The sequence below is a fragment of the Nelumbo nucifera genome, chromosome 5 (assembly GCF_055504915.1).
Source record: "Nelumbo nucifera cultivar China Antique chromosome 5, China Antique-T2T, whole genome shotgun sequence".
In the NCBI taxonomy this organism is placed as follows: Eukaryota; Viridiplantae; Streptophyta; class Magnoliopsida; order Proteales; family Nelumbonaceae; genus Nelumbo; species Nelumbo nucifera.
In genome coordinates this window covers 67,495,900-67,567,988 of record NC_142653.1, presented here as the reverse complement: position 1 = coordinate 67,567,988, position 72,089 = coordinate 67,495,900, and the positions used below count along the sequence as shown (strand labels likewise).

Genomic DNA, 72,089 nt, shown 5'->3' with positions numbered 1-72,089 from the left:
GAGTTAGGGTCATGCACAGAAGATCATTCTAATCCACCACTAATTGTATGATAGCTTACATCATCATTAGATCCATACTCAATAAAACTCGGTTGTTGATTCCGTCCTTCCTCTCCTTCCTCTCCTCACTCTCCTTCCACTCCTCCCTCAACAGATGCAGGTTTTTGTCTTCCTACTTCCTCAGCCCCAGCCAATTTACTGTTGAATCCTCTTTTCCTCTCTAACACACTTGCTACACCAACATCAATCCTTTTTTTCCTAACTATCTACTTTATTCTTTGTCTTACTACACTGAAGCTTTTCATCATTATTGTCTATTAACCACTCAATGTCAACACCTACAATCTCCTCTTCCTCACTACCTGACTCCCCATCACTCTCCTTAGCCTCTCTAGAAGGATCTCCCCCTCAGTCACTTGAGTGGGGTTTTCCTTTCTAATGAGGGGTAATTTGGTCCTCCCAAACAAGTGACGACATGTGGCCCCTATCGACATCTCATCACTAAGTCAGCAAACCAACCCGGTAGGTTAGCTCGGATCACCTTGCTCAACCCGAACTCCACCATGGAAAGGGTGAGCTAGCAGAGCCTGTAAGATTACTAGTGACCTATCCAAGAAGCCGACTAAGCTAAGGCGAGCTAAGGCGACCCCGTGAGGGTGAGCTCGCTAACTGTTCCCTTCATGTCACTACCGAAGGCGCCAATATCGCGACTGTTAGAACAGCTCATTGTACCGTACACCAGATTCTACACGAACAAACTATAAACGTCGTGCATTAATAGGTCCAATTTGGATGGCCAAACCATGCAGGGTGGCTAGGCAAATTTTCAAAAATTTCTTTCTCCCATCTAGGAATCATATTCCCTAATTTAGAAAAACTGCATTTTTCAAGGTTCGTTCTTGAAACAAATTGGACCAGATCTAAAACCAAAAGAGGGAGAGGGATATACCTGATACAGAATCAATGTAAACAACTCCCAACATAGGTGTTCATGATCAAAGAGGTCACCAAAGCCCGCCTCCACTGAAGGAAGATGACATAGCTTATGGTGAGACAGGATCAGCAAGGATGTTCTTTAGAAAGAACCCTAATTCTTCAGCAAGAATCACGTAGTGTGTGAGCACGACTTCGGATTGCTTCTTCTAGCAAGAATCAATATCAAGATCTAATCTTGATCAGTTCCAAGAGTGGAGATCGAACTAGGTAGGAGTGGCAAGAGCTAAGGGAGAAAACTAGAGAATGTTGAATTGCTTTTAAACTGAGGAATTTGCCCCCTTATTTATAACCTTCTTTGGATCAGCTTCCTAATCCAATTAGGAAAGAGTTTCTTGATCCAAATCTGGTATTTGGATCTGGACTCTTAAGTGAATAAGACATATTTTATCCTCTTGCTATTCCTAATCAGATTATAAACCTAATTCGCCCCATTTAATTAAATCACTTAAACCCAATTTGAAATGGGCTTTAGGCTCAATAAGTCATATGGCTCACTTTCCCTTTTAAATGCTGGCTAGTTTGGCTCTCTTTGTATGACGTGGGACCCTAGCATTGATCTCCACAAAAGCCATATGGGTTCAGCCTAGCCTCTATTACAAGGCTTGGCCGAATTCACTGCTAAAGGCAGTGAAACCCTGAGCCCATCAGTATGGGCTCTTAGCAGGCCCAACATTTACACTAAATGGTCCCTAGGTCCAGCCACCATATGAAGGCCCAAGGACTATGGACTTATGTGAGATTAGCCCATCAGGTATAAACCCTAAATGGTCTTACACTTAACCTCTCATTCCATAATGATCAAATACTGCCCAATAGGAGAGGACCTCTCCCTCGGCTGCAAGGTACAGTGCTGCACTCTCTACTCACATGGATCTTGGGAATTAAAACCTTTTGCAAAAATTTTGTGAAACCATAATATATATGTATATCTTTATATAAATATATTTTCAAAAAACAAATCTCAACAAGTTTGAAATCAATTGCTGACAGTTTAGGTTTCCATCAAAAAGAGTGCATTCCCTGATCATTCACTTTGTCCGACAAAGGGGCTGATTCTATCACTATGATCACCCACTCAGGTGAATTCTCAGACTGCCCCAACATACCCAAGTTTTGACCCCCGCTAAGGATTCACTGATTGGCATATCAAAGATAGCTCAATCCAACACCAAGTGTAGTACCACAATTGAGTCTAGGGGAGAAGTGTAGCTTTCCAATTTTGCCCATTTGTCTCCAAGGTCCAGGGCATAACTAGAAAAATGGTCCAGTTCAGAGTTTTAATCAAACCCACAATACATGTGCTTCATGTCTCACCCTGGAAGCTGATACAAGCCACCCCAACCTTCTTGGCAGCACACTAGTGTCAGCCTTAGCAAGATAAACCTCCCTAGGTTTATCCAACGGCTATGAAGATTTTAAACTAACACGAGTGTCATAAGTGTCTAGTTTAAAGGTATTACACAGAAATACACCATAATAACATGATTCAATTATGTACTTTGTTCATTTACAATAAATATCAATAAGTACATCAATTTGATTGGAGCTAAGGGCATAACTGTCTAACAGCTCCTATTTGCACTTAGGTCCAATCGGGTACAAGCCGGAGTCCCATACTTTCCACGTGTTTCTCAAACACTTTCTGTGTGAGTGGCTTAGTCAATGGGTCTGCCACATTCTCTGTTGATGCTACCTTCAGAATCTGGACGTCCCCTCTACCAACAATCTCTCGCAGTACGTGGTACTAATTCCTCTCGATGTGCTTTGACTTCAAGTGGGCTCATGGCTCCTTAGCCTGAGCAATGGCTCCAGTGTTTTTACACAACAGTGGAATGGGTGATGTGTTAGATGGAACTACTCCTAATTCTTGAATGAACTTCTTCATCTAAACGACTTCCTTGGCAGCTTCACTTGCAACGATGTACTCGGCCTTAGTTGTAGAATCTGTAGTGGACCCCTGTTCGTTGCATTTCCAGATAACTACATAAGACCCCATCATAAAGATGTAACCAGATGTAGACTTTCTATCATTTGGGTCTGACTAGAAGTCGGCATCAGTATACCCTAAGATTTGAAGTGAACTACCATCAAATATTAGACAAAACTCTTTTATCCTTCGAAGGTATTTTAGTATGTTTTTCATAGTTGTCTAGTGCTCCTGTCTTGGGTTAGATTGATATCTACTTACCATACTCACTGCCTTAGCAATGTCAGGCCAAGTACACAGCATAGCATACATGATGCTCCCTATGGCTGAGGCATATAGAATCTCTCTCATGCCCGCAATCTCTTCGGGAGTCTTGGGAGACATACCCTTGGAGAGAGTGACTCCGTGCCTGAAAGCAACATTTCCTATCTTGAAGTTCTCCATACTGTATCTTTTGACAATCTTGTCAATGTAAGTAGACTGGGATAATCCTATTATCCTCTTCGATCTATCTCTATAGAGTCAAAGTCCCAAGATGTAGGAGCCTTCTCTAAGATCTTTCATGGAGAACTGCTGCGAAAGCCATACTTTCACCATAGTTAACATTCCCACATCATTCCCAACAAGTAGAATGCCATTTACATACAGAACCAAGAACGTAACCTTATCTCCTACTATCTTCCTATAAACACGGGGCTCATCCGGATTCTACTCAAAGTCAAACTATTTGACGGTAGAGTCAAACCGAATGTTCCAGCTTCTAGAATCTTACTTAAGTCCATATATGGATCGATTAGGTTTACAAACCATTTGTTCCTGACCTACAGCATTGAATCCTTACGGTTGCTGCATGTAGATATCTTCAATAAAATCTCCATTCAAGAACATGGTTTTGACATCCATTTGCCAAATCTCTTAATCATAGTGTGCTGCTACATCTAGTAGGATCCTAATAGACTTAAGCATGGCCACTAGCGAAAAGGTTTTCTCATAGTCGATTCCCACTTTCTAAGTGTACCCTTTTGCTACAAGACGAGCTCTATAGGTCTCAATGTTACCATCAGGGCCCTTCTTCCTCTTGTAGATCCATTTGCAACCCAATTGCTTTCACCCTAGGGAGTGGGTTTACAAGAGTCCAGACCTTGTTGTTCTCCATCGAGTCCATCTCGGCTTCCATGGCATCTACCCACTTTAAGGAATCTATATCCAACATAGCTTCTGTATAAGTCATGGGATCCTCACTGATCATGGCTTCCATCAAGTAACTTTCTTGATCATAGTCGTAACGAACTAGAGGCCTGAATACCCAGGTAGACCTTCTAGGTTGGTTATTATTTGGAGCTCATGGGACATCTCCCACTACCCCTGGGCTCTCCTCATTAAGAACAACTTCCTAATGATGATTATCCAGGATGTAATCTTCCTCTAGGAGGTAGGCATTTCGACTGCAAAACACCTTTTGCTCTTTTAGATCATAGAATAAGTAACATACAAAGCTTTTGGGCTAACCTATAAATAGGCAACGACTAGTCTTGGGTTCCAATTTGTCAGCACTTATTCTTTTAACATGTGCCGGACATCCCCAAATCTTCAAGTTTCTTACACTTGGTTTCTTGCCTATCCATAGCTCATATGGAGTCTTAGGAACAGATTTGGTTGGAACCCAGTTCAACACATAAATCACAGTCTCTAATGCAAAACCCCAAAAGGATATATGTAACTCTGAGTGGACGAGAAGCAAACGGACCATAAGTAGTCCCTGAATTTTTCGGAGAGATATTTGCCTCGTCGATCTGATTGAAGGACCTTAATTTGTCTCCCCAACTGTTTCTCGACCTTTTTTCTGAACTCCTTGAACTTTTAAAAGGATTCAGACTTGTGTCTCATTAGGTACACATAACCATACCGTGAAAAATCATTGGTAAATGTTATAAAATAAATGTGTTGGTTACGTGTCTTAACATTCATGAGACCACATACATCAGTATGTATTAGGTCAAGAGTGCTTGTAGATCATTCAGGCGTACCCGTAAATGGCCATTACGTCATCTTACCCTGAAGGAAAGGCTCACAGGTTGGAAGATCTTCTAGAGTTAGAAAATCCAAAGGACCATCCTTTACCAACCATGTGATACGATCTATATTAATGTGGCCAAGTCGGTAATGCCATAGGCACGTGGGATTAACTATATCACAAGTTCTTTTCTTGGGGATTATTTCCGACATAGTTTCAGTTATGTTTGTTTCCAGAGAAGGATGAAGGACATAGAGACCATTCTCAAGTTCTTCGTAAGCAAGGAATTTGTTATTCAGTTTAATAGTAATCATATTACTAAACAGAATAGAATAACCATCCTTGCACAACTTTGAAACTGAAATCAAATTTCTTCTTAATGTTGGTACACAAAGACAATCTTAAGTACAATAATGCCTTCTCTGAAAATTAACTCTACAGTTCCTATAGCCATAGCTGCAATTGTTGCAAAAGTCTCCAAGTAGAGTGTCACTTCTCTGTCACTCAACCTTTTGCTTCTCTTGAACGTCTACAATGCGTTACATGCATGAGTAAAAGCCCCACAGTCAATACACCAGAAAGCAGAAGTGACCAATAAATTGGTCTCTATGACAAAAGATTCAAAATTACTTTGCTTCTTAGTCTCCAGATACTGAGGACAATTCCTATTCCAATGGCCGGTCTGCTTGCAAAAGTGATAGGCATCTGATGTCTTATCCTTCTTTTGTTTTTTAGGCTTGCTAACCTTTTTCTATGGCTTCCTCTTCACCTTCCTCTTTTTCTTGCCTGAATTGCCACCTTCAACAAGCATGGCTATCGGCTTATCCTTCTTAATTAGTTCTTCAGCCCTTTGCAACATATTGTAGAGTTCCTGAAGACTAACATTTAGCTTATTCATGTTATAGGTCATGATGAACTGATTAGAGGGAGGCAAGGAATTTAGGACGACACAAATTTAACCCAGAACCGAAAGCCCCCAATTCATTGATATATCCCATCTGAGGGGATGAGAGATCCATCGTATGGACGCCCAGATCTTGCAGAAAAAGGGGGCAATCGTATTCCCTATTTAGAAAAACATATTTTTCTATTTAGAAAAAACATATTTTTCAAGGATCAATCTTGAACCATGAACCAAGCCAGATCTGAACCAAAAGGAGTAGGAGGGAGGATATACCTGATACGGAGAAACAGTATCTCCCAATGGAGGTGTTCACACCCAAGGAAGGATTCAAAATTTGCTCCCACTGAAGATGGTGCAGTGCAGGATGGAGCAGAATCAACAATGTTCTTCCAAAAGAACTTGACCCTTCGCAAGAATCAACTGGATGGCTTGTGAGTACAACTCCAATCAATCTTTTCCCAAAAGATTGGTATCAAGATCAGATCTTGATTTCTCCCAAGAACTGGAGGTCGAACTGAAGGTAATGGCGAAGGCAGTAAGGAGGCGGCAAGAGAGTATTCGCAGGGTGTCCAGTTTAAGGGTATTACATAGAAACATACCAAGGGAACATGAATCAAATATGCACTTTTATTCATTTACAATAAACTCATAAAGTACATCATTCTGATTGAAGCTAAGGGCATACAAAACTGTCTAACAGCTCCCACTTGCACTTAGGTCCAATCAGGTACTAGCCGGAGTCCCATACTTTCCACGTGTTTCTCAAACACTTTCTGTGATAGTGGCTTCGTCAATGGGTCTGCTACATTTTCCGTTGATGCTACCTTTTGAATCAGGACGTCCCCTCTACCAACAATCTCCCACAGTACGTGGTACTTTCTCTCGATGTGCTTCGACTTCGAGTGGGCTCGTGGCTCCATTGTTGTCACACAACAATGGGATGGGTGATGTGCTGGACGGAACAAGTCCCAACTCGTTAACGAACTTCTTCATCCACACAGCTTCTTTGGCAGCCTCACTTGCGGCAATGTATTCGGCCTCGGTCGTGGAGTCTGCAGTGGACCCCTGTTTGCTGCTTTTCCAGCAAACAGCACATGATCCTATCGTGAAAACATATCCAGATGTAGACTTTCTATCATCTGGGTCTGACTGGAAATCGGCATCTGTAAACCCTTGGATCTGTAGTGAGCTACCGTTGAACACCAGACAAAACTCTTTTGTCCTTCAAAGGTACTTAAGTATGTTTTTCACAGCAGTCCAATGCTCCTGCCCTAGGTTGGCCTGAAATCTACTTACTACACTCACTGCCTGAGCAATGTCAGGATGAGTGCACAGCATGGCATACATGATGCTCCCTACGGCAGAGGCATAGGGAACATCTTTCATGCCATCAATCTCCTCAGAAGTCTTGAGAGACATCTTCTTGGAGAGAGTGACTCCGTGCCTGAAAGGAACATTTCCTTTCTTGGAGTTTTCCATGCTGTATCTTTTGACTATTTTGTCGAGATGTAAGCAGATTGGGATAATCCTATTATCCGCTTTGATCTATCTCTATAGAGTCGAAGACCTAGTATATAGGAGGCTTCTCCAAGGTCTTTCATGGAGAATTGCTGTGAAAGCCATACTTTCACCGTAGTTAACATTCCTACATCATTCCCAATGAGTAGAATGTCATCTACATACAGAACCAAGAAGGTAACCTTATCTCCACTGTACTTCCTGTAGACACAGGGTTCATGCGGATTCTGCTCGAAGTCAAACGATTTGACAGCAGAGTCAAAACGGATGTTCCAACTTCTAGAAGCTTGCTTAAGTCCATAAATGGATCTATTAAGTTTACATACAATGTTTTCCTGACCTGCAGCAATGAAGCCTTGCGGCTGCTGCATATAGATATCTTCAGTAAGATCTCCATTCAGGAATGCAGTTTTGACATTCCTTTGCCAAATCTCATAATCATGGTACGCTGCTACAGCTAGCAGGATCCTAATGGATTTAAGCATGGCCATAGGCGAAAAGGTTTCCTCATAATCGATGCCCTCTTTCTGAGTGTACCCTTTTGCCACCAGGCGAGCTTTGAAGGTCTCAACCCTACCATCGGGGCCCTTCTTCTTCTTGTAAATCCATTTGCAATCGATTGCTTTTACCCCGGAGGGCGGATCTACTAGAGTCCAGACTCCATTGGTCTCCATTGAGTCCATCTCTGCTCTCATGGCCTCCACCCACTTTTGGGAATCTATGTCCAACATAGCTTCCGCGTAAGTCACAGGATCCTCCTCACTAGTCAAGGTTTCCACCAGGTAACTATCCTTGTCATAACCATAACGGACTGGTGGCCTGGATACCCAAGTGGATCTTCTAGGTTGGTCATCACCTAGAACTTGTGGGACATCTCTCACTGCTCCTAAGCTCTCCTCATCAAGAACAACTTCCTAACGATGGGTGTCCAGGATATAGTCGGTTTCCAAGAATTGCGCATTTCGACTGCAGAACACTTTCTGCTCACTTGGGTCATAGAATAGGTAACCTACAGAGCCTTTTGGGTAGCCTACAAATAGGCAACGGCTGGTCTTGGATTCCAACTTGTCTGCACTCGTTCTTTTAACGTGTGCTGGACAACCCCAAATCTTCAAGTGTCTGACACTTGGTTTCTTTCCAGTCCAAAGTTCATATGGAGTATACGGAACCGAGGTTGGAACCCGATTCAGCACGTAAATCGTAGTCTCTAATGTGTAACCCCAAAAGGATGTGGGTAACTCCGAGTGTATGAGAAGCGACCGGACCATATCCAATAAGGTCCTATTCCTCCTCTCTGAAACACCGTTAAGTTGCGGTGTAGCAGGAGGAGCTAACTGTGATACTATCCCATTGTCCTTTAAGTAGTCCCTGAATTCGTCAAAGAGATATTCGCCACCTCGATCTGATCAAAGGGCTTTAATTTCTCTCCCTAACTGTTTCTCGACCTCTTGTCTAAACTCTTTGAACTTTTCAAAGGATTTAGACTTGTGTCTCATTAGGTACACGTAACCATATCCTGAAAAATCATCTGTGAAGGTGATGAAATACACGTGTTGATTCCGATTTGCCTGTTTCAACAAGCATGGCAATGGGCTCATCCTTTTTAATCAATTCTTCAGCCCTCTGCAACATATTGCTGAGTTCCTGCAAGCTGACGTTCAGCTTGTTCATGTTGTAGTTATGATGAATGGATTAAAGGATGGAGGCAGAGAGTTGAGAATAGCATCGATCTGTGTTACTAGATCCAGCCCGGATCTAAGAGACTCCAGTTCATTGATATAGCCCATCATCCAAAGACAATGGTCGTGAACTTGTTGGCCCTTGGACATTTGCGCGGTCATGAACTGTTTCAAGACCTTCTGCCGAGTAGAACGATTCTGCTCTTCGTACATTGTCTTCAGATTGTCCAGTACGTCCTTATCTAGTTCGATCTGATCGAACTGCCTCTGAATTGGATTGTCTAAAGAGGCAATGATATAGTAGCGGGCAAGGGAGTTTTTCTCCTCCCATTCTTGGTATTCTCTTCTCCGGGCCTCGGAAGCCCTATCTCCCAGACGATCCGGGGTAGGATTCTTGGCTACCTTATCCAACTTTTTAGAGGTTAAGACCAACATAAGGTTCCTGTACCAGTCGGCATAGTTTGGGCCCTTCAACTTGTTGTCATCAAGCAATTTTGCAAATGATCCATTTGCCATTTTCTGATAAAAGAGCAAACATCAGTCTACAACCTAATTTGATTCATGTTCATTTCATTGATATGGATTTTAATCTACGTTCCATTTCCATTTATTCATCTCTGAGATTTCCCTCCTTTCTCAGTGACGGAGACTACGGGTTGTCTCTGGAAATGTGGGAAATCACATAGGGTGCATGGAGCCAACTGTTTCAGCTGCATAACCCCACCACCTTTCTGTGAAGGATCATATCCACTCATCATATGAGTTTTCCCTTTAGCCTCTGTCGGACAAGGTTCAGAGCCGTTTTCAGTTTAACCTTTCTGTCCAGTGAGTGCTTACCAATCATATTCGTGAACGCCAAGGTACCATGAGAGAGTTCCCATTTTCTAGTGAAGTCCCTCCCACATCGGTCTATGACGCCCCTATCATCTTATGAAACACTCAGACAAGCCCAACAGCAAATGGATAGCCCATTTTCTGGTGCGTTTCCTCATTACTGAAGGACCCATCCTCATGCTAATGATGGAAGGCCTTTAGAGAGTTCATCATATGAATCTCCCTATCACATGCACTCATATTAGCTGGAGGGAACAGTTAATTACGCCCTAGTTCTTATTTTAGGTCAAACCAAAGTGGCTCCCACTGACTTTCATAAAGCCAGATTTCGGTGGGCCTAAATCGGCTAGGGTTCCGCACGTAACCTCTTGATGAGGTGTGGGGCCCACCACTGAGGGAGGTCATCCAATGACCAAAAGGGACACCATGGCAATGATGTGCATTCAGCCATGGTGTGCGCAAGAGCCACTGTCGATTCAGCATGGGCCAAGCACTTATGGCCCATGTACGTAGCACATCACACATCCATACATCTCATGCAGGGATAAATTGATCCAATCAATTAATCATCTGTAAGGCCCATTTGAAGCCCATTTTAAATCCATAATATTAAGCATTAATATTATCTAGGTATATGGGCCGAATGGTTTAGCCCATATAGCTTTAAGTGTTAAGTGGGCTTTTAGCAGTTTTAACTATTTAAAACTGGGCCTTTACAGGTTGGGCCGAATTAACCATTTAATTAAATATCAATCCTCAGGCCCATTAGTGGGAAAATTAGGGCTGACTTTCAGCCTTGATTAAACCCTAGATTTGGTCCAAACAGTTTGAACCAATCTTGGTTCGAATGGGTCTAAGGTTTGATCTTTAATTAAATCTTTAATTCAAGAAAATAATCTGAAATTAAATACTGATAAAAGAAAATCAAGAATCAATCAATCAGGGCTGTTCGTACAATCCATCATGCAAAACAGAGGTTAGATCACAGAATGCAGTTTCACAAACTGCAAATCGCAGATAGCGATTCTCCCATCTGCGAAATCTCCTTCTCTGCGAAATCTCCTTTTCTGCGCCGCCATCTTCGATCCAGAATAAAATAAATAGAAATCCTATTTCTATTAATAATTACATCAGATCGAATACCTAATACATTGAGTCTAGAAAAAAAAAATATATTTACAGACCAAATGTAATGAATAAATCAAGATTTCGATCTCCCCTTGTACGAACAGCCCATAAATCAAGAAAATCATAAAGAATAGTTCTAAATAATAATCAGATTTATGTAAAATTAATTTCAGATTATTCGCCCATTAATTTTGGGAACAAATTTCCCAAAACCCATATCTGCGCAAATCGGGTAGAACACCTTCTGCCCATTTGCGCAGGTTCAGATCTGAAACAAATTGGTTCAAGATTTGAACCTGGCTCTGATACCACTGAGGGGATGAGTGATCCATCGTATGGACGCCCAGATCTTGCAGAAAAAGGGGGCAAATTTCAAAAATTTTTCTCTCCCTTCAACTGGGAATCGTATTCCCTATTTAGAAAAACATATTTTTCAATGATCAATCTTGAACCATGAACCAAACCAGATCTGAACCAAAAGGAGTAGGAGGGAGGATATACCTGATACGGAGAAACAGTATCTCCCAATGGAGGTGTTCATGCCCAAGGAAGGATCCAAAATCTGCTCCCACTGAAGATGGCGCAGTGCAGGATGGAGCAGAATCAACAATGTTCTTCCAAAAGAACTTGACCCTTCGCAAGAATCAACTGGATGGCTTGTGAGTACAGCTCCAATCAATCTTTTCCCAAAAGATTGGTATCAAGATCAGATCTTGATTTCTCCCAAGAACTGGAGGTCGAACTGAAGGTAATGGCGAAGGCAGTAAGGAGGCGGCAAGAGAGTATTCGCAGGGTGCAGAATTCTCTCTTCTTGTGATTTCAGCACTCAAGAGGATCATAATTTGTGTCTGCTAAAAGCTGCCGCTCCCTTCTTTTCTTTGTTAACCTAAAATGATCAGCTCCTAATCCAATTAGGAGCAACTTATCCAAATCATATTTGGATCAGCCTTCTCTTTAGGTGATAAGGATAAACCCTTATCTTATCTGAAGATTAGATCAGCTTTCTCCTAATCTCATTAGGAGGTTTCTAGATCTGAATAACATTCAGATCTGGACTCTCTGAGTGGATACGGTCAAGACCCTATCCTATTTGCTAATCCATCTCTGAATTCGCCCCATAAATGACTAATTAAATAGCCTAGTTTGAAATTGGCTTTAAGCCCATTAAGCTTATGTGCTCACTTAACCTTCCTAACTGCTGCCCAGTTGGGCTTCCTTGTATGGCGTGGGACCCAAACATTGATCTACACATCAGCCACATTGGTTCAGCCCAGCCTTTGTTACAAGGCCTGGCCGAATACACTGTTATGGACAGTGCACCCCTGAAACCCATCTTATGGGCTCTATGGGCCCAACACTTACCCTAAGTGGTCCCTGGGCCAAGCCACCTTGTAACACCCAGGGATTGTGGGTAGATGCAAGATTAGCCCATCAGGTATTATCCTCAATGGTCTTACACTTAACCTCTCAGTCCATAATGATCATACACTGCCCGACAAGAGAGGACCTCTCCCTCGGCTGCAAGGAACAATGTTGCACTCTCTACTTATATGGATCCCGGGAATTAAAACCTTCTTGCAAACCTTTTAGAAACCATAATATATATACTTTTATATCTCATATAAAATATACTTTGCAAAACAAATCTCAACGATTGAAATAGGCTACCGGCAGTCTTGGTTTCCATCAGTAAGAGTGCATCCCCGATCATTACTTTTGTCCGACAAAGGGGCTGATCCTGTCACTATGATCACCCACTCAGATGAATTCTCAGACTGTCCCAACATACACAGGTTTTGACCCCCGCTAAGGATCTCACTGATTGGTATATCAAAGACAGCCCAATCCGACACCTAGTGCAGTATCATAATCGAGTCTAGGGGTCGGGTGTAACTTTCCAGTTTTGCCCATCAATCTCCAAGGTCCAAGGCAATACTGGAAATCTGGTCCAGTTCAAAGATTCAATTAATCCTACACTGTATGTGCCTAGGGTCTCACCCTGGCAGCTGAGACAGGCCACCCCAACTGACTTGGTGGCACCACAGTGTCAGCCTTGTCAGGATAGGTCTCCCCAGACCGACCCACTGGCTGTGAACATTCTAAACTAACACGAGTCTCATTAAATGTCCAATTTAAGTGTATTACACAGAAACATACCAAGGGAACATGAATCAAATATGCACTTTTAGTCATTTACAATAAACTCATAAAGTACATCATTCTGATTGAAGCTAAGGGCATACAAAACTGTCTAACACCATCATCTTTAGACAATGGTCATGAAGTTGTTGGTTCTCAGTCATTTTTGCAATCATAAACAACTTTAGGACCTTCTATCAAGTAGAACGATTCTACTCTTCATACATTGTCCTCAAACTATCTTGGACATCCTTGGATACTTCAATCTGATTGAATTGTCTATGTATCGGATTGTCTAAGGAGGCTATGATAAAGCACTGGGCAAGAGAGTTCTTCTCTTCCCATTCTTGATACTCCTTCGTACGGGCCTCAGAAGCCCAATCACCGGATGATCCGGAGCAGGGTTTTTATCAACCTTGTCCAGGTTTTTGAACGTCAAAACCAGCATAAGGTTACGGAACTAGTCAACATAGTTTGTGCCCTTAAATTTGTTGTTGTCCAACAATTTAGCGAACTATCCTTGTGCCATTTCTGATAAAGGCAATGCAAATTATTAGTCCACAACCTAAATTGATTCATGCTAATTACATAGAAAAGGCTTTTAGTCTATGTTCCATTTCTATTTCTTCATGTTTGAGATTTCAATCCTATCTCAGTGACGGAGATGCGGTTATGTCTCTAGAAATGTGGGAAATCACATACGGTGCATGGAGCCAATTGTTTTAGCTACAAAGCCCCACCACTTTTTGTGAATGATCATATCCACTCATCTTATGAGCTTTCCCTTTGGCCTCTGTCAGTCAAGGTTCATTGCCATTTTAGGTTAAAATTTTCTTTCCAGTAAGGGTAGACCCATCATATTCATGAACATCAAGGTACCATGAGAGAGTCTTCCATTTTAAGATAGGCCCCTCTCACATCGGTCTATGACGCCCCTATCATCTTATGAAGCAATCAAATAGACCCACCAACAAATGGATAGCCCAATTTTATGGTGCATCTCCTCATTACTGATAAGCCCATTTTCATGCTAATGATGGAAGGCCTTTAGAAAGTTCATCATATGAATCTCCCTATCACATGCACTTATATATATGGAGGGAACAAGTTGTAAACGTCCCTAGATCTGATTTGGGTCAAACCAAAGTGGCTCCCACTGACTTTCTTAAAGTCAGATTTAAATGGGCCCAAAACAGGCTTGGATTCTGCACGGTTCCTCTTGATGAGGAAGCTGATGTGGGGCCCATATCTAGGTATATGGGCTGAACTACAAAAAGCAGTTCGGCCCATATAGCAATTATGCTGAAAATGGGCTGAAGCAGTTTTAATTAACCAAAACTGGTTTTGCAAGGGTGGGCCAAATTGCATCTTGTGATGGACCGTCAAGCCCTCGGCCCATAACCGAATTTGGGTCAGAAAATTAACCCCATCGAACCATAGGTCAAATTCGGCCTAGGGTTTGGTGTCCAAAACAATATGCAATTTCAAGAACATGATCTGAAAACTAATTACAGCCGAAAAAGACAATCAAGATCAGCAAGAAAATAAATCAGAGGGTTGTAGTGTGATGTTCTTGGACAATCTGCAAACCTGCAAAACAAAGGTTAATCACAGGTAGCACATTCAATATTTGCAAACAGCAGATTGTAGATCTTGTATCTGCGAAATGTCTTCTTCTCCTCCATGCGAACCAGCACTTCTTCCAATGTAAAAAAAAAATAGAAAACCCTAATTTTCTATTAATTACATAAGATCAAATTCTATACATTTTGTCTAGAAAATAAAATGAAAATTATTTACAGACCAAAATAATAGAATAGAAAAATGCAGGAAATAATCACAAAAATAATCATAGAACCATTCCATAATTAAATCAGAATCTAAAAATTAATTTTTAGATCATACGCCCCATTACTGAGAACCAAATTCTCAGAAAAACAACAATCTGCGCAAATTGGGTAGAACCGATTCTGCCCATTTGCGCAGGTTCAAATTAGGTCTGATTTGGTTCAAGATTTAAATCTGGCTCTAATACCACTGAAGGGATGGGAGATCCATCATACGGATGGCTGAACCATGCAGGGTGGCTGGGCGAAATTTCAAAAATTTCTTTCTTCCATCCGGGAATTGGTGTGTCCGGAAGCGTGTCGTTAACCACTTCGGAACATAAGTTTAAATATTTATAATTTTATTCCAATTCTCAAACAACAACTAACGCAGTAAAGTGATGAGAATGGGTCATATCCATAGGGAAGTGAGGAAAAATTAATATTTTCTTAGATCCGAACAAGAGAACACAAAGGGGAGTTGCAGAAATATAAAATTAATTAATAAAAAAATGGAATTCATTAAAACCAAATTCGAGTAGTACTGAGAATAACAAGTGCATAAAAATAAATAAATAACATAAACAACTAAATAAAAGAAACAAAATAAAAATGTTTGAGAATTAGATCAGAGGTAGCAGTTTATGGATCTTTCCTTCCACCCTCGAACTTCTCGAGCTAGGCCTTCCGTCTTACCTGGCAGAATTTCAAATCTACAGAAAAGAAATAAAACACAAATTTGCAGGAAGGAAAAATTAAACTAGAAACTAAACACAAACTGACAGTAGTGGTGTTGATGAACTGCAAGTAGGAACCCCTCCTCTTGCTTGGGCATCCTCCTCTTCCTCTACCCTTGAACTTCTCAAGACCACCCTTCCTTCTTACCTGGGTGAACTAACCAACCCCTTCTACAGGGCCTCTGGGACCCTTTTTTATAGAGAATGGTGGACACAACTGGAAATAGGAAGAAAGATGGGGGCGATAGTTGGGACTTAGCAAAGTTAGGGATGCCCTAGGGTTTCTAATGGATGGCTAAGATGGTTTTGGGGTGATCCTATGGCTGAGAATAAAATGAGAGGGACCCAATATTATGTAGGGTTGAGATTTGGGCACCCAGAAATGGAGGGTGTAGATTAGAACATCTAGGGTTGAAGTGTTAAGGTTAAAAGGGTAGGTGGCGCCCTAGATTGAATGGTTGGGATATAAGATGGAGGGAATGGCTGAAATTTAATGGTAGGGGAGCTGAATCGTGAGGATTAGCAGAATAAGTGGTGCCCTAGGGTTTAAAAGCTACAAAGGAGAGCCTTAAAATGGATGGTGGAGATTAGGAGTGGATGGTGGATGTTACAAAGTTGGGGCAGCTAAGGTTAGCTAAGGAGGAAAAGAATGGGTTAAAAGGCTCCTCAGGGTTTGCTAAGGAGAGGGGAGCATGGTAATACAGTAGGATGGGCGCTAACTGGGTTTAGCAGATAGGAGGCGCCCTCCTGTTCTCAGTTCTTTACAAAAACACCCCCTCTCTCAGCTGGTCTTAACACCAGCTTCCCAAAAACTGCACTTCAACCATGAAAACTTCTCAGTTTTCTACATAATTTGCACAGAGACCCTTAGAGATCACATAATTGATTTTAACTGGGAAAAGGGTACACTTTGACTATTCTAAGGCCAAAAATTACACTGAGTATATAGATCTTTCCCATTACAAGGTCATCCCTAACAAAATTAATCAAGCATCCTGATTCCAGCATTCTCAAACTCTGTATAGATCAACATTGGGCTTTAGGGGTAAAACTGTCTTATTTTTAATATTACCGAAACATGGCTTAAAGATCTTATTTACCCTTCCATTTGCAAACTGTCTTGATAAGATGAGATTGATTTTAAAATCAAACAGGTATTCTTTGTATTATTTCTGACAGCGGATTTCTACCCCTGAACTTATTTTTATTGTTACCTTTCATCGTTTTACACGAATCTCGGCACTTGACTTAGGTGAAGAGACCCAATTACTAAGTGTTTGGTAAGTGTCTTTGGCATTCCCTTTTTTGTTTGACGTAAATCTCGACACTTGACTTGGCATTCTCTTTTGTTTTTTTTCTTTGCAACACTATTAAAGGGTACTCCACTGTCTCTTAACAATTTGAAGAATTTTGTCTAATTTCTCAATCTTTCTCTTCCTATCTTGACAGGGGAAAACTTGGGAGTATTTTCTAATTTCTAAATGATTTCGACAATATACAAACAAGACCAATTTTTTACTCCTATCACTTGCTACCAATTTCTACAGAATTCAATATTCTTTTATCAATTTCCTTAACTTTTTCTATTTGGGAATCTCTTTTAATGGAAAATTTTAAAAATTTCAGTGAAATTTTAATTCTCCATCTTTAAAGGTTTAGCTTCACAATTTTTTTTCAAAATTTCTCTCTCTTTCCTCACCCCCAACTTAAATGCCATTGTCCCTAATGGCATGACTAGAATGATGCAAAGAAGATTTGTGCCAAAGGGAACAACGAGTAGGGTTTTCCTAAGGGGTTCAAGGTATGCCACCTAGTCTTGAATCAAGAAAATGAAAGAAAAAACTCTAACCCTAAAATTAACAGAAAAAAATTACGTTGGGTTGCCTCCCAACCAGCACTAAGTTTAACGTCTTTAGCCAGACGCAACTATTCATCTCTCTCATCCAAACTCTCATACTCACTTTCGCTTTCATACCAACCAGGACCGGATTGGGCTAACCAAGGGGTAGGTAGGTCATTCACGAGATTGTCCACTATGTCCACACTGCCTTCATCTTCCCCTAGGTTTGAATGCTTAGAGGCATTAAAAACATTCAATTGGACCTTCTGCTCCCCAAATGAGATGTCCATTTCCCTCGATTTACAATTGATATTTGCGTTAGCCATTGCTAAAAACGGTTGTCCTAAGATTATCGGGTTGTGGTTCAGTTCTTTGGTTGGGGTCATGTCTTGGACAACAAAATCTACAAGGAAATAACAATTTTCTATCCTGACAATGACATCCTCGATGACACCTCGAGGAGTCTTGACCGACCGATCAGCGAGTTGCAAAATTACTAGGGTAGGTTTCAACTCGCCGACCCTAAACCTTTCATAAATAATGGACGGAAGCAAGTTCACACTAGCCCCTAGATCCAATAGGGCCCTATTAATGATGATTCCAGAAATTATATAGCTAATAAGAGGAGCATCCGGGTCTTTCATTATCTGGGGAAGTTGGTTCAGGAGGACAGCACTCACATCTACTGAGAGCATCATTTTTTGTGGGGCCGATTGTGGCTCCATCAATTGAGTACAGCTCTTTCAAAAACTTGGCATAGGCCGGGACATGTTGGATCGCATTGAGGAGAGGGATGTTAATACTGACTTCCCGACTCTCCTCATTGAGAGTTTCTTTGTTCTTTAGCACCGGCCCGACTATGAGTGTAGTTGAAAAGGGAACTACAGGTTGGTTCACTATAGGCTCTTCTTCTAAAGTTTCCTTTCCTTCTTCTTCTCCCCCCAACTTAGGGTCTTCATGCTCCTTTTCTTCTTCACTAACTCCTGGGTCCTCTAAAATTCGCCCTCTCCTTAAGGTTATAATAGCCTTATTATTTTCAAACTGGAGGTTCTTAAGAGGTGGTTAAATCTGCTGTGGAGGAAAACCCGGTGGCTGATTTCTAGGATTCGCAACTGGTTGACTCGATAGTTGCCCTACTCCTCTTCTCGCCTTGGCTTCGGCTAGCTGTCCTATTTGGCTTTCTAATCTATCAAGCGACTGCTGCTGATTTAGGATCAATTGCTGAAGTTGCATGAATTGGTCATCAACTGTACGTGCTTGAGGAGGTTGTGGGTAAGTCTAATAAGGTTGGGCTGGTTGGTTCTTATGATGCATCTGCTGGAATTGGTTTTGCCCTTATGGCCTCTAAAATTGTTGGGCCATAGAGTTAGATGAATGATGATATTGTTGGGACAGTGTGTAGGTTTGACATGATTGAGCTAGTTGAGTCCCATGGTAATCATTGTACTCCCAATGACTTTAGGCTCCAGACCATTGAGAGTTCATATTTGGCATGGGGTTTTCTTGGACTTGGGCCCTATGGTTGAATTTGAGCTGATTTTCCCACCCAATGTTATATGGACTAGAGAATGGGTTAGCATTGGGTTGGAAAAATCTATGTGCCGCATGTACTTGGTCGACATGATGTGTTGGGCTTGCATAGATGGAACATGATGCATAGGATGACAAGGTTGGGTATGGGCCACTTTGTTGATGACGTGCAAGGACTTCGTCAAGTCTTTGGGCCATACCATTAATCTTGTCCAGTTGTCGAGACACATGGTTCCAATCAATTTGTGGCTCAGGTTGGAAGTAGTTTCTCATTCCACAAACTCCGGCCATTGAATTCATTTTATTTTAACCCCCTTTTTCTTCTTTTTTATTGAAATTTGAAATTTAAATTTTGAATTTTAATTTCAAATTTAGATCTTGAAATTTAAACTCAAATTTGATTTTTAATTTTTTTTTAATTCAAATTCAGATTTTGAAATTTAAATTCCTAAAAATTAAATTCAAATTTGAATTTTTAAATTTTTTTATTCTCTCTTTTTTATTTTTTATTACTTTTTTAAAGGCAAACAAATCAACCATACGACCAAGGGACTGACCTAGGGTTTCCTAAACTAGTGGTTCAACCAATGTGAATCCTTTTAGGTTCACTTGGAATTACACCACTTCCTTTGGTTAGCCAGGTAAGAGGTGGGGATGTGAGAGGCTCCCCTTGCTCTCGCAAGGACCTAATTAAGTAACCACAAAACCCGCTTAGGCTTAGCCGTTTAACCTCTTTCTTTAGACACAAACCGCCAGTTATGGAAAATAAGTTCAAGCTCTCCTAAAATTCAACACACCTTTGAACCAAATGTGAGGCTTCCTAAAGGATCTCGCTATCCAAATTTTAAATTAGAGTTAGGGTGAACCGCACACCTTTGAACCAAGTGTGAGGCTCCCTAAAGGATCTTGCTATCCAAATTTTAAATTAGGGTGAACCGCATGTGAAGGGTGGTGATTTTTGGGCCAAGGAAGGGTGATGAAATCCCCACCTTATCTTATTTAAGTTGGATGCCCTTAAATAGATTAACGGAAAGAGAAAATAAACACAACAAAATGCAACTAACTACAATGCATGAACAATTATTTCTAAAATGCAATTCAGCAATATACCATAAAAGAATAAAGCAAAAGGAACAATTAAAATAATAAAAAGAACACCTAACACATTCACAACTAATAATAATAATTTCAGCAAATAAATAAACCTAAATGATGCATTCTCTAGAATATAAAACCCTAAATATTGGAATGAAAATGCAAGAAAAATACTCACCAAATTTTTTTTCGATTTTTTTTCTATATTTTTTTTAATTCAAAGTTTAAATTTTTGGGAGTTTAAATTCAAATGCAGATTTTGAAATTTAATTTCCTAAATTTTATATTTGAATTTTTTTTAACTTTTTCTTTATTTTCTTTTTATTTTCAATTTTTTGTAAATTCGAAAATTTAAAATTTAAATTTCAAAAGTTGAAATTCAAATTCAAATTCAAATTTAAATTTAAAATCAGATTTTAAATTTAAACTCAAATTCAAATTCAAATTCGAATTAAAATTTAAATTTAAATTCAGATTTGAAATTTAAACTCAAATTCGAAAATTTCAACAATTTTCTATTTAGCAATTAATTATTCAATAAAAGCAACTAAAAGAAAAGAAATTAAATAAAGCAACAAATAATAATTGCAAACAGAAAATAAAACAACAATTAATTGTGCTAAACAAAATTAACAACTACTAAAAATAAATTCTGACAAACTAATTGTTAATCTAAAAATTAAACTGAAAATAAAATGATGCAAGCTGAAAATTACGCAAGAAATAGATAAAATAAAAGAAAAAAAATACAAATCTAAAAAAATAAACCGAAAATAAAATAAACAAAAGAAAAAATATGCTAAATTTCTTTTTATTTATATTTTTTTGCTTTTTTAATAAAATAAAAAACACAAATTTAAAAATTAATACGAAAATAAAATTAATGAAAGAAAAATAAGCTGCGAAAATAAATAAAATAAAATAAACGAAAATTATTTATTTATTTTTTTGTTTTTTTGTTTTATTTATCTGAAATAAACGAAGAAAAAAATGAATCTAAAATTTAAACCGAAAATTAAATAAAATAAAATAAACAAAAGAAAATTATGCTGCAAGAAATAAAAGAAAATTAGAATTTTTTTTTTTGTTTTTATTTTTTAAAATCTGAAATAAAAGAAAAACACAAACCCAATAAAACAAAAAAAAATGGAACAAGAAATTAAAATAAAGAAAGAAATAGATCTAGAAACAAAATTGAAGCAAAATAATACAAAAAAAAAATCGGATCTAGAAAAAAAATTAATTAAAAATTAAAAAATAACTATTCTATCAAAAAAAGAGTTTGAAAATAAAAATAAGAAAATTAAAAATAAAATGGAATGACTACCCCTTCTAGAATTCTTGGAGAGCTGAAGGAAAAACTATTTAAGGAGGTCTCCTGTAGGAAAAAGATGTTCAGCACCATGTGGTTCAAGCCCTTTGGGGAGAAAACTCTTTGAGTCAAAATCTTGGAGGGAGAAGAGAGAGATAGGTGCAAGAGAGGAGAAGAAAGGAGACTCAAGCAACTTCAAGAGGAGAAGAAGCTGAATTCGAATTTGGGAGAAGAATCCATTGGAGGAGATCAATCTAGGTTGTCTTCTTTGAATTCTGCGCTACTGGTAATTGAAATCAGCTAAGGGTTTCATGTTCAATTCTCCATTAATTTTTCTTTTTTGCTATAATTGAAGCATGATTTCTGTAAATTTAGATCTATAGTTAGTTTTCTAGGTTCATTCAAATGGATTAGATGCGATCTTGATGTTTCTTGATTAGAAATTTGATTGTAGAACAGCTAGCCGAACTGTTGTTTTGTAATTTCAAATCTGTAATTTTAGATCTTGATTTTGTAATGTCTGAATTGCTTGAGAAAGATTTTAGGCAATCTTAATTTTGTTTGGCCGAATTGTTCTTGATTCTTGGAAGTTCTAGAGTGCTTGAGAAAGACTCTAGGATTTCAGATTTGATAATCAAGAACCGAATTGATTGCAAGGTTAGAGATATTTGCACAATTCGATTGTTGTTCATTCAGCTGAAATGATGCCCTAGAATTGTTAGATCTTAATGCATGCATGGGGATTAGATTCTTGATAGAGATATAAGAATCTTCACTCATGGATAGAGTGAACATGCGCTTGAGAGAGGCTGTTCATTGCCTTGGGGTTTCACCAAACCAATGTTGAATCCTAATCTACTCGAATGACCTAGAGAACTAATTGCTGAATCCTTTTTGTGCTTAATTAGCTTGTCTTCTCAACTTGCATGCAAGGTGTTTGATCCAATTCCTTAGAGATAGTTTTGTAGTTAGGATTTCAGATTTGCAATAGATTTACAATTCGGCTAATCAAATAAGAGTAGACTGATATACTACTAGTAGTTGCTACATAAGTCCTCATGGGAAACAATACTCTATTCATCACTTTATTACTTGAGCGGCTAGTGCACTTGCTAGTGTAGCAAATACGCATCAAGTTTTTGGCACCGCTGCCGGGGACTTATTGCAGCAATATTAGGAACTATTAGCCACTCTTAATCTGATTTCTAACTCTGTACATTGTAGTTTAGATTTGTGTGCATTAACCTCTATTGCTGATTTAGGTAGTTTTCTTTCTTATAGCCGATTGTCTCTAACATAGGTTGTTGTTCTAGTTCAGTAGTGTAGATGATCTTTAGTTCTATACATTATAGTTCAGATCTGCACACACTAACCTACATTACTGATTTAGGTAATCTCTTTCTTCTTGTCGAATGCTTCTAATTCTGTGCTAGGTAATCTGATTTTTTTTTCTATATATTAGGTTCAGATCTGTAGATAGAGTAACTTCCCTTGCTGATAGAAGTAATTTTCTTGCTTATTGTTAATTGCCTTTATCTTAGTTTGTTGTTTTAGTTTCAGTAGTGTAGCTAGTTTCAGTAGTTTCAAATTTCTTTCTCCTTGCCGAATGCATCTAGCTAAGGTTGTTATTCTTGTTTCTGTAGAATGTAGCTTATTGATTCTATAGGTTATTTTGCTGATTTAGTAGATTTCAGATCTGTGTTTTGTAGGAAGAATCCCATAGCTTGCTGCTATAGATCTCATTTCTGATTTGATAGATTTCTGACTTGGGTAGATTTCTGATTTGTAGTAGGATTCAGATCTGTATATAGTAACTTTCATTACTGATATCAGTAGTTTTATTTCCTATTGCTAAATTGCGTAGTCTTAGGTTGTTGTTCTAGTCTTGGTAGTGTAGCTGCTTTTCAGTTCTGAATAGTTTATAAAAATTTTATAGTTCAGATCTGTGTACATTGACCTTCAGTACTGAAATCAGAATTCTATAGGTTGTTTTTCTTTTTAGCTAACTTCTATGTTTTGGAGATTGTTGACTGTTCTTCTTGCCGATTGGCTTTGTCTTAGGTTGTTGTTATAAATTTGGTTGTGTGCAGTTCTTTTTGATTGGATATGTTATGATTTGGTAATTTCGGTAATGTAGTTGATTATTAGTTATGTATATTCCATGAAAATATTACAGTTCAGATCTGTGCACATTTACCATCATGGCTGAAATCAGAAATCCTCTTTCTTCTTGCCGACTATATATATATTAGGCTGCTAGTCTTGTCCAATCTTGTATATCAGCTCGGTAAGGTGCAGTTTTCTTGATTTGAGAAGGTACTTCTCTAATTTCAATCATGTATATCAGATTTCGGATCTGTTTATATTCAGCTTGCTGATTGTTCTTGTGCTTGAAGCTCTTCTTTTTAGATAGCATTCAGTCTTTGTCTTGTAAATTACTGCTACAGTAGTGGTTAACAGTACTTCTTTATTAGGATTGTTGATTGTTTGATTATTTACATTTCTGATTGGTGTACATTAGTCTTTTTATTGCTTTGACTTGTACAATTTATGACAAGCAGACCTGAACCGGAGGAAGTCCCTTACGATCCATAGATTGAAAGAACCCTCCGCATCCACCTAAGAGCTGCTAGACAAGTTATAGCTGAAATTGAAGAGATGGCTGAACCAAGGACTATGATGGACTATGCCAAACCAACCCTAACTGGGGCTGCTTCAAGCATTGTAAGACTAGCCATTGCTGCTAATAATTTTGAGATCAAACCAGTCATAATTCAGATGATCCAAAACACAGTTCAGTTCTGTGGTATGGCTCATGAAGATCCAAACTCTCACATAGCCAACTTCTTGGAGATTTGTGACACTTTCAACCACAATGGGGTGAGTGTTGATGCTGTTAGGCTGAGGTTATTCCCATTTTCATTGAAAGACAAGGCCAAGGCTTGGCTGAATTCATTACCGGCCGGATCTATAGCCACTTGGGATGAGATGGCTAGTCGATTCCTCTCCAAGTACTTCCCCCCATCCAAGACAGCAAAGATGAGAAATGACATCACCACTTTCTTCCAACAAGATGGAGAATCTCTATATGAGTCATGGGAGCGTTATAAGGAGCTGTTAAGGAAGGTCCCTCATCATGGACTTCCTATATGGCTGCAAGTGCAAACCTTCTACGATGGTCTAACCGAAGCCAACAAGACCATTCGAGATGCGGTAGCCGGGGGCTCCATCAACAATAAGACCCCTGAAGTGGCCCATGCACTTATAGAGGAGATGACAGCCAATAATTACCAATGGCATTCAAGGAGGGCACAAGTGAGGAAGCAGCATGGTCTTCACAATGTGGACACATATACAGCTCTATCTGTGCAAATAGGTGCACTTAGCAAGAAAATTGATGAGATGCAGATGGCAGCCATGCACGTGCAGTTCGTGACATGTGATTGGTGTGGGGGAGGCCACATCAGCACTGCATGCCAAGTTGGCAATCAGTTTAGGCAGTCCACAGAACAGGTTGACTTTGTTGGCAACTTTGCAAGGCAGCAAGGAAATCAGTACCACCATGCCTTTAACCTCGGATGGAGGGGCTACCCGAATCAGTCATGGCCAAATCAGCATGGGCCGAAGCCCTTCCCCCAAAATTTCCATCAGTTGGAAAAGAAATCTAACCTAGAAGAGCTAATGACCAAGTTCATTGCTAGTACGGAAACAAGATTTCAGAATCAAGAGGCTTCAATAAAGAACTTGGAAAATCAGGTTGGGCAGTTGGCGCAAATGATTTCAGCAATAATACCGGGCACTCTACCAAGCAATACAAAAGTAAATCCACGAGAACAAGTGCAGGCTATCACTTTAAGAAGTGGTAAGGAGCTGCCGAAAGTAGAGAAGAAAGCAAGGGCTGGAAACAAGGCAGATGCAACCATTGAAACCAAAAACAAGAAGGAGGAGCAATCTGAACCGCAGCAAGAAAGACACCAACAGCCACAAGTTCCCTTTCCCAATAGGCTGAAGCAACACAAGTTGGAAAAGGAATTCGGTAAATTTCTTGAAGTGTTTAAAAGTTTACATATTGATATTCCTTTTTCTGATGCTTTAGCCCAGATGCCACACTATGCCAAGTTTTTGAAGGAGATATTGGCAAACAAAAGGAAATTGGGAGATGTGGCTACGGTTGCTCTAAACGAAGAATGCTCGGCAATCCTTCTTAACAAGCTGCCCCAAAAGCTTAAAGATCCAGGGAGTTTCACTATTCCTTGTACTATAGGCAGTTTAAAAATTGAAAAGGCATTGTGTGATTTAGGAGCTAGCATAAATTTAATGCCATATTCGGTTTTCAAGAAACTGGGATTGGGAGAACACCAACCCACTAGAGTTGCATTGCAATTGGCTGATAGGTCCATCAAGCATCCTAGGGGAATTATAGAAGATGTGCTTGTTAAAGTAGATAAATTCATTTTTCCAGTTGATTTCATTGTATTAGGCATGCAAGAAGATGTTGATGTTCCTCTCATCCTAGGGAGACCTTTCCTAGCTACGAGGAAGGCAATGATTGATGTCCAACAAGGACAACTCAATCTTAGAATTCAAGATGAAGAAATAATTTTTAAAATGTCTGATGCTATGAAACATGCACCCTCTAGTGATGATTCTTGTTATATGGTTGATGTTATTGATTATGCAGTTGATGATTGCTTTTAGGTAAGCAGGTTGGCCGATCCTCTTGAACTTTTCCTACAAGAGGGAGGAGCTGCAAGGGAAGAAAATGAAGAGATTAACCGCATGGCAGCATACCTGAATGCCAAGCCACAATTCCGAGGGAAAGGATTTCTTAAGTTGGAGAGCTTGGACAGACCACCAATACCAACAAGAAAGCCTTCAATCCAAGAACCGCCCACCCTTGAACTAAAGAAACTCCCACCTCATTTGGAGTATGCTTTCTTAGAGGCATCATCAGCTTTACCGGTAATCATATCAGCAGCCTTGAGCCCATTGCAAAAAGAAAAATTGTTAAGAGTGTTGCGAGAAAATAAGACAGCATTGGCTTGGAAGGTAGCTGACATCAAGGGCATCAACCCCTCGGTATGCACACATAAGATTCTGATGGAAGATGGCAGCAAGCCCTCAGTTCAGCCTTAGAGATGCCTGAACCCGAACATGAAGGAGGTGGTGAAGGCTGAAGTCATTAAGCTCTTAGATGCCGAAATTATTTATCCTATCTCTGACAATTCTTGGGTAAGCCTCATTCAAGTAGTGCCCAAAAAAGGTGACATGACCGTTGTTTCAAATGAAAGAAATGAACTCATCCCGACTAGAACCGTCACCGGGTGGCGAGTATGCATTGACTACAGAAAGTTGAATGAAGCCACATGCAAGGATCACTTCCCTCTCCCGTTCATGGATGGTTATTCGGGTTACAATCAGATCTCAATTGCACTGGAAGACCAAGAGAAGACCACCTTCACTTGCCCTTACGGTACCTTTACCTATAGGAGAATGCCATTCGGGTTGTATAATGCTCCAGCAACTTTTCAGCGGTGCATGATGTCAATATTTTCTGATATGGTTGAAAAGTTCATGGAGGTTTTCATGGATGATTTTTCAGTTTTTGGCTCTTCATTTGATGCATGTTTGAACAATTTGGAAAAGGTGCTTAGGCGGTGCAAAGAGACACATCTAGTGCTGAACTGGGAGAAGTGCCATTTCATGGTGCAAGAAGGCATAGTGCTTGGGCATAAGATTTCGTAGAAAGGTATAGAGGTTGATAGAGCTAAGGTGGAGACAATTGAGGAGTTGCCACCACCATGTTCCGTCCGTTCTGTGAGAAGCTTCTTAGGACATGCAGGGTTCTATAGAAGATTTATCAAGGACTTCTCCAAGATAGCCAAGCCATTGTCTACTTTGCTTTAGAAAGATGTGGACTTTGAGTTCACAGCTGAATGCCTACAAGCATTCAACACCCTAAAGGACAAGTTGATCAATGCACCCATCATGATAGCACCGGATTGGACACTTCCATTTGAGCTGATGTGTGATGCGAGTGATTCAGCCGTAGGAGCTGTTCTAGGACAAAGAGTGAACAAACACTTTCAGCCGATTTACTTTGCCAGCAGAACCTTGAGTGGAGCCCAACTGAATTACACCACAACAGAAAAGGAACTACTAGCAGTAATCTTTGCTTTTGACAAGTTTCGTTCATATCTGATTTTGTCCAAAGTTATTATGTATACAGATCACTCGGCATTGAGGCACTTACTCACCAAAGGTACCGAGAACCTAGCTACTGAAAGTGTTTGTTCACTACTGCAAGAATTTGATATTGAAATTCGTGACACGAAAGGTACCGAGAACCTAGCTACTGATCATCTCTCCCGGTTAGACAAGGTAGACTCAGAAGAGAAGACGATCAACACCATCCGAGAGGAATTTCCACATGAACAACTCTACTCCATTCAGGTCAATCCATCACCTTGGTATGCTGATTTTGCAAACTATCTTGCTGCACATGTTGTCCCTCCTAACATTTCATATCAGCAGAAGAAGAAATTCTTCTCTAATGTGAAATACTATTTATGGGAGGAACCTTTTTGTACAAGCTATGTGCAGATCAGATCATAAGGAGGTGTGTCCCCGAGGAGGAGATGGAGCCGGTGCTCAGGTACTGCCATGATAGAGAAGCGGGAGGCCACTTCGGAGCCAACTGCACTGCAGCCAAGGTCTTGCAATCAGGTTTTTATTGGCCAACATTGTTCAAAGATGCCCATAGGTATGTGTCCACCTGTGATCAATGTCAGAGAGCAGGTAACATTTCCCGACAGAATGAAATGCCCCTCACTAATATCTTAATCTGTGAAATTTTTGATGTATGGGGTATAGATTTCATGGGACCCTTCCCGAATTCTTTTGGGAATAAGTACATCCTCGTTGCTATTGATTATGTGTCTAAATGGGTGAAAGCCATAGTTTTACCCACAAATGACTCTAGGAGGGTAGTACAGTTCCTGAAAAAGCTATTCACCCAATTTGGCACACCCCGAGCTATAATTAGTGACAACGGAACTCATTTCTACAATGCCCAGTATGAATGGCTGATGCAGAAATATGGGGTTACACACAAGTTGGCTACCCCTTATCACCCTCAAACCAGTGGCCAAGTCAAGCTAGCTAACAAGGAGCTCAAAAGAATTTTAGAGAAGGCAGCAGCCTCTGCTAGGACAGATTGGGCAATCAGGTTAGATGATGCATTATGGGCCTATAGAACTGCGTATAAAACACCCCTCGGCATGTCCCCATACAGGCTAATTTTTGGCAAAGCATGTCATTTACTAGTTGAGTTGGAGCATAAGGCATATTGGGCACTAAAATTCTTAAATTTTGATTTACAGGCCACAGGAGCTAAGAGGCGGTTGCAGCTGAATAAGCTGGATGAATTCAGACTTGCCGCCTATGAGAATGCCAAGGTTTACAAGGAGAGAACTAAAAGATGGCATGATAGGAACTTGTTGAGACGTAACTTTCATGTGGGCCAGCAAGTGTTGCTGTATAATTCCCGTCTCTGGTTGTTCCCAGGCAAGCTGAAATCCAGATGGTTGGGGCCTTTCACCATTACATAGGTTTTTCCCCATGGGGCCATAGAGGTCACCCACCCGGCACAAGGCACATTTAAGGTGAATGGTCAATGCCTGAAGCCATATAGGGTGGGTGGAACAATGCCTCCTCCATCCACTGTTTATCTAGACGACCGGTGACCTCCCTAGACTGTCAAGCTTCAGATGCTTAGTCATATAATGTCTTAATTGATTATGCTTTTCTCATTCATAACATTTAATTTTAGTGTAGTTTTTTTTTAGGATGTTATTTGAATAAAGTTGCTGATCTCTATTTCTAGTTTAATGTGACTCTTAGCAGCTAGAGGCTTACCATCAAAAGAACAATTGCAGAATTTGAGAATGATCCTCAGGGAAGTCCTCTAAACCCCACTGTATGTGTCAGTTTTTATTCTTGTGAATGATCCAACTTAGCACAATGCATGAGGATAAGGGAGCTGAATATGACTTTCATCATGACCAGCCCTAACTACCTTCATATGTATAAGGCATTTGATTGCATTATTAATGATCAATCGAGCTAGTCACATTTGAACTGTTAATGCAGAAAGTTCAACAATTGCAAAAGAATTGACTTCGCTATTCCGAGCTGAATAGTAAAACTAGCAACTTGGAATATGAGTATTGTTATCTACCTCAAGCCTGTGACTAGTGTGAGATGGAGCATAAAATGCACTCACACCAAAAGAAAATACCCTGTGTGAGATGGAGCATAAAATGCACTCACACCAAAAGAAAAAAAAAAAGAAAAAGAAGAAAGAAGAAAATACCCCATTGAGATGGAGCATAAAATGCACTCACACTAAAAATTTGGGGGAAAGAAAAGAAAAGAATTCAGTGACGGCTGAGGCTCTAAGGGACAAAATGCAGTTGAACACTCAATGAGGTGCAATTACAGATTTGAGACCTAGCTCAAAGTGATGGTTAATTTTGGCGGTCAAGGAGCTAATCTACATGTTGAATGGGAGTGAAAGTTGGAACTTGAAGAATTTCATATTCTCCCCTTCCTTGGCTCTTATGTATGTGATAAGAGTGGTAGTTCATAGGAATGGAGCAGAATACCTACACAAGTTTCCTGACCACTCAATGCATTTTTCTCCTAAAAAATCATCTAGTAAATGGTGAGAATAAGGGGGGATGATCAGTTTATGGCTGATGCCTTTGCTTGAGGACAAGCAAAAGCTTAAGTGTGGGGGTATTTGATGAGTGCACAAATTACACATATTTTATGAGGCTTTATGCATGGTTTTTATGCTAGTTTGTGTGATTTTTGCCCCAATTCAGCTTAATTTCAGGAAATCTTTAAGGGAAAACAATTCAGGAGAAAGAAATCATAAAACAAGGAAAAATGAGCTAAATTGGAGGTAATTCAGCCTAGTTGGAACAAAAGCCCAACTAAGAGGTCAAAGGAAGGCTATTCGGCCCATGCAGCCCATGCTGCACTCTTTAGGAGATGCCTAAAGAGAGAGCCTAGCCACAGCTTTCCAAGGGAGCCTATTCGGCCTAGAAAGGAGGAGGCCCATTTGCAGCTCAAGAGGAGCCCAAATTGCAGCCCAAGGGAAGATAGGGGCGGCAACTTCTAGAAAGTTCAAGAGAAGCTAGGGGCAGCAAATTCTAGAAGGTTCAAGAGAGGCTAGGGGCAGCAAATTCTAGAAGGTTCAAGAGAGGCTAAGGGCGACAACTTCTAGAATTCTTGGAGAGCTGGAGGAAAAACTATTTAAGGAGGTTTCTTGGAGGAAAAAATGTTCAGCACCTTGTGGTTCAAGCCCTTTGGGGAGAAAACTCTTCGAGTCGAATTCTTGGAGGGAGAAGAGAGAGATAGGCACAAGAGAGGAGAAGAAAGGAGACTCGAGCAACATCAAGAGGAGAAGAAGCTGAATTCGAATTTGGGAGAAGAATCCATTGGAGGAGATCAATCTAAGTTGTCTTCTTTGAATTCTGCGCCATTGGTAATTGAAATCAACTAGGGTTTCATGTTCAATTCTCCATTAATTTTTCTTTCTTGCTATAATTGAAGCATGATTTCTGTAAATTCAGATATCTAGTTAGTTTTCTAGGTTCATTCAAATGGATTAGATGCGATCTTGATGTTTCTTGATTAGAAATTTGATTGTAGAACAACTAGTTGAACTATTGTTTTGTAATTTCAGATCTGTAATTTCAGATCTTGATTTTGTAATGTCTGAATTGCTTGAGAAAGAATTTAGGCAATCTTAATTCTGTTTGGCCGAACTGTTCTTGATTCTTGGAAGTTCTAGAGTGCTTGAGAAAGACTCTAGGATTTCATATCTGCTAATCAAGAACCAAATTGAGTGCAAGGTTAGAGATAACTTGCACAATTCGGTTGGTCTTCATTCAGCTGAAATGATGCCCTAGAATTGCTAGATCTTAATGCATGCATGGGGATTAGATTTTTGATAGAGATATAAGAATCATCACTCATGCATAGAGTGAACATGCACTTGAGAGAGGCTGTTCATTGCCTTGGGGTTTCACCAAACCAAGGCTGAATCCTAATCTACTCGAATGACCTAGAGAACTAATTGCTGAATCCTTTCTGTGCTTAATTAGCTTGTCTTCTCAACTTGCATGCAAGGGGTTTGATCTAATTCCTTAGAGATATTTTTGTAGTTAGGATTTCAGATTTGCATTAGATTTACAATTCGGCTAATCAGATAAGAGTAGGCTGATATACTACTAGTAGTTGCTACATAAGTCCTCGTGGGAAACGATACTCTATTCATCAATTTATTACTTGAGCGGCTAATACACTTGCTATTGTAGCAAATATGCATCAATGGCTAAGAGGGTTTTGGGGTGATCCTTTGGCTAAAAATGGAGGGAGAGGGCGCCCAATATTATGTAGGGCTGAGATTTGGGTGATCAAAAATGGAGGGTGTAGATTAGAACATATAGGGTTGAAGGGTTAAGATTAAAAGAATTGGTGGCACCCTAGATTGAATGGTTGGGATATAAGATGGAGGGAGTGGCTGAAATTTAATGGTAGGGGAGCTGAATGGTGAGGATTAGAACAAAAGGTGGTGTCGTAGGGTTTAAAAGGTACAAAGGAGAGCCCAAAAATTGATGGTGGAGATTACAAGGAGGGATGGTGGAGATTACACAGCTGGGGCGGCTAGGGTTAGCTAAGGAGGAAAAGAATGGGTTAATAAGACTCCCTAGGGTTTCCTAAGGAAAGGGGAGCATGGTAATATAGTAGGATGGGCGCCAACTAGGTTTAGCAGATAGGAGGCGCCCTCCTATTCTTAGTTCTTTACAAAAACACCCCTCTCTCAACTGGTCTTCACACCAGCTTCCTAAAAACCGCACTTCAACTATGAAAACTTCCCAATTTTCTACATAATTTGCCCAGAGACCCTCAGAGGTCAAATAGTTGATTTTAACTGGGAAAAGGGTACACTTTGACTATTCTAAGGCCGACAATGCCCCTGAATTGATGCCCTTAAGGCATCAAAATGTAGGGATATCAGGAATCGTATTCCCTAATTTAGAAAAACTGCGTTTTTCAAGGTTCGTTCTTGAAACAAACCGGACCAGATCTAAAACCAAAAGAGGGAGACAGATATACCTGATATGGAATCAATGTAAATAACTCCCAACGTAGGTGTTCATACCCAAAGAAGTCACCAAAAGCCACCTCCATTGAAGATGACACAACTTATGGTGAGGTAGGATCAGCAAGGAGGTTTTTTAGAAAGAACCCTAATTCTTCAGCAAGAATCATGCAGGGTGTGAGCACGACTTCATATTGCTTCTTCTAGCAAGAAACAATATCAAGATCTAATTTTGATCAGTTCCAAGAGTGGAGATTGAACTAGGTAGGGGTGGCAAGAGCTGGGGGAGAAAACTGCAAAATGCTTAATTGCTTTTAAACTGAGGAATTCGCCCCCTTATTTATAGCCTTCTTTGGATTAGCTTCCTAATCCAATTAGGAAAGAGTTTCTTGATCCAAATCTAATATTTGGATCTGGGCTCTTAAGTGGATAACACATATCTTATCCTCTTGCTAATCCTAATCAGATTATAAACCTAATTCACCCCATTTAATTAAATCACTTAAACCTATTTTGAAATGGGTTTTAGGCCCATTAAGTCATATGGCTCACTTTCCCTTTTAAATGTCGGTTGTTTTGGCTCTCTTTGTATGGCATGGGACCCTAGCATTGATCTCCACGAAAGCCATATGGGTTCAACCTAGACTCTATTACAAGGCCTGGTCGAATTCACTACTGAAGGCAGTGAACCCCTGAGCCCATCAGTATGGGCTCTTAGCACGCCCAACATTTACACTAAATGGTCCTTGGATCCAGCCACCTTATGAAGGTCAAAGGAGTATGGACTTATGTGAGATTAGCCAATCAGGTATAAACCCTAAATGGTCTTACACTTAACCTCTCAACCCATAATGATCAAACACTGCCCGACAAGAGATGACCTCTCCCTCGGTTGCAAGGTACAGTTTTGCACTATTTTCTCACATGGATCCTGGGAATTAAAACCTTTTGTAAACATTTTGTGAAACCACAACATATATGTATATCTTTATACAAATATATTTTGCAAAAACAAATCTCAACAAGTTTGAAATCAACTGCCGATGGTTTAGGTTTCCATTAGAGAGAGTGCATTCCTTGATCCTTCACTTTGTCCGACAAAGTAGCTGATTTTGTCACTATGATCACACACTCAGGTTAATTCTCAGACTGCCCCAACATACCCAGGTTTTGACCCAGCTAAGGATTGCACTGATTGGCATATCAAAGATAGCCCAATCCAACACCAAGTGTAGTACCACAATTGAGTCTAGGGGAGAAGTGTAGCTTTCTAGTTTTGCCCATTTGTCTCCAATGTCCAAGGCATAACTGGAAAAATGGTCTGGTTCAATGTTTCAACCAAACCCACACTAATGTACTTATCGGCAGCACATTACTGTTAGCCTTGTCAGGATAAACCTCCCCAGGTCTATCCAACAACTGTGAAGATTCTAAACTAACACTAGTCTCATAAGTGTCCAGTTTAAGGGTATTACACAAAAACACACCATAATAACATGAACCAATTACGGACTTTATTCATTTACAATAAATGTCAATAAGTACAACAATCTGATTGGAGCTAAGGGCATAATTATCTAACAATCGACATCTCATCACCGAGTCAGCAAACCAACCCGGTATGTTAGCTTGGATCACCTCGCTCAACCCAAACTGCACCTCGGAAAGGGCGAGCTAGCAGAGCCCGTAAGATTACTAGCAACCTGTCCAAGAAGCCGATCGAGCTGAGGCGAGCTAAGGCGACCCACGAGGGTGAGCTCGCCAACTGTTCCCTGCACATCACTGCCGAAAGAGCCGATATCGCGACTGTTAGAACAGCTCACCGTACCGTACACCGAATTCTACTCGAACGATCCATAACCATTGCGTAAAACTCGCAAATGGTACATTAATACACCCAATATCGTAGAAACAACTCCGACAGAAGCTCAGGGTTGTTGCCAGGAGGCCTTGTGCCCCTTGATGTCTATAAAAGGTGTTTAAATCCACCTGGGAAGGTATGCGCACTAGTACTCTTGACCTCTCTCAATCTCTTAAAGAAATCCCCAAACACTTTTCTGACTTAAGCATCGGAGTGCTCACCCCGGGTAAAAGATACCTGAGCACTCTCATCTTCTATTCTTTGCAGCACACATTAGCTTGAATACTCAGACATCAGCTCGGCCCTATAACTCGGCCAGCCTAGTTGACACCCAATTAGAGTCCAAGTCATAGTACACGAGGGAGCATCCAAATTGTGCGACATCAATTAGCATCGTCTATGGGAATTGATGTCGATGATATGGTAGTAAAAACTCATTTTTCAAATGATTTAGTTGCTGACCTGAATCTTATCTTCAATGTTTTAAGAAAGCATATTTTAAAACTTATGTTAGACAGTTGTATGCCCTTAGCTTCAATCAGAATTATGTACATTATGAATTTATTGTAAATCAATAAAGTACTCATTTGATTCATGTTCTTGTGGTGTGTTTTTGTGTAATACCCTTAAACTGGACACTTAATGAGACTTGTGTTAGTTTAGAATGTTCACAGCCATTGGGTAAGTCTGGAGAGATTTATCCTGCCAAGGCTGACGCTGATGTGCGGCCAACTGTTGGGGTGGCTTGTCTCAGCTACCAGAGTGAGACCCGAAGCACATGCAGTGTAGGATTAATAGAACCTCTGAACCGGACCAGATTTCCAGTATTGCCCTGGACCTTGAAGATAGATGGGCAAAACTGGAAAGTTACACCTGACCCCTAGACTCGATTATGATACTGCACTAGGTGTTGGATTGGGCTGTCTTTGATGTACCAATCAGTGAGATCCTTAGCGGGGGTCAAAACCTGGGTATGTTGGGACAGTCCGAGAATTCATCTGAGTGGGTGATCATAGTGACAGGATCAGCCCCTTTGTCGGACAAAGGTAATGATCGGGGATGCACTCTCTCTGATGGAAACCAAGTCTGCCTGCAGCCGATTTCAATTGTTGAGATTTTGTTTTGCAAAATATATTTATATATAAAGATATATATATGTTATGGTTTCGAAATGATTTGCAAAAGGTTTTAATTCCCGGGATCCATGTAAGCGGAGAGTGCAACACTGTTCCTTGCAGTCGAGGGTGAGGTCCTCCCTTGTCGGGCAGTGTTTGATCATTATGGGCTGAGAGGTTAAATGTAAGACCATTGAGGATAATACTTGATGGGCTAATCTTGCATCTGCTCACAGTCCCTGGGTGTTACAAGGTGGCTTGGCCCAGGGACCACTTAGGGTAAGTGTTGGGCCCATAGAGCCCATAAGATGGGTTTCAGGGGGTGCACTGTCCATAACAGTGTATTCGGCCAGGCCTTGTAACAAAGGTTGGGCTGAACCCATGTGGCTGATGTGTAGATCAATGTTTGGGTTCCACGCCATACAAGGAAGCCCAACTGGGTAGCAGTTTGGAAGGCTATGTGAGTACATAACCTTTAATGGGCCTTAAGCCCATTTCGAACTGGGCTGATTCGATCAGTCAATTAAAGGAGGCGAATTCTGAGATGGATCAGCTGATAGGATTGGGCCTAGACCCCATCCATTTAGAGAGTCCCAGATCTAAATGAGATTTAGATCTGGAAGCCTCCTAATTAGATTAGGAGATGGCTGATCTGATCTGCAGATAAGATAAGGGTTATCCCTTATCACTTAAAGGGACTTCTAATCCAAATATGATTTGGATTAGCAACTCCTAATGGGATTAGGAGCTGATCCCTTTAAGATTATGAAAGAAGAAAGGGGCGACACAGTTAGTGATTGATGTTCAATTCTCTTCAGAGCTGAAAATCACAAGAAGAGAGATTTTTGCACCCTACAAATTCTCTCTTGCCGCCTCCTTCCTGCCGCCGCCATCACCTTCAGTTCGATCTCTAGTTCTTGGGAGAAATCAAGATCTAATCTTGATTCCAATCTTTTGGGAAAAGATTGGTTGGAGCTGTACTCACCAACCATCCAGTTGATTCTTGCGAAGGGTCAAGTTCTTTTGGAAGAACATTGCTGATTCTGCTCCATTCTGCACTGCGCCATCTTCAGTGGGAGCAAATTTTGGATCCTTCCTTGGGCGTGAACACCTCCATTGGGAGATATTGTTTCTCCGTATCAGGTACATCCTCCCTCCTACTCCTTTTGGTTCAGATCTGATTTGGTTCATGGTTCAAGATTGATCCTTGAAAATTTGTTTTCTAAAATAGGGAATTCGATTCCCTGCAAAGATGGGAGAAATTTTTTTGAAATTTGCCCAGTCCATTCCGCAAGACTTGGGCGTCCATGTGATGGATATCCCATCCCTTCAACTTAACCCGAACAAGTGTGCTTTCGGTGTAACCTCAGGTAAGTTCTTGGGCTACATTGTCAGCCAACGTGGCATAGAGGCTAACCCCGAAAAAATCCAGGCAATTCTAGATACGTGACCTCCTAGCTCGATTAAGAAAACATGGAAATTAACCTGACGGATAGCAGCCTTGAACCAATTAATGTCCAAGTTGGTTGGGAAGTGTCTTCCCTTTTTCAAGGCTATAAAGACAAACCAGGCCTTTGAGTGGAGCAAATTTTGGATCCTTCCTTGGGCGTGAACACCTCCATTGGGAGATATTGTTTCTCCGTATCAGGTACATCCTCCCTCCTACTCCTTTTGGTTCAGATCTGATTTGGTTCATGGTTCAAGATTGATCCTTGAAAATTTGTTTTCTAAAATAGGGAATTCGATTCCCTGCAAAGATGGGAGAAATTTTTTTTGAAATTTGCCCAGTCCATTCCGCAAGACTTGGGCGTCCATGTGATGGATATCCCATCCCTTCAACTTAACCCGAACAAGTGTGCTTTCGGTGTAACCTCAGGTAAGTTCTTGGGCTACATTGTCAGCCAACGTGGCATAGAGGCTAACCCCGAAAAAATCCAGGCAATTCTAGATACGTGACCTCCTAGCTCGATTAAGAAAACATGGAAATTAACCTGACGGATAGCAGCCTTGAACCAATTAATGTCCAAGTTGGTTGGGAAGTGTCTTCCCTTTTTCAAGGCTATAAAGACAAACCAGGCCTTTGAGTGGACCAAAGAGTGTTAGCTCACCTTAGTTCACCTCCCCTGTAACTAGATCCGAGACCAGGGACGAGCTCAAACTTTATCTCTCCGCGAGCGACGAGGTGGTTAGCTCGCTCCTAGTAAGAGAAGTCGACAAGGTACAACAACAAGTATACTACGTGAGCAAGGTCTTGCATGCTACTGAGACAAGGTATCCTGATATAGAAAAGCTCACCTTTGCATTAGTGCTAGCAGCCTGAAAACTAAGGCCCTACTTTCAAGCCCATACCATTGTCGTCCTGAATGATCAACCTCTAAGGCAAATTCTTTAGAAGTCTAAGGTCTCGGGGAGATTGACAAAGTGGGAATAGAGCTCAGCGAATACGACATCTGTTATGATCTGCGACCAGTGATAAAAGCACAGGTTCTAGCAGATTTTATTGTCGAGTGCACCTTTAGCTCGCCAACCCCTGAAGTAGCTGAGCCTGCAACTGTAGTAGAGGCTTCAATCAGTGTGGCACCGCCCCAAGCTCACAAGATCGTAGACTGGGATGAGGAGCCATGGATACTTCATGTGGATGGCTCGTCCAATCTGAGTGGAAGCACAGCTAGGTTGATACTTTACGGACCTAGCAAGGTAAAGCCGGAGTACGCACTCTGATTCCAGTTTTGAGCTTCAAACAATGAGGCCATGTATGAGGCACTGATAGCCAGGTTGATGCTAGCAAAGGAGATAGGAGCCAAGCATCTCATAGCTTGTAGTGACTCACAACTAGTGGTGAATCAAGTAAACAGGGAGTACGAGGTGAGAGAACCCTCCAAGTTAGCTTACTTGGCTAAAGTCAAGGAACTCCTGCCAACTTCGACTCCTGGTACCTTTAGCAAATTTTGAGATCAGAAAACACAGAAGTCGACGCCCTCTCCATATTAGTGAGTACGATAGACTCGACAAAAAGAACAGTTTACGTTGAAGAGCTACCTCACCCATCAATAGAGAAAGGGATAGAAGACGTCGCCCACATAGTAACTACGGAGACAAGCTAGATAGGTCCGGTCTTCAGCTACCTAAAGCACAGCATATTGCCAATAGAGAAAAATGCAGCTTGGCAAATAGAACAACAAGCAGATTGTTACGTGATAATAGGCACGCTACTCTATAGAAGATCCTTCACAGTGCCCTATTTGCGATGCTTGCAACAAACTAAAGCGAATCAGGTGCAAATCCATGAAGGGCTTTGCAGGAGACACTTGTGGGGCAGGACTCTAGCTCAGAAGGCTTATGGCAAGGGTACTACTAGCCCACCATGAAAGCAGATGCGACCGAGTTAGTCCAACGATGTTATAAATGCCAATGACATGCTAACATCCTACACCAGCCAGCTACCAACCTGAGATACTTAACTAGCTTGTGGCTGTTTGCGCAATGGGGCATAGACTTGCTGGGCCCCTTCCCACCAGCGAAAGGTCAGAAAAAGTTCATAGTCGTGGTAGTGGACTATTTCACAAGATGGGTGGAAGTCGTACTGCTATTCACCATAACGACTCGCAACATCCAAAACTTCTTCTAGAGGAGCATAGTCTGCAAGTTCGGCCTTGCAAGAGTACTGATTTCAAGCAATGGAAAACAGTTTGAAGACATCGAGTTCCAAGATTGGTGTGCATAGATGGGAATAAGACAAAATTTCACATCGGTCACTCACTCTCAAGCAAACGGGTTTGTGGGTGGACGAGCTACCTAGTGTACTGTGGGCCTACTAAACAACTGTCAAAATAGCAACTAGTGAAACACCTTTCAATCTGACGTACGGAACTGAGGCAGTAATACCAGCATAGATGGAAGTACCAACATTACGGTTTGAGGCATTCGCTGAAGAGGAAAATGAAGAAGATCTACGAGCAAATCTCGATTTAGTTGAAGAAGTGAGAGACCTGGCTAATAACTCTGCATTTTGATGCCTTAAGGGCATCATTTCAGGGGTATTTTCAGCCTTAGAATAATCAAAGTGTGCCCTTTTCCCAGTTAAAAACAATATTGTAACCTCTGAGGGTTTCTGTGCAAAACTAGGAAGTTTACATACATGGCTGAAATGTACTTTTTGAGAAGCTGGTATGAAGTCTGGCTGAGAGGGGGTGTTTTTGTGAAAATCTATGAATAGGAGGGTGCCTCCTATCTCCTAAACCTAGTTTAGCGCCCCTCCTACTGTATTAGCATCCTCCCCATGCCTTAGCAAACCCTAGGGTGCCTTTTAACCCATCATTTTCACTCTTAGCAAACCCTAACCGCCCCTAGGTGTTTAATCTCCACCCTTCACCTATTTTATTCCCAACCACTCATTCTAGGGCACTCTTTTTGTAGCTTTCAAACCCTAGGGCGCCACCAAACTTCTAATCCTCACCATTCAGCCCCTAACCACTAGATCTCAGCCCTCCATCCCATCCTCTATCTCGGCCAGTCACTCTAGGGTGCCACCCACTCCTTTTAATCTCCACCTTTCAACCCTAGGTGCCTCAATCTCTTCCATTCATATTTGGGCATCCAAATCTCAGCCCTACATAATATTGGGTGCCCACTCATTTTCCTCTCAGCCCTAGGATCACCCTAGAACCATCCTAACCCTTCATTAGAAACCCTAGGACGCCCGTAGCTTTGCTAAAACCCAGTTGTCGCCCCCATCTTTCTCTCTAATCCCAGTTTTATCCACCATTCTCTATAAAACGGACCCAAGGGCTCTTGAGAAAGGGTTGGATTCTTCCCCTAGGTAAAACGGAAGGCTGATCTTGAGAAGTTCAAGGGTAGAGGAAGAGGAGGACGCCTAGGCAAGAGGAGGGAATCCTACTTGTAGTTCTCTAAAGCCACTACTGCCACCTCTGGATTCGGATCCCAACCATTAGTCTTAGATTTAATTTTTGTTCTTTCATTTCCAGTTCCATTATTTCCTTTCTGCAATTTATTTTCATTTCGTTTGATCTTCGTTTTCTTTTCTGCAGATCTGGAATTCGACCAGGTAAGAGGGAAGGCCTAGCTCGAGAAATTCAAGAGTCGAAAGAGAGATCTGGAGACTGCTACCTCTGATCGGATTACAGTCTTTTTTATTTCATTTCTTTCATTTATTTATTTTTGTATTTATTTATTTTTCTACACTTTTAACTTTCAGCGATGTTCAGATTCTAGTTTTCCTGTTTAATTAATTAATTTCTATATTTCTACAACTCCAACTTGTGTTCTCTTGTCCGGATTTTAGTACGTATTAACTTTTCCCTCGCTTCCTTGTGGATACGACCCGTTCTCACCCTTTTATTGCATTTGTAATTGTTTGAGAATCGGAAAAAAATTATAAATATTAAAACTGGTGTTCCAAAGTGGTTAACGACACGCTTCCGGACACACCAAGTTTTTGGCACCGTTGTCGGGGAAGCAATGGAGAAAAATTTTTATTTGCTTTATCCGGAACTGTTTCATTATTTTTTTTATTTTCATTATATTACTTGATCCGTTATCTCATTTTAATTCTTACTTCTCTTTGATTTTGTAGGATAAAATAGCGAAAGGTGAGGTACCGGAGCATTGCGGGACTGTGGGAGAGAAGAGAAGAGAAGATTAATTGGATTGCATTTCAGGTGTAGTTGTCCCATTTTATTTTTGATTTTGATTTTTTATTTTTGAACTCTTTTTTTTAGTAGAATTGTAATTTTCGAATTTTTTTAGATCCGATTTATTTTTTAGTGTTATATCTCTTTCGTTTTGTTTCTAGATCTATTTTTTTTTTATTTTAAGTCCTTGTTCGAATTTCTATTTTCTTAGGTTTATTTTTTTTTTATTTTCAGAAAAAAAAAATTCATTTATTTTATTTTATTTTTTATTGCTGCATAATTTTCTTTTGTTTAATTGTTCCTTTTGCTTAATTAGGTTGCTTTATTATTTTATGTTATATTTCTCAATTGCACTTTAGAAATAATTGTTCATGCATTGTAATTAGTTGCATTTGTTGTGTTTATTTTTAAATAAGATACGGTGGGGATTTCATCACCCTTCCTTGGCCTAAAAATCACCACCCTTCACGTGCAGTTCACCCTAATCCTAATTTAAAATTTGGATAGCAAGATCCTTTAGGGAGCCTCACACTTGGTTCAAAGGTGTGCTGAATTTTAGGGAAGCTTGTAATTACTTTCCATAACCGACGGTTGGTGTCTAAGGAAAGAGGTTAAACGATTACACCTAAGCGGGTTTTGTGGTTACTTAATTAGGTCCTTGCGAGAGCAAGGGGAGCCTCCCACATCCCCACCTCTTACCTAGCTAACCAAAGGAAGTGATGTAATTCCAAGTGAACCTAAAAGGATTCACATTGGTTGAACCACTAGTTTAGGAAACCTTAGGTCAACCCTAGGTTGTGTGGTTGATTTACTTGCAATTTTTTAAAAAAATAATTCAAATTTCAAATTTGAATTTAAATTTTAGGAATTTAAATTTCAAATTTGAATTTAAATTTTAGGAATTTAAATTTCAAAATCTAAATTTGAATTTAAATGCTAAATTTAAATTTCAAACTTCAGAAAGAAGAAAAAGGGACTTCTAAGTTGTATGTTGGGAAGGAGATCTCTAAGGAGAGAAACTGTAGAACCCATACCCGAAATAGAGAGATACCTCCATCACCAACAACACAACCAAATGGCCGGAATCAATGATGCCCAACCTAGAAAGTTGAAGGAATACTTCACTCCAACCCAATATAACCCTTCATCCTATATACAATTGCCAGATACTCAAGCCTTACAGTATGAGATTAAGTTAAGCACAATCCAGATGCTCCCCTCTTTCTATGGGAACCCGAGTGAGGACCCATACAAGCACATAGATGAGTTTCTAGAAATCTGTTCCACTGTGAGGATTCAGAATTTTAATGATGATGCCCTTAGGTTAACTCTTTTCCCCTTCTCCTTGAAAGACAAGGCCAAGCACTGGTTGGGAACCATAGAGAGACCTATTAGAACTTGGGCAAAAATGCAACAAGAATTCCTTAGAAAGTTTTACCCTATAGGACAAACCAATACCATGAGAAGAGCCATCACTTGATTCACCCAAACACCGGGTGAACAAATTCATGAGGCTTGTGGGAGAATGAAGGAGTTAATGAGAAAATGCCCACATCATGGCTTGTCCCAGTGGAAAATTGTCTAGGCCTTCTATGAAGGTCTAACAGATCAATACAGGCAAATGGTAGATGCATCCTGTGGGGGGGCATTTTTGAGCAAGAGCGAGGATGAATCATATTTTGAGACCTTGAGTGAGAATTCCATTAACAATACATCCTTGTATTCCTACAAAAGGTCAGTGGGACCCTCAAAGAGGGCATGGCTCTATGAGGTCAGGAATAATATAGAGCTCGAGGCAAAAGTGGACTTGAATGCCATTTCTAGAAAGTTGGATAGGGTAGATCTTCTAGCCCAGAAGATTGACCAATTTTTCACCTTTAACCAGCAATTGGGCCCTTCTACATCCTATCCCGAAGTGAGTTCCATTTGTGCCAGCCCAGCCCACCAGGTTGATGACTGTCCTACGGTGGCCCAGTTTCCACCCTTTATCCAAGAACAAGTTCAGGTAGCCCAGAGTTTCTCAAGGCCCAACAATAATCCATATTCCAATACTTATAACCATGGGTAGAGAAATCACCCTAACTTTTCTTAGAGGACACATCAACCCAATCTACAGTCCCAACAATATCAGCATCCGTCCAACTCCATTGCCCAGCAGTTTCAAAGGCCATCAGTACAAAGTCAGTTCCAGTAGGTTTACCCTAGGAACCAACCGACCCAATCGTATCAGGGTTACCTACAACCTCCGCAATCCCGTTTAGTAGATGATTAATTCATGCAGCTTCAGCAGTTGATCCTAAATTAGCAGCAGTCCATTGCTAGGTTAGAAAGCCAAATAGGACAGCTAGCCAAAGCTAATGCAAGGAGAGAAGCGAGGCAATTACCGAGTCAACCAGTTGCAAACCCTATGAATCAGCCGCTGGGTTTTCCTCAACAAATTCAACCACCTCCTAAGAATCCCCAGTTCGAAAATGCTAAAGTTGTTACAACTTTAAGGAGTGGGAGAATTTTGGAAGACCCGTATGAGAAGAAGAAAATTGAAGAAGGAAAGGAGTCGGAAAACCCTAAGTTGGGGGGGGGGGAAGAAGAAGAAAGTTAAAACCTAGAAGAAGAGCCTAAAGTGAACCAACCTGTGGTACCCTTTACAACCACACTAACAACTGGGCCGTTGTAGAAAAAGAAAGAGATTCACAACGAGAAGATCGGGGAACTATTCAAACAAGTACACATTAACATCCCTCTCCTCAATGCAATCCAGCATGTCCCGGCTTATGCCAAGTTTTTGAAAGAGCTATGCACCCAAAAGAGGGAGCCACGATCGGCCCCACAAAAAGTGATGCTCTTGGCAGGTATGAGTGCGGTCCTCTTGAACCAACTTCCCTGGAAGATGAAAGACCCGGGTGCTGCTCTCATCAACTATATAATCTTTGGAATCACCTTTGATCAGGCCCTATTGGATCTTGGAGCCAGTGTAAACTTGCTTCCGTCCATCATTTATGAATGGTTTAGGATCGGCGAGTTGAAACCTACCCCAGTCGAGGATGTCATTGTCAGGATAGATAATTGTTATTTCCCTGTGGACTTTGTTGTCCTAGACATGACCCCAACCGAAGAACTGAACCATAACCTGATAATCTTAGGATGGCTATTTCTAGCAACGGCCAATGCAAATATCAACTGCAAGTCGGGGGAAATGGACATCTCATTTTGGGAGCAGAAGGTCCAGTTGAATGTTTTCAGTGCCTCTAAGTATCCAAACCTAGGGGAAGATGAATGCAATGTGGACATAGTGGACAATCTTGTGAATGGCTTATCTACCCCTTGGTTAGCCTAGTCTGAGCCTTGTTGGTATGAAGAAGAAAGTGAGTCCGAGAGTCTGGATGGAAGAAATGTGTAAATGCGTCTGGCTGAAGACGTTAAACTTAGCGTTGATTGGGAGGCAACCCAACGTAGTTTTTTGTTTTTAGGATTTGAATTTCCTTTCCTCGATTCAAGACTAGGTGGCAGACATTGAACCCCTCAAGAAAACCCTATTGATTGTTCCCTTTGGCCCAAGTCCTTTTTGGATCAATCTAGTCATGCCATTGGGGACAATGGCATTTAAGTAAGGGGGTGAGGAAAGAAATAGAAAAATTGAAAAAACAAATTGAGAAGCTAAGCCTTTTAATATGTAGAATTAAAATTTCATTGAAAAATTTTTAATTCTTTTCCATTAAAGGAGATTCCCAAACAGAAAAAGTTGAGGAAACTAATAAAAGATTATTGAATTTTGTAGAAATTGGTAGCAAGTGACAGGAGTTAAATTGGTCTTATTTGAATATTGTCAAAACTGTTTAGAAAGTGGAAAATACTCCCAATTTTGCCCCTGCCAAGATAAGAAGAGAAAGATGGAGAAATTAAATAAAAATTCTTCAAATTTTTAGAAATAGTGGACTACCTTGAACAGTGTTGCAAAAAAAAAAAAAAGAAAAAGAGAGAGAGAGAGAATAAAAGGTCAATGGACACCCTAGACTTAGTAACTGAGTCTCTTCACCTAAGTCAAGTGTTGAGATTCGCGTCAAACGGAAAAGGGAATGCCAAAGACAATCACATAACACTTAGTAACCGAGTCTCTTTACCTATGGCAAGTGTCGAGATTCACGTAAAACGGTGGAAGGTAACAATAGAAATAAGTGTGCAAATCAAGTTGAGGGGTAGAAATCCATTGTCAGAAATGATAAGAAGAATACCTATCTGATTTTAAAAATCAATCTCAGCTTATCAAGACTGTCTGCAAATGGAAGGGTAAATAAGGTTTTTAAGCCAGGTTTCTGTAATATTCAAACTAAGACAGTTTTACCCCTTAAGCCCAATACTGATCTCTATAAATTTTGAGAATTCTGGAATCAGGATGCTTGACTAATTCTGTTGGGGATGATCTTGAGATGGGAAGGATCTCTATGATCAGTGTAATTTTAAGGCTGCATTGCTAAGGGACTAGCAATGGTTAAAGTGGGGGTGTGTGATAACTCTACATTTTGATGCCTTAAGGGCAACATTTCAGGGATATTTTTGGCCTTAGAATAATCAAAGTGTGCCATTTTCCCAGTTAAAATCAATATTGTGGCCTCTGAGGGTCTTTGTGCAAATTCTGTGCAAAACTGGGAAGTTTACATGGCTGAAATGTACTTTTTGGGAAGCTGGTGTGAAGTCCAACTAAGAAAGGGGGTGTTTTTGTGAAACACTGTGAACAGGAGGGCGCCTCCTATCTGCTAAACCTAGTATGGCGCCCCTCCTACTGTATTAGCATGCTCCCCACGCCTTAGCAAACCCTAGGGCGCCTTTTAACCCATTCTTTTCATTCTTAGCAAATCCTAATCGCCCCTAGGTGTTTAATCTCCATCCTCTACCTCTTTTAATCTCAACCACTCATTTTAGGGCACTCTTTTTGTAGCTTTTAAACCCTAGAGTGCCTCCTAACTTCTAATCCTCACCATTCAGCCCCTAACCACTAGATCTCATCCCTCCATCACATCCTCTATCTCAACAATCCACTCTAGGGCGCCACCCACTCCTTTTAATCTCCACATTTCAACCCTAAGCGCCTCAATCTCCTCCATTCATTTCTAGGCACCCAAATCTCAGCCCTACATAATATTGGGTGCCATCTCCTTTTCCTCTCAGCCCAAGGATCACCCTAGAACCATCCTAACCCTTTATTAGAAGCCCTAGGGCACCCATAACTTTGCTAAAACCTAGTTGTCGCCCCATTCTTTCCCTCTAATCCCAGTTTTATCCACCCTTCTCTATAAAAAGGACCCAAGGGCTCCTGAGAAAGGATTGGATTCTACCCCCAGGTAAGACAGAAGGCTGATATTGAGAAGTTCAAGGGTAGAGGAAGAGGAGGACGCCTAGGCAAGAGGAGGGGTTCCTACTTGCAGTTCGCTAAAGCCACTACTGCCACCTACGGATTCGGATCCCAACCATTAGTCTTAGATTTAATTTCTGTTCTTTCATTTCCAATTCCGTTATTTCCTTTCTGCAAATTATTTTTATTCCGTTTGATCTTCGTTTTCTTTTCTACAAATCTGGAATTCGGCTAGGTAAGACAGAAGGCCTAGCTCGAGAAGTTTGAGGGTCGAAGGAGAGATCCAGAGATTGCTACCTCTGATCGGATTACAAACTTTTTTATTTCATTTCTTTCATTTATTTATTTCTGTATTTATTTATTTTTCTGCACTTTTAACTTTTAGCGATGTTTGGATTCTAGTTTTCCAGTTTAATTAATTAATTTCTATATTTCTGCAACTCCTGCTTATGTTCTCACCCTTTTACTACATTTGTAATTGTTTGAGAATAGGAAAAAAATTTATAAATATTAAAACTAGCGTTCCTAAGTGGTTAACGACATGCTTCCAGACACACCACTGGCCTACATTCGGACTACAGCATACCAACAACGTGTAGCCCAATACTATAATGCCTAGTTAAGAAACGCCAATTTAGAGGTGGCAACCTAGTACTCAGGAAAGTTATGGTACCTGAGCTCGGTGTAGGAAAGCTTGGCCCGAATTGGAAGGCCCTTATAGGGTCTCCAAAATTATTGGCGGAAATGCGTACGATCTCAAAACACTCGAAGGGAAGGTAGTGCCTTGGGCCTGGAATGTAGATAAATTGTGTAGGTATTACCTTTAAAGAGAAGTATTTCGAGCTATGTTTATGAGTTCACTAAAGTTCGCTAAAGGTTAGCCGACAGCTCAGTCAAGAGTCACATAAAGCAAAGTCAATGAAGCTAAAAGTACAGAAACACATTTTACCAGTGTGATGACAATTCATCCGAGCTAATATAACTGGATTACAACTGAGCTTAACAAACAAGTAGCAGAAGGTGCGTTGAGAAAATATCAAGTTCCATTAAGAAGATAAAGAAGGCCAAATAGTTGTACAGGCAAAAAGGAAAGAGAGAGAGAGTTCAATAGTTTGGACATCAATAGGGCACGCAGGCCCCAGAGCGTGCCGACTCTCGAAAATAACAGAAAGACCACCACCACTAGACCAGTCAAGCTGCAGGGCCGAGCTACTCATCACCATCATCATCTTGGGCCTCGTCGTAGCCACCCTCCTCACCCCCTTCTTCGCCATCATCGTCCTCTTCCACTACAAGAAAATAGAGTTCTAGTAGCAGTTTTCAACCCGGCAATTTGGCAGCTACCGCTAGAAAGATGAATTTTAGCGGTAGTCGATTAAAACTACCACTAGAGTCCAAACAACTATTGCTAAAATATTCCTCCCACCCTCTCTTGCCCACTGAAAATATTCACGCCTCTCCCGCCCTCTCTCTCTCTCAATCATCCCTCTCTCACTTTGTCTCTCGTTCAGTCATCTCTCTCCTTTTCTATTTCTCAATCGTTCGATCCTCTCTTGCTCTCCCTCGCTCTCAGTATGGTAATAGGTTTAATGATTCTTCTGGGATGTTAGATTTCTCCGTTTAGTTCAAGCCCATCAAATTTTAATTGAGATGTAAAAACATTTGCACTGTATACTCTAGGTAAGTCGAAACGAAAAAACACCAACTGTTTAGTTTATCCTTTTTTTGGAACTAAACAAGGTTGTTTTCTTCGTCCCAGGTTAACCTCACTAATCCTCTATTTTGGTTACGATGTCGTTCAAAAGCTTTGTTCGGGAGCTCAAGAAGACGAGGAATGAGATTTCATGCATATCAAGGAGAGGGGGAGAAGGAAAGGATGTGGGCAGCCACAGGAGATCACATACTAGCCCTAATGTTTCACGGTTCCAAACAGATTCGATTGAACAGGGCCCATGGGCTAATCTACCTCCGGAGTTACTTATGGATGTGATCCAGAGAGTGGAGGATAGCAAAACATCGTGGCCTACGAGGAGAAGTGTCGTTATTTGTGCGTCTGTTTGTAGGTCATGGAGAGAGATTGTAAAAGAGATAGTCAAGACTCCTGAGCAATGTGGAAAGATTACCTTCCCTATCTCATTAAAGCAGGTTTTTACGCCTCTCTCTCTCTCTCTCTCTCTTCATATAATATTCTTTTGCTCTCTATTTTCTCTACTAATTTTCTTTTTTTTGGTCATTGTTGCTTCAACTTTGAATAGCCCGGGCCCCATGATTCGCCCGTTCAATGCTTTATAAGGAGGGATAGATCAACTTCTACTTATCGGCTCTATTTTGGTCTTTGCCCTGATATATGCTTTACTTTGCAAATTTTTTCATCTCCTAAGACATTATTTTTATTGTTGTATTATATTTCTTTTGTTGGTCATTGTATGAAACTTTGAATTGCTTATCCAACAAAAACTCTGAAGCAAAATTTGCATTTGCTGCTATGATACTTGGATGTTTGTACAAGGGAGCCACATCGTTTTAGATACTTGAACTTTAAATGAAATTTGTATCCAATACCATATAAAGTCGTGTCCTTACTAAGTGTGAGTAACATAAGCTTGCTGGCCATAACAAACAGTCCTATATACTAGTGCCTCACAAACTCCAAAATGAATATGGTAGCTTAACTTTGCTTTGCTGATTGCCTAAAAGTCTGTATTTACAAACACAAGAAGTATGTAGGTGGAGTCTAATTAGGCTGATATGATTCATTTAAGATTTACTATGTTAGCATTGTTACTTTCCCATTAGTTTTAGAAATTTCTTATTGGGATCCAATTGTTTTTTTTTTTTTTTTTTGTAGGGATCCAAACTGTTAGCATTTCTTATTGGAAAGAAATATCTTGATGTGTATGATACCTGGATATATACCTCTATAAAAATATATGCATATGGTAGAAATTTAATTAAATATGACAAGACATAAGTATTAGAGACAATTAGCTTCAAAAACTAGATATAAACACAAGATATAAGCATATAATGTGGGACACCTATACCCATTTTTGTGTCTAGAACTTTTGGAAATGAAGAGTTGTGTCCTTGTTTCCTGTATCCACATTTGTATCTAAGCACCATAGGTTTCAATGTGCTTTTTGTGTAGGGAAAGTTAAGGTGCATGCACTTTGATTCTTAAACTCTGCTGTTGGACGTTTAGTGTGTCTAACATAAAGTTGAAGGTTTAATCAAAAAGATGGAAGAGGCTTTAGTGAAAATTGTGGATTAATTATTTCTCTAAGATGCATGAACCTTTTTTATTGGGTTGGGGAAGGGGGATTAACCAAGAGGAGATGTGGATTAATATTATTGGTTTACATGGTTCCATTAGTTTGAACTATTATGGAATTAAGGGGCTGCAATTAAAGGTATATCAGCTGCTGACCAGCTGGCCTATGCTTGGACTTCTAAAACCAAAGAAAAACGATATGGCCATATGGGTCCAGTAATGAAGTAGATTATGTTGTAGGACAGGCTTGGTGGTTATCCCTATCAAGATCTAAGAGCACTAGAGGTGTCCAGGTTAACCGTTTGGTCAGATCGGTTGGTTGGGTCAGTCTAGGTCATTGATGAGTTCCTTGAACGTTCCATTAGTTGATTAAGTACAAAAATCTCCTTTTTGGTTTGATAATCATATAAAATGGATATTTGGATTTTAGGAAATGAAGAGTCATTTCCCTATTTCTCATATCTGTGTCGATTTTAGTATCTAGGAATCATAGATCAGCCATCTTTCCTTGTAAAATTTCTGATCATCATCGACTTTGGGTGGGTTCGGAACTAGTCATGCTCCCTTGCTTGATAGATTCATTTTCAAGTTTTCTAGTCTTATTAAGTTGTTGATGGACTATCACAAATAATCCCCTTTTAGATAGAACTAGCCTTAGTGGTAAGCACAACTTTGTTTGCGCAAGATATGATTATAAAAAATATCTGGCCTACATCAGCCATACATCAGCCATAAATGCAAATTGAAAGATTGAGTAGTGGTTGTGGATCATCTCTACTTGATGGCTAGTATAGGGTTAAAAATTAAAGAGTCTGATTGTGGGCCATAGGCTTTTGAAAGTGATTGTGGACCATTAATTCACTATTAGACTTGTTATTTATTTATTTATTTGGCAAAAGAGAACCACTAGAGAAACATTAGGATACATAATCATGCCCATCTTACATGTGTCAAAATGTCTCAGTCACTAAAATGTCTCAAAAGTCAAACACTTCCATGTGAGTGAAGACTTTAGAATTATTGGTATGGTTGCCGGAAGTCATTTATGATTGGGAATTGGACTGTAATCGAATTTGTTAGTAACTGAAGAATTGGTATGGCTTTGTTAATGTTTTTTTTCATCACTAATAGAGCAACCATCTGTATATGGATAAGGTTTGTTGTTAACATTAGCAAAGCTGAGCGAACATTTGCTTAGGAACCCTTTTTGTTTGCATTCAACAAGCTACCCATGTAGGGGGAAAACCACCTATCAATTTCCAAGAATGTTTGCTCTAGTTGCTGATTTATGTACAAATGACTTTGGGTTTTGACTTTTGAGGAGATTTGTATGGGGTGACAAGACAACTTTTGAATGGGTGGTGGTAGGTGAATCCTAGAAGTGTGACAAGAAACCATTGCAGAGATGTGGAGCAAGTACAGAATTTTGTTTTTCAGGACCAAAGCTTTGCATTGTAAAACAAATTATAAATAGGTAGTGGATGGATCATTCAAGTGGAATGAACCTCTCTAACAATAATATGGAGCAAGAGAAGAATTTTTCTTGTTAGAATATGAAACCTTTCATGAGACTATAGTATAAATAATTGGTGGTGGAGAGATGTTTAAGCATGGCAATCTTTTCAAACAACATTGAGCATGTCAAGAGAGGAATTTTTTAAGATCTTTCACTATCTACATTAAAATCTCATTTTGAAGAAAGGGTGGAATTAAAAGCAGAGGGCTATTTTCGTCTATGATTACTGATAACTCAAGTAGGTTCTTTTAGAGCCGAGGATGAAAATCCTCGGAATATCCACTCACTTGAAACTCACTGCTTATATTGCCACTTGCCAGTTCTTCTGAATTTTGAAAAAATGGAATTATCAATAATTTGGTATATGCTACCCTAATATTCAAACTTGGCATAAATAGTATTAAATTACCACATTAATAATCTGAATCTGGAAATTGATTTCATGCTAGTCTACTCTCCTAAAGAAGAAGTTGTGGTTCTTTTCGATGTTAATTAGTGTTTCTAATCAATAACAAGACTGAAGGAGTTCATTATTATAAGGAATGTATCTGGGTTCATCTAGAGTCTCAGAGGCGGATCTAGACTGAAAACTTAAAACTAGAGGTTAGCAAAAACATGGAACTGTCAATGATAAAGTATGGTGACCAAAACAATCCCCCTTCCCCTTGGGTGTTGCCCCTAGAGGAACTTATCATTGTTTACTCCTTTCCTAGCCATCTTATCTGTGCATAAATGGCTTATTGAGTGATCCATTGGTATAAGATACTCTCTTTGGAAGCCAAAGATCTAACCTCTAAGAAAATGATGCTGAGTTGACATGGGCACCTGCAATGCTTCCAACCTGTTATTTAATGCTACTAGTAAGTGTGTTATTTTATTGTTTTCATTGATAACATTGATTTTGGTTCATTGATAATGTAGGGGTTTCCTACGATTAGGCAACAGAGTGCACTGATATATCTCACAAATGACATTGCATAAAGTGATTTCTATCTCAATAACAGTCATGTTTTTGTTGTTTGGAGCTATCAATTTGGTCAGGTATCCACTAAAAAAGTGATTATTATATTGTACAATCACTGTTGTTTTGGTCTTTCTGATTTATATAATGTTTAGATGTTACATAGTTTTTTTTCCCCTAATTCTTCTGAAGCACACCCCATTACCACTTCATGAATGAAACCTCACTTGATAATTTTATTTAGGTAATTTTTATGCTATCAATCTGTTAATATATATCATTTTACTTGAAATATTTTATGATATACATTTCTAATCTATGATTTTCCCCATTGATTTGTAGATTATATAGATGGAAGACCAATTTTATTTATGGATGAAGGATGTGACTGAGTAAGAAAGAATCTTCTTCTTCTTCTTGTTTTTGATGTGAACCTTGTTTTAATTTAGTATTCTGATGAAGGGTCCCTAATTGCAACATTCTCTTTAATATATTTGACTACCAGGGAAGGCACATAAAGTGCATGAGCAAGCCTTTACTAAGATTCCTCTGCTTATTTTCCCAAGATAATAAAGGTCCATGCATCACAATTTGTCAACTTTTGTCCACAAACACTTCTAAAAGTATTGCCAAGTCCAGAGATGAATTCATAGAGCTTACTTCCAATGGAATGTTGAAGGAGGTATTTGAAAAATTCAGAACGGAATCTGGTTAGAACCATCCCTATTTTTTCACCTTCTTCAATGATGTATTCTTTCACAATCACTTCCTCTAGGCAGGTAGCTCCATTCTTTAATTATCACATCTGGTTGTTCTTCAGACAAATTTATTTCCACCCATCTCCTCAACATGTATTCCAAATTTGGAGAATTGCATATTGCGGTGTGATGCCCAGGAAGAACATCATGACATCAAACATTTTGATTGGTGGGTTTATACAAAGTGGTGATTTGGAGACTGCTTGGAAGCTGTTTGAAGAAATGCCTGAGAGAAACCTTGTGACATGGAATGCAATGATTACTGGACTTACACAATTTGAATTCAACAAAGAGGCATTGGATTTGTAATCTCAAATGCATGAAATTGGATTTCGACTTGATGAGTTTACTCTAGGTAGTATTCTTAGGGGCTGCGCTGGTTTGAAAGCACTTATTCCTGGAAAGCAATTCCATTGCTACATAATGAAGTCTGGGTTTGATGGCAATTTGGTTGTTGGGAGTTCTCTGGCTCATATGTACATGAAATGTGGGTTTGTGGAAAAAGGGGAAAGAGTAATAAAGGGAATGCCTGTTCATAATGTTGTTGCCTGCAATACCCTCATAGCTGGCGGGGCACAAAATGGGTGCTCCGAGGAAGTAGTGGATCAATATAATCTTATGAAGATTGCAGGATTCAGGCCAGACAAAATTACCTTTGTCACTGTTATTAGTTCATGTTCAGAATTGGCAACTCTTGGACAAGGGCAACAGATTCATGCTGAAGCTATTAAGTTTGGAGTTGCTTCGGTAGTATCCATGGTTAGTTCATTGATCAGCATGTACTCAAGGTGTGGGTGTTTGGAAGACTCTATAACGGCCTTCTTGAAATGTGAAGATGCAGATGTTGTCTTGTGAAGCAGTTCATTATTTGTAATTGAAATTACCTTGTAAATTCTTTTATAAACCAAGAATATTTTTTTAAATATTCAAGTCTGATTATGTATTTGTGATTCAAATATTTTGAATGGAGAACATTTTTTTAAATGCTATTTGTAATTTATGTTTATTTATTTTTGTATTTTATTTCTATTTAAATGAATACAGAGAAGAAAATAAGAAATTTGAAGAAATTAGAAAAAAAAGACTTCTAGCGGCAGTTTAAAATTTATACTGGTAGTCACAAAAATTGCCACTAGAACGTTTTAGCGGCAATTGTTTTAGCAGTAGTTTGCCAACTTCCGATAAAGCCTCTAGTGGCAATTTTGTCTGCCGCTAAAAGTCTTTTTCCTTGTAGTGTTCTTCCGAGGACAAGGGCTCCTCATCCATTTATGTGGTGAGTTCGCCCGGTACACGATGCATAGAAACAGACCCAAAATCGAGAGAGGGATACAACGACTTCAAGTAACGGCGACATAGCTTGAAACCCTTCTTCATTGAAGGGATGCCATCCTCCACCCTTTTCTTCTCATACTCCGAGGACTCTAGGAAGCAAGCAACAACCTCCTCCCCAGCTTGAAGTATGTCCTGAGTATACTTTGAGCTTCTCTCCTCTAGCTCACATTGTTCCTCGATCAGTTCACGCTGCAACTTCTGGTTCATCTCGTAAAAATGTTGTTGCTCCCCCTTTGAGTCAAACTGAAGCCTTTGCATCTCAGCCTAAAGCGAGTTGATGTTCGCCTACATGCTGGCCCTCTCTTTCTGCCCAGAACGGACACGGTCTAGCAAGACTTGACTGAAAGTGTTCACCTACAGAGACCTAGATCAGAATAAGATATCTCGTAGACAAGGCTCAAGAAACTCTAAAAGAAGATAAACCTAGACAATGCACTAAGACATCTGAGCTCCAGCATCGATGGGATCTAGCTTGCTGTAATGGCGCATATCATGAGGGAGAAACACACACCTGGCTATCCAAAGGGCTACATGAGGGTTATACGATCGATCTATCACCGAGACATCAGCAACGCAGGGAATAAAGGGAGGAATGTCCTCAACATAAGGTCCAGCCTCTCGCTCCTCTTGGCTGACCTGGGGTTGGAAAGTGGCAGGGGTTGAGTACTGGTCAGTACACTTCGGTTCATCATCTCCCTCTAGGTCGACGACGGGAGGAGCAGAGCCGGGCGACCTCATCTTGGCGCCAACTGAAGTCCCCTCCATGGAAGAACGACGATCAGCCCTCCGTTTCTCCCGGGAGGACCTCCTCTCCTTGTTAGCTATTATCATGGAGGCCAAGCTCGCCATACCTGTGGAAGGAGTAGAATAGTTAACCGATCTAACAACAGAAGAAACACAAAATGTAGATGCATGTCCAAGTAACCGACCTACCTATTTGACTCAAACCAGCCCACACAAGCATGGGCTCGGACAAAACCCTCTCAACTTGGACCTCCTCGCAAATAAACTCCCGAAGAGCAGCTCGCAACTCACCATCCTTACTCTCGACGACTTTTCGACAATCACTGTACCAGATGGTATCCAAACCCCATCCACCATCCCTAGCAAGAAAGAAGAACCTCTTCTTCCACCCCTTGACTTTGTTAAGAAAATCGACTAACACCTTCCTCCCTTTGTGAAAAGGAAGGTAGAAGCAAAAGGGACCAGAGATTCTCTTCATATGCACCAAGGTAGAAAAGGCCTCAAGACTTAATGGGAAATTACGATGGTGGAATAAGCTGATTAACCCCACCAAAGTCTGGATCATGTTAGGCGTGAGCTGACCTAAGGTCATGCGATAATGCCTCAAGACAACGGTTATGAAAGGATGAAGAGGAAATTGGAGACCAGCAACCAATGTCTCCTTGTTGATACACAGTGCATCTCGGTCGTGATCCCAAGGATAGTGATCGACCTACAGCTCAATCCAGTTGAACTCGCTAGGGATCTCATATCTATGGCACAACTCAACTATCTTCTTCCTAGAGAGCTCGGTCGGACCGAAAGCAAACACAACTTGCTCGTCTTCATGCCTCTTCCCCACCAAGGCACTACCACTATATTCTCCATACGAGTCTCCCCCGAGGAGATTGCTTCACCGTCCGACCCCTGATCAGATGATCTACACTCGGATGGACTACCTAACATGGCAAAAACTGGAATACTCACTAGAGGAGTGGAATAAGATCAGAGATGATGGCAGCGGAACTCGAACCAACAAAAAACAAAACTCAGCCCAATAGACTAGCTCAGCTTACAAACCTCCTAACCAGATTCCTCCCAGAAAACTCCAAAGAAGCAACAATGTGCGTGGGGACCTTAGTAGGGGACCCCATACTTATAACTCACCAAGAGGGGAAATCAATGGCGTAGATGCTGGACAATATCTAGTAGGGCATGCAGACCAAAAAGATCAATGGTGTAGACGCATCGATAGCTAGGCTACAACTGGTGGAACGCGCGCAAATTCAAAAATTTGGGCGCTTGCAAATTTAAAAATTTGAATTCATGAGTGCAGTGTGCGCTTATTCGAATTTGAAATCTACACGCCCATCCAAAATGTCTTCCCATGTGCACGTCTACCCCTTTTTCTAGATTCAAAATTTTGAAAAAAGGGGCATGATCCAAACAGCCTCAGACCAGGCCCAAGCGAGTTAGACGACGCGCAAAGCAACCAGACCAAACACCCCATTAGGACCTAATCTCTTCATCGGGCTGACGCCAGCTCGAGAATGGGAGGCAATTGATGAGGGGTATTTTGGTCCTCCTAAATAAGTGGCGACATGTGGCCCCTATCGACATCTTAGCACTAAGTCAGCAGACCAACCCAGTAGGTTAGCTCGGAGCACCTCGGTCAGCCCAAACTCCACCTTGGCAAGGGCGAGCTAGTGGAGCCCGTAAGATTACCGACGACTTGTCCAAGAAGTCGGCCGAGCTGAGGCGAGGTAAGGCGACTCGGAAGGCACCGATATCACTACCGAAGGCGCCGATATCACAACTGTTAGAATAACTCGTCATACCGTATGTCGGATTCTACTCGAACGACCTGTAACCGCCACATGAAACTCACAACCAACAAATTAATACACCTAATATTGTGGAAACATCTCCGTCAGAAGCTCAGGGCCGATGCCAAGAGGCCTTGAGCCCCTTGATGGCTATAAAAGGTGTCTAAATCCACCTGGGAAGGTAGCGCACTAGTACTCTTGAGCTCTCTCAATCTCTTAAAAGAATCCTCAAACACTTTTTTGACTTAAGCATCGGAGTGTCCACCCTGAGTAAAAGATACCTGAGCACTCTCATCTTTTATTCTTTGCAGCACGCATCAACTCGGATACTCAGACATCAGCTCGGCCCTACAGCTCAACCAGCCTGGTTGACACCTAGTCAGAGTCCGAGTCATAGTACACGAGGGAGCATCCAGATTGCGCAACATCACTTTCCACTCCCTCTAAAAGGCTCTCCTACCTTAGTCACTTGAATGGGGTTTTCCTCTCCACTCCCTCCAATAGGCTCTTCCCCTTCAGTCAATCTAGTGGGGTTTTCTTCTCCACCCCCTCCAGTAGGCTCTCCCCCTCTAGTAACTCTAGTGGGATTTTCCTCTCTACCCCCTCCATTAGTGTGAACCTTAGCCTCTCCACCCTTTTATCCTCTAAATCACCTTGCAGAATTTTGAAAATTACATCATTAGTCAACCCAATGTCACCAACATTATATTGGCTATCATTACCCCTAGAATATTCAAACTCCCATGCATGTTCGTTCAAATCCACAACCATCCTGATCCCTTTTGGGTCTAATGGGTCCCCCTTGGCATAATTCTTTTGCAATGTACCTTGTTGCATCATATGCCAGGGCTGACATAGTGTGTTCCACATACATGTCAACACTCCCACCCTCGAATATATAATTCAACAACCCAAATGTGGTTGTATCATCAAACACTTCCCTCAACCCATCACTAATACCCAAATTAGGCACCTTGTAGAAAATTTTACTCACATCATTCTTCGAATATCAACAATCTTTTACCATGCAATGTCCAATAGAATATCCTATCTACATCTATCTTCTCAATGAGCTTTACCTTACCCCCAACATACACCAATCCGCCATTAGTGTGTTCAAATCTCCTTCCAATAAACCATCTCAACTCCATAGATATACATCCATGCCCATTTTGATTCCTACTCAAGAATAAATAAAACTAAAAATAAAATAAAAAATAACAAGTGGTTGATGAAGAATATCCACAGATAAATCAACTCAACAAAAACAAGAAGCTAGTCAGGAAAGACGACCAGACTGGAGTACCAACTGAATGGAGAGATTTTGCGAGAAAGAAGTTTAGGGTAAAAAATGCTCGAAAAGATATCCATGTTCGAATGGGGTGATGTGCACACCTTAGTGTTTGATAGTGGACCCCACCGGAGATATCAGGTGCTGAATGGTATTCGATCGCAAACGATGCAGGCGACAATGTTACAAATGTCATCTGTTTCTCACTATGCCTGGCCTTTTTTTTTCTTTTCTTTTTGAATCCTAAGGTCTAATTTGGCCTCTCCGATTGTACAAGGGCAACAAAAGTGCAAGTGAGAGTCATTGATCTTCTACCTCTTATTCTGGAGGGAATAGAAGGCTTACCTAGTCACCATCTGAAATAATGGGTTATTGACAAGTGTGGAATTACATATAAAAGAGTTTTTATCTGCATATGGCTAGCGATTTTAGCTTATTGAGGAATCGACCAGACAAAGCTCTAGTCCTCCTACCAAACAGACCCCTAGTCCTCCTACCAAAGAAAGCATTGTTACTCTAGAAAGAGTTACTACCAAAGATGGATCAGCTGCTATAGAAAGAGCTCCTACCAAAGATGGAGCAGTTACTATAGAGACACCAATCAGAGTAAAAAGGAAACAATACTCTTTTTGAGTTCCATAGAACAAATAATTAATTGTTTTGAATGAAAAGTTACAGAACAGATACTCTTTTTCATCAATGAACATATATATATATATATTGTTTTAATAAACTCATCTGCAACAATACTAGAATCCATAAATGATCAACATCTCACTGAATTATTATTTTTGCATTTGGAGAGGCTTTCTTACTACCTGAAATTTCTCTTGCAAGCCTTAATATCATTGAGTTCCTTTCATCAGAAGTGCTTTGCTGACATAAGTTGATGATCATTTTCTCCAAGGCCGTCGCATTCTTGATAATGTATCTCACTAGATGTATCTCATTTTCCTCTGCTGCAAACCAATTTATTTCTACAAACTTGAGTTGGTATGATATGCAATCAAATGGTTGCTTCCGTGATTCCCAAAAGTCCTCACCCACCAAAGACATGTCAAGATATAGAGCACTGGATCCCTGAGAAGTCAAAATTGGAAATTTTCAGTAGGGAATTTTCAGTAGCAAGAGTAAGAGTAAGAAGCAACATGAATTGAGATTTATGCTGCATTTGGTTGCAATGCAAAATTGAACCAGACATAAATTTTGCATCCAGTTTAGTTTTTCATCTGTTTGTTTGTAATTATGATTTGTACTCTTACCTGATATACTTTTTTATCTTATTTGCATTCACTAGCAGTGTAAATTTTGCATCTAAAAAAATGCAAAATTTGCACCACCTTCCTCCTACCTAAATTCCCTTTCATATAAATGGCAACCACATCATTTTCTTACTACCTCACTCCCAGACAAATAATCCTCTTCCTACTTCCATTCTCTTGCATCGAAGGTGGGACTATTTTCACAAATTAACAAATAAATTAAAATCAGAATTTATACTCAACCTATTTGCACTCCTATGCATTTACACCAGTTGCAGCCAAAAGCAGCCATATAACGTAAAAATGATATGCCATCATGTCGCTCACCTTGATGGCACGTCCAAGGCCAAGTTCTATTGAAAGGCTATGCAGTTGAGGGGAATTCCTCAGCAAAAAAGCTATGCCCTGGAGCTCTTGATTGTCCAACATAGTGTTCAATGTCAAGTGCCTAAGATTATAAAGTGGATTAGGCAAACTTCTTCCCTTCAAAGATAAAACCTTAGGCAAAGAAAGGTTAGATGATGATAGTGAGTGAGTATCCAAGGAAACATGATATTATTTTGAGATATATATTAGAATCTAGAAATTTCCATATTCCAAACACTAAAATGCTCCCAACTAGGAGTAACCTACTCCAAAATCCAATTATTATTGGTAAATTATCATCATTAGAATAATTTCACATTTACATTTCAAGCTTGTTTTCTTACAAAGTGAGATGGAATAATTTGACATCTCTTGGTTTGGATATCATTTTGAACGTATACCTTCAACATATGGAATAATTTTTTGGAAATTTTAGTCATCAAAATAAAGGCCATATAGACTATTAAAAACTGAACCTTTTATTTCATTTATATATCTATATCTATCTATCTATATCTATCTATGTATATATATACTTCCTCATGTTCTCCCTTCTCACACGTACATATTTATTTTTAAAATAAGCCATTAAAAATAACAAGTCAAAATTAAAGCCTTCATGGGTTTTTACTCTCTCTCAAGAAATCCATGTTTATTCTCTAATAAAATCATTCTTAAATCTCTCTCTCTCCCCCCCCCCCCCCCCTAATAGCCAATGTTTGCAACATCTCCCCTCAATAAATCCTTCTTTTCTTTACCAATCTCTCTTGAGATTTTAGATCTCTCTAATAAAGTAGGAGAAGAAATTAGATGAATTGTGTTAGCTTAACGAGTAACTTTAATTTAAATAAGAACCCTAGCTTGGACCCACATTAATGTCAAAATCCAAATTGGCCCACTCAGTACATGGGGAACAAACTAGTGTGGTGAATTTGATAAGAGGTTAAATTTCACACATAACCAACCCATCATCTTCATAGCATGAGCTAGGCTTGATTTGATAAACTTCGGAACTATGTTTGGGCTAATCCTTGGCCTCCAAAGATACTGCATGGTTTTCAAAATTGGACCAGACTGGACGGTCGGACCCGAAAAACTGGGAACCAGTTAGGTGACCAGTTCTGGTTTTCTTCAAAACCGGATTTTCTCCAAAAACCGTTGATTTTGATAAACAAACCGCTGACCCGGGCGGTTAATCATTCAAACCATTTGAACGGTTTTGACCATTTTTAATTTCTTTAATTTTTTTATTCTTTTATCAGAATGGGTCGACTGTTCAGTTCAAACGATCGGACCGTTCAACCCAGGAACCAGATCCCTGACCGGTTCATTCTCCGGATTGGTTTTAAAGACCATGGGTACGTATCTTATTGTTGAGCAGGGATACACACAGGAGAGAGAGAGAGAGAGAGAGAGAAAGATGAACAACTCATGCATATCTCAACAATATTTAGTATAGAAAACCATCCATGGATGTTGAGGTAAATTTGACCCAGTTACATGAGGGCATCCCCTAGCAGTACCAATGGTACTTTAAATTAGGAAAGAATTAAAATTTGTAAGAATTCACTCAGTTATAAATCATGGAAAAGTGATTTATCGTCTACACCTTGACATCTATGGTACTAAGTAATAAATCATGTTTTATCATTTCAGACCACACATTTTGACTAACAAAAATGGAATATAACATTAACTTTGACATGAATTAAATCGCAAGTCCTATGCTTTACAAAGTAAATTAAATCACATAAATCCTATCTAGTACTGATCTTGAAAGCTAAGTTAAGCGCACTGGTTTCAAGTAAGTCAGGCAATGGAAATGGTATAACAAATGATGCACTAAAGAACCCAATTTTCAAAATTCCAAGCCATGTAAATGAAATATCAAATGAAACCCAAGGATCGGGAACCAAGGTTGTCTCCTAATGATCATCCAACGAGGTACCAAAATTCAACTAATTTGAGCCATCAAAAAAGTTGTACCATATCAACGCAAAAGTCAAGTAAAAAATAAGATTAGTTTATTAATCTTTAAGGCATCCAAAAAAATGGGTTCGACTATGATATAGGAAAGATATGATACCGAAAAAACTTACTAGTAATCGTTCAATCAGGTGCTAATTATCAAAATTTATGGGTTGTTTTGATTGGTCAAAGCTCCCCAGGTACCATGTGTCATAGATTAATCGTTCAAGTAAAAAAGAAAGCACCTAGTAGTAAGGTTATCAATGGACCGGTTTTGGATTGGACCCCGTCCAGTCCAAAATCAATTTGGACGGATTGGATGGAAACAAGACATTGGTTTGAACCAATCTGGTCCAAAATATTATTAGATTGGATTGGACTTAGTTTGTCCATAACAAATTTATATTGGATTGGGTTGGATTAAGCCAATATCTGATCCATTGGTATAAGATAAGAATATATGTGTTAATAGACCGGGTTTGGGTTGAAACTAATCTAAATCAAAATGAATTTGAAAGGATTAGATGGTTCAGACATTGAATTGGACCGGTCCAAATTGATACAAAACATTCATTAGATTGAATTGGACCTGGTCCATTTATAATGGATTCACATTGGACTGGATCGGATTGGACGAAATCCAGTCCATTGACACCCCTACCTACTAACTCATTTTAAAGACTATTGCTCGCTTTAATTAGCAACAGACTTTACGAGTCAATTCCCACAATCCCACCTTCACCTACGTTGGGGGGTTATGGATAAGGCTGTAGGGGTCATCATGGGCTGGCCCAGACGAGGCCATATACAGACCCTGATAGGGCAGGTTTGAGTTCCTGCAAACCTGTGATTTCAAATATAAAATTAATGTTATATTTGAATAACAATTACATATCATATTTATTTTTATTTAATGTAATGAATATAGAATATTAGAGATATGTCTACTTTTTTTTTATATTTTATATTTTATATTTTATCTATATCTACTTTTAAATTTTTATTATTTAATTATGGTATACCATTGGTTAACCCAAGGTTTTGAAAACAGACCCAGACAATGAACCGGTCAGGGGTCCAGGTTTCTGGGTCGAACGGTCCGACCGTTCAAACCAAATGGACGGCCCGTTCTGACAAAAAAAATTGAAAAAAATAAAAACAATCAAAACCATTGAACGGTTCGAATGGCTCAACCGCCCGGGTCAACGGTTTGTTGACCAAATCAACATTTTTTGGCAAAAATCCAGTCCCAATTTTCTCGGTCTGACCATCCGGTCCAATCCGGTCCTGGTTTTGAAAACCATGGGTTAACCTGTTAACCCATTTGACCTAATTTATCAAATTGCTTATCCACCATCGAGAAGGAAGAAAATGTTTTTAGGTTAACTAATTTCCTAAATATTGATTTTATACTATTAAATTAATATTGTACATCTAATTGGTAGGATTTAATAATGAGAAGCAACTATACCTTAAATATAGAATTTAATGAAAGAATAAGAGGTAAAACCTTATATATGAGACTTAATGTGAGGAAATTGGAAAATGGTTTCATTTCTAGTTGGTTTTAAATTTTATATTCCATTTTCATTATTAATAAAAATATTTTTTTTATTTATCATATATGTGCCCAAAATTTTTTATTCATTTTATATTTTTGTATTTTATTTGTTTTTGAATTGTTATTTTCAATTATGGCATCATGGGTTGGCATTTGGTCCAAAATGATTGAACTTCTTACCACCGTATAGACAAAAATACAGTGTTGTTTCCAGGTAGATTTTAAAAATATAATTTTTTATGTTGTTAAAGTTATTATGTATTGATTTAATTACTAGAATTTAGTGACAAGAAACAAAAATGTCTTAAATATATAATTCAATGAAAGAGAATGAGAGTTAATACCTTAAATGAGGGACTTAATGAAAGGAAATTAAATGAACTTAATAAGAGTATTCAAACTACTTTTTTGCCCTCATAATAAAGAGCTACCATATTTTAAAAATGAGGTATTTTAGTAAAAAAATCCAGAAACACAAGACTCTAACCTAGTTAGTGGGGCCACAATTTAGACATTAATTTTTCTTTTTCCTTGATTTTTGTATTTCATTTCCATCACTAGTAACAAATCATTTTTATGTATTACATTATACATAAAATTAAACTAAATTTCTAATTTTTTTTCAATTTTCTATATTTCTATCTAATCTTAAATTTGATTATTTAATTTTGAAATCATGATATACCCATTTTACCTAGATGGCTAAATCTTTGTCCCACCACTTGCGGGGATAGAAAAACTGGTTTACTCTTGGGTCAATTTTATTGTATTCCATTTCCATTATTAGTAGAAATAAATCTTTTTTTCCACACTTAATTTCGTTTAATATGATGAATATATAATACTAGAGATGTGTTGAAATGTTTTATAAAAAACTTCTATACTTCTATTTTTTGTATTTTTGTGTTTCTATCTTTTTAAATACATATTATTTAATTTTGACATCATGGGTTAACTTATTTGGTCAAAAATGTTGGACCATTGACTCATCATCAAGATAGGAAAATGGTTTCATTTTTAGAACAATTTTAAATTTTGTATTTCATTTGCACCATTAAGAAAATAATTATTATTTTATCACACTTATTTTTGTTTAATATGACTAATATATATTAGATATGTGTATACTTTTTTTATTTTTTGTATTTTATATATTTTAAAATTTTTAGTATTGAATTATGACCTATTTCACTCAAATGGTTGAACTGATTACACATCACTTGAAAAAGAAAAAGGTTTTACATGTAGGTTGTTATCAAAATATAAGGTTTTATACCATTAAAATTATTGTTCATGGATTTCATTAGTGGAATTAAATGATGAGAAACAAAGATAACTTAAATAAGGATTCGATGAGAGAGAATAGGAGTTAATACTATAAATATAGGTTTAATGTGAAGGAATAAAATGAATTTAATACTTTCATTTAAATTACAGTTTCTAGTCTCAAAATAGAGATGGATTAAATTCAAAAAAGGGGCACTTTGGTAAAAAACAATGGGGAGCTATTCCCACTTCCCACTTTTATATAATAGTGTGTGTGTTCATCCCAAGCCTCAAAGTTTCCGAGTTGGGCAAGGCTAAGCTATAAATGATCATCCCAAGTTAGGGATAGGGAAGGTCTAGCCCTATTATGTAGTCCCATTAAACACGAAAAAAAGTAAAGTACCATTTTTTTTTTCAGAAAATTCTGAATCAAATAAAGTGATCTATTCAGTAATATCTAAAACCTAGGCCATGAAAATGACATCCTAAAATCAGTCAACTGATTTTCCTACCATCCACACAATGCATCAAGGTTTCATCTAATCTAGCTCATATAAATGATGTATCAAATAAGCCCAAAAATTTATTCTTTAAAAGTGGACTCCTAAGATTTTTTTTTTTTTTTTGTAATAAGACTTTATTTATGGTCTCCAAAGATTGGCTAACCAATCCAAACCATCGTAGTTATGTACCAAAATTTCAACTAATCTAGAATGTCAAAACAATGTACCATATCAACCAAAATATCTAGGCAACTAAATTGATCTCCTATATGAGAAAGGAATGAATCCTAGTAATCAAAGCAATGTACCAAGATTTTTAACTAATCTCAGCCTTTGAAAAAGCACAGAAGTTAATACTTTTTATACTATTATAAAACGTAGGAATGTGCCTCGAGTGTTTCTAAACTTTTCGTTGACACTAGTACATGGGTACATGCTCTGCACATGATTAATTTTGTGATGATGATGATAGTATATAATATGATTCCAAAAATTTCTACAGTTTTTTTTTATATTTCTATGTCTATAAAAATTATTCTTATTCGTCACACTTATTATGGTTCATTAATATAGAGATATGGCCTGATGTTTTCTATATAATTTATATATTTTTTGTACATTTTTATGTTTTTACCTTTTTAAAATTTTATTTATTTAATTATAACTTCACAAGTTGACACACTTGACCTAAAATGTTGAATTGATTTACCACAAAACATGAAAAAGTTTCACTTTTGTGTTAGTTTTGATTTTTGTATTTTATTTATATCATCAATAAAAAGTTAAAAATAATTCTTGTTTATCATGTCTATTTTTTAATATGATTAATGTAAAATATTAGAGATGTGTTTGAATGTTTTGTATAGAGTTTCAATCTTTTTCATTTTTTTTTGTGTTTTTTAATTTTTATTATTTAATTACAAAATCAATGGTAGACACATATGACCCGAAACATTGAACTGTTGACCTGCCACCATGAAAACAATTTTAGTGGGTTGGTTTTAGATTTTATATTTTATTTCCAACATCAATAAAAAGACTATTATTTATCACACTTATTTTTTAATATGATTAATATAAAATATTAGATAAATGTATAAATGTTATTTACAAAATTTTGTATTCTTACATAATGTTTTTGTATTTTTGTATTTTATTTAATTATGATATCAAGGGTTGACACATTTGACTCAAAAGATTGAATTGTTGACCCACCACTACAAAAATAATTTTTATTTTTTTGTTTTTTTTTTAATTTATAATTCATTCCAACATCAATAAGAATAATTATTATTTATTGCACTTATTTTTCATTAATATGATTAATATACATACTTACATAATGTCATTATTTAATAATGGCATATGGATTAACCTACTTGACATGGATGGTTGAATTGCATGCCACCATGACGGAAAAATAGTTCCATTTCTGGATAAAAATCATGTATCTTATATTGTTAAAAGTATTGGGTTTAAATCTAATTGATAGAATTTACTTGTTTCTATTTTGTGAAAATAATATGTTAAATATAGGATTCAATAAAAAGAATGGAGTTAATACGTTAAGATAAGACTTATTGAGAGGGAATTGAATGAAGAACGATGTAGTAGTTCAAATGACATTTTGTGCCCTTACAATTCAAAAATAGGGGCATTCTAGTAGAAAAAGGGATTAAATGAATGTTAATGGGAGTTAATATCTTAAATATGAGAATTAATGAGAGGGGTTTCAATGGGGAGAAAAGTGGTTTTCCAAATTATATTTCCATTCTTAAAATTAGACAAGGACCAAATTCAAAAAATTGGAACAATTTAGTCAAACAAAAGTTCCATGCCATTACTTACACTTTTAGTAATAGTATAGATATAGATAAGCATTAAATGAAAAATGTAAAATGACCTTTTTTCTAAAACTTGTTTTCCAATTATTGAACAAAAGAAGTATTTTTGTGTCTTTTTATCAAATAAGCACTAAATGAAGATGTAAAATAACAATATCGCCTTTGTTTGTTTTCCAATTCAAACTTTACAGAGGGGGCATTTGTTATCCAATGAAAATTTCAGAAGCTAAGGATACCTATTTGCACTTTTATAGATAGTATAGATAAACATCCCTATTTATGAATTTGGTACCTCTCCATTGTGAGGGAAAAATTGTCATATGCACTACTTTTCAGTTCATCCTATTTTCTATCATTAATTCCTATGTTTAACATATTAACTCACATTTTCTCTCATTAATTCTATGTTTAAGGTATTTTTGTTTCTCGCCATTAAATTTCACTAATTAACTCTATATCCTATAACTTCAATGTATAAATACTAACAACTTTGAAATTGATCCAGAAGGATACCGGTTTTCCATCTACATGGTGGGTCAACAGTTCAAGCATCAAAGTCAAATGAATTAATCCATAATTTCATAATTAAATAATAAAAATTAGATATAAATACAAAAAATACAATAGAGTACACAATATTTGTTAAAATTTTTGGACATATTGTATATTACACTATTTATCATCATATTAAACAAAAATAAGTGTGATAAATATGAGGTATTTTTATTAATTATAAAAGTGGAATACAAAAAATCAGAAGAAAAAGAGAATTAACATCTAAGCCATGACTTTGTTAACTGAATCAAACAATTCAACTGATTGGGCAGCATGTTGTTCTTGAGTCAACCACCTTTCTATAACTAGCTAGTTTAATTAGTGATGGCATGGACCTAGAATCCTGGTTGGTTAACCAGTGAACTAATCTAAATGGAAAATTCAACAATGGTTTAAAAACACCGATAAACACTGATTGTAACTGCATTTTGCTCTAGAGGCGGGTTTGCAATTCAACCATCTTAATCAAACAAGTCAACATGGGATGTTACAAGTTACAAATTAAATAAAAATTAAAAATGCAGAAAAAAAATCATAAATATATAGAAAATTTGAGTATATCTCTAATGTTATATATTCATATTAATGAACATTATTGGTAGCCGAAGTGGTTACATGCACATTTAATTAATTTACTAATTTCTAAAAAGTGTAAAACAAATAAAATATATAAACATCAAAATGGCATTCTAAGATCATCAGCCAATTAATCCTAGTTAAGCTCTTGTTGGAAGAAAACCCTCAGACTCTCTGGAGTATCCTTACACTCCTTTCTGACTGCAAGAACCTAGCTATTATCTCACCTTCCTTCGGCCTCATTACTTTTACTCCAAGGTCTTGTAATTTTCACATGCAGCTAAATACACCCTTTCTTGGAACTCCCCAAGACATGGTCCTATCCTGGACCGTGATGTAACTAATTTGGCTCATGGTTTTTAAAAACTACCTGGAGACCGAACCGGTCAGGGGTTCAATTACCGAGTCGAATGGTCAGACTGTTTAAACCGAACAGTCGGGCCCGTTCTGACAAAAAATTAAAAAATTAAAAAATTAAAAAATATAAAAAATGATCAAAACCGTTTGAATGGTTCAGATGGTTCGAACGATTAATTGCCCAGGTCAGTGGTTTGCTGACCAAAATCAACGGTTTTGGGCAAATTTCTGATTTTGGGGAAAACCAAAACTGGTCACCTAACTGATTCCTGGTTTTTCTAGTCCAACTGTCTGGTCCGGTCCAGTTTTGAAAACCATGATTTTGGCTAACTAGTTGAATGAATTTGCCTATGGCCGGGCTTTAAAAAAATATAATTATCAAGATCTCAACTAGTTTAGCTCATCCAAGTGAGGCACCAAATTAATAGATCTAAACCATCAAAGTAGTCTCCTAGAGGAGAGGAATAACTTCACCATCCAAACAGTGCCAAATCAATCCATTGAAATGAAACCATTTCTTGAAGTCTGAGAAATACCCTAAACTTTCTAAAATCCATGTTTAACAAATAAACTCCACTCTACAAATGAAAAAGGAACGTACCCAAATTAGTTAGAAGGATGGAGAGGGTATAAGCACATACCTGAATCAAATACGTACATACCGACATAACTGCAGCATGATCAAGATCAGTCAAGAGGTTCCTGATGAACTTGTGATGGTCACTCTCATGAAGGACAGTTTGAAGCCCAAAATCAAGAACAACTTCATGGAGAGACAGCATCTTCTCCAGTCGAAAGAGTACTACACCTCCGAAGTAACTCAAAGACTTGAGATTTGGAGAACAAATTTCAATACCTTGAGTGAGGGGACGACAATCACGTATTGTCAGTTTCTCAAGGCGCAAATTTGAAGACAAAATCTTCAGATAGCACAAACCATGACACATTTCAAGATGCAAAATCTCCAGGACTAGGCAGTTATTCAACACTTGCGAGAGTAATTCTGAGCTTAATTCCAGACGTTTTAACGTTAGCATCTTAAGCGAAGAAAAAATCCTGAAAATGGATGGATGGAACTTGCAGAAGTTCAGCTTGAGAACATTACACGATGAACAAGAAAAGACGTAGTGGGGCAACTCGTAGGGACAATACCCAGTTCGTGAATCTTGTGCCAGACCTGACCCTGAGAAGTCTAAATCAAGCTCTTGAGCTTGTTTTGTGATTGCAAATTCAATCCACCGATTTACATGGTCGAAATGCTCGGTACTGAAACAAAATCGAAGTCTAAATCTTGATATCTTTTCACCTTTGTAATGGAGGAGGATTTGGTGGACAAAAGTAATAAATCTTCTCCTTCCTTGGTTCCTTACGAACATCAGCCATCTGAGCGGTGTGATGCCAGGAGGAGGGGAGCTCTGGCTATCGATAAACATGGTCTCTTCAAAATCAAGACATGTTATCTCAGGAAAAGCGAGGATTGGATTTGGCGAATTCCCTACGTTCATTACAATGGAATCCATCGCTTGAACTGCTGAGAGAGAGAGAGAGAGAGAGAGAGCAAATGAAAAAAGGTGGATAGTGAGAAGCTAATTTATAAAACGAAAAGCTGGTTTCATAGTGTAACGGCTTCTTTCAGTAAAGAGATGCAAGTATAGGAAATTAAGGAAAAAAATAAGTGCAATGCTAGCATCACGGGCCTTGTCGATAACAGAGATCAATATTCCCGGTTGGTGGACATGCATCCAACCAAATGCATGTTTTTCCTTTTAGAATTTAGGGTTAAGAGTGTAGGGGTTTAGGGTTTAAGATTGATTTAGGGATTTTTACACTGCACTCCACCTCAGAATTCTGATTTGAACTACAGACGTACAATAATTCAAAATTATAAACAGCTCCATCTATAACACCCATACCCATCCGTGAATTAACATCAATTTCAAGCTAGCACCTATGCCCAACTCTACCGTGGAGCTAAGATTTCTGAGGTGCACTGAACTGTAGAAACCCCTAAGATTTATTAGATATAAAAATCAATAACTGGTCCGACGATTAGGAACGAAGTAAAGCCCCATAAAAGACACCTTAATCAAAGAGCTCAAACTGTTAGCAAAACCTTCAATTTATTTATTTATTTTTTTTACAAAAACAGGGTTATGTTTGAGGTGTTGTGTTATAAGTTGCGACCCATGGAATGCGAAGGCTTTGTTAGGCATAATTAAATCAAAGAGTTTTATGACATTTTCAATTGGGCCAAATTAGTCGTGCTTAGTCCAATTTAAACATTATTTTTGGGTTATGTATTGTTATATAATTTTTATTAATTTAAATAGAAATTAAATATATTTTAAATTAATAAAAATAATTTTAAAATCAATATACTATATTATTGTTAATACTTTTAATATAATTTAAAAAGGGTGTTAAATTAATTTCTTAAGTATAATACTTAAAATTTACTACTTTCTACTATTTTTAGTAATTATTATATTTCTCATTTTAAAATTAAAAATATTTATTAATTTTAATTAATTATTCACAGTGTGGAACATGTAAAAATGGGTCATGTATGACTGGTATGGATCACTATCTTCACCCACCTATTCAAAATAGGTTCCGACAACCCGATTTGTAGCAATAGCTCCAAACTAACTATTTTGATTTGTATTTCGCTATTGATACTTTTAAAACTCTCCCGACCATTTTTAAATACAATTCGGCAATGTGTTGGCTAGAAAATGAACAAACTGAGGCAAGATCAACAGTAATTATAAAACATTAATTCCCCAGTGCAATCACTTCATCACTAAATCCGATTCCTAGAGCAATCCAAACTAGGCTGAGCTAGCCTATGTCTAACCCAAGCACAATTTTATTAATGTTTAGTTTAACCAACTTTTAAATAGGATTTGAATTAATTAAAATAAATTTAAAACTAATAAATTTGTATTATTTTATACTATTTTTATGTAATTTTGATGTATGTAATTTTATAATTATATAATTATTACAGAATTTTGTATTCATTTAATTAATTTCGTATATATTTTTAAATGGATTTGCAATGGATATTGATTTTTAATTCAATATAATATTTTATCAATTTCTTCAACTAAACAAATTCTATTAACTTTACACTTTTTAGAATTTTAACAAAATATAGTTTTATTAATTTAAATGTTATAATAATTAAAAACGAATTTTTAATAATAATGAAAAATAAAAATTACTTTATTATATTTAAATAATTATATAAATTAATTTTACTATATTTAATTAATTTTTATTATTTTTAAATGTAATGTAATGTAAATACGATTCATGCAGCCGACCCCATATAGTTGGGTTAACGCATGGATGGTGATGATGGTAATGAAATGCAATGTAAATAGGTTATAGGTTTTATGATTTTCTTTATTAAATAATAATAAATTTTATATTGAATAAATTTCAAATATGACTGTTTTCTTAATACTATTTATTGTTTAGAATTAAATTTTGTTAGTAATTACACATTTTTATTAAGA

General features: G+C 38.7%; 2 protein-coding genes, 2 non-coding genes and 1 pseudogene across 5 annotated transcripts; 2 read left to right on the top strand and 3 right to left on the bottom strand.

Annotated features, from left to right (window-relative positions):
* The first annotated feature begins 24,137 nt into the window (after positions 1-24,137).
* LOC104586489 (uncharacterized) lies at positions 24,138-26,615 on the top strand. Its single transcript, XM_088888304.1, has 2 exons — positions 24,138-26,021; positions 26,178-26,615. The coding sequence occupies exons 1-2, from the start codon at positions 24,138-24,140 to the stop codon at positions 26,613-26,615; spliced, it is 2,322 nt and encodes a 773-aa protein (XP_088744430.1).
* On the bottom strand, positions 24,516-24,622 carry LOC148791724 (small nucleolar RNA R71). The gene has a single exon (XR_016076846.1). It is a non-coding gene; the product is annotated as a small nucleolar RNA R71 (small nucleolar RNA).
* Positions 26,616-42,738: 16,123 nt separating the features above from the next.
* On the bottom strand, positions 42,739-42,845 carry LOC148791723 (small nucleolar RNA R71). Its single transcript, XR_016076864.1, has one exon. It is a non-coding gene; the product is annotated as a small nucleolar RNA R71 (small nucleolar RNA).
* Positions 42,846-49,756: 6,911 nt separating this feature from the next.
* LOC104586491 (pentatricopeptide repeat-containing protein At2g41080 pseudogene) lies at positions 49,757-54,014 on the top strand (annotated as a pseudogene). Its single transcript, XR_016076706.1, has 2 exons — positions 49,757-52,769; positions 52,883-54,014. The product of XR_016076706.1 is annotated as a pentatricopeptide repeat-containing protein At2g41080 pseudogene (transcript).
* A 4,982-nt stretch (positions 54,015-58,996) lies between these two features.
* Positions 58,997-70,117, bottom strand: LOC148791722 (F-box/LRR-repeat protein 25-like). Its single transcript, XM_088889112.1, has 3 exons — positions 69,207-70,117; positions 59,897-60,017; positions 58,997-59,387 (listed from the first exon to the last, which is right to left on the bottom strand). Exons 1-2 carry the CDS (start codon positions 70,083-70,085, stop codon positions 59,934-59,936), a joined length of 963 nt encoding a protein of 320 aa, XP_088745238.1. The 5' UTR covers positions 70,086-70,117; the 3' UTR covers positions 58,997-59,387; positions 59,897-59,933.
* Between the last annotated feature and the right edge of the window lie 1,972 nt (positions 70,118-72,089).

Coding starts and splice junctions, on each gene's coding strand:
- LOC148791722 (XM_088889112.1), bottom strand. CDS start 70,085: ATGGATTCCATTGTAATGAACGTAGGGAATTCGCCAAATCCAATCCTC. Junction 60,018..69,206: donor TATGTACGTATTTGATTCAG/GTATGTGCTTAT, acceptor TTATAATCTTAG/GCACTTGACATTGAACACTA.
- LOC104586489 (XM_088888304.1), top strand. CDS start 24,138: ATGGCTGAACCAAGGACTATGATGGACTATGCCAAACCAACCCTAACT. Junction 26,022..26,177: donor CTTTCCTAGCTACGAGGAAG/GCAATGATTGAT, acceptor GATTGCTTTTAG/GTAAGCAGGTTGGCCGATCC.